This window comes from Drosophila obscura, unplaced genomic scaffold, assembly GCF_018151105.1.
Source record: "Drosophila obscura isolate BZ-5 IFL unplaced genomic scaffold, ASM1815110v1 contig_73, whole genome shotgun sequence".
Classification (NCBI taxonomy): domain Eukaryota; kingdom Metazoa; phylum Arthropoda; class Insecta; order Diptera; family Drosophilidae; genus Drosophila; species Drosophila obscura.
In genome coordinates this window covers 3,965,902-4,037,093 of record NW_024542865.1, presented here as the reverse complement: position 1 = coordinate 4,037,093, position 71,192 = coordinate 3,965,902, and the positions used below count along the sequence as shown (strand labels likewise).

The following is a 71,192-nucleotide window of genomic DNA, read 5'->3' as shown; positions in this document are numbered from 1 at the left end:
AATTTCTGTTCGCCATCTTCCCTGTGAGTGTCATTTAATGAGCGCTACGGGTCATCGTGGGAGTGGTAGTTGAACGGAGGGGTGGGGTGTGGGGTGTACGCTATACGTCGCTGCCAACAATGCAACAACGCTTTACAATTTTCATAGGCATTCCATGCATTTTGGTCAGTTTGATGTGGGTTTTCGTTTCTCGGTGTCGTTTGCCTCGCTTACACAGCAAGAGAAATAGAGAAATAGTGGGGAGAGACAGAGACACAGCCAGAGAGAGAGACTGAGACAGAGAGAGAGAGAGAGAGAGCGTAAAAAAAAATACCAGCTCATTCGCGCATAGCTCGCTATCAACGTCAACAAATACCCTCATCCCCCAGGGACTCGAACCTCGGACTCGACTATGGGTACGCAAATGGGAATGGGATTGGGATTGGGTTCCCTGTACCGTGTAGCGTGTTCCCTACTGCTTTCATTCAAGTATTTTTCGGCAAATGCAAACACCAACAGAACCCATGAGTATCCCAGTTTCAGTTCCAGTTCCACCAACGAAAACCGAGTTCCTGTCCAGCTACAGGAGAAGCAGAGATGACTGAGGGCATTGGGCGTTGGGCGTTGGGCAGATGTGGGGGTGTTGAGTTAGGGGTAGGGGTAGGGGTACGTGTATCCCAGAAAACCCCTGGTACTGGTACCCCATTGTCGTCGCTAACAATAATGAGTTCGTAATTTGATGTCGCTGCAGAAAAGCGTGTGCACTTTGGGCCGGTGTATGCCGCGGCGTGGGGTTGGTTGACTGGTCGGTCGCTTGGTCGTTCGGTTTGTTTGCAACGTCGCGTTTTCGACAAATACCCCTCCCGCACCACGCAACAACAGAAAAAAAAAACGTAGAAAGAAATAACACAACAGCGGAACGAACGTTGCCCCAATGCCAGTGCCAATGGCAATGGCAATGGCAATGCCCCAAACCTCAAGTTCACATCCATATGTGATTTATCAATGTCCGCTCGTCAGCATCCCCACTAACCCACGGTAGTGCAGGGCTGGCTACTTCACTGCTGCTCCATGCAGCTACATATTGTGTCAGGGACACATGTTTCCAGCTCCAAAATGATGTGGCAGTTCGGGCAAACAACAACAACAACAACAAAAAACTATTACAAGTGTCAATTGAATCGTTCAAATAATTAAAGATCAGCTCGCTGTGATAGATGACCATGCAAGACTGGCCCCTGGCTGCCAGGATCACTGCCCTGCGGGATGAGTCAGCTGTCACAGATTATCTGCTCATGATAGCTCATGATAGATGGATGGCTCTATGCCTTATATAGAGCGGACATTTAAGTCTCAAAGATATAAGGTTTTTTTTATTGTTGACTCGTTTTTGATGGAAAATAATAATAATAAATAATAATAATAAAATAATAATAATACTAAAATTATAAAAAACAATAATAATAATAAACAATCATAATAATAAAATAATAATAAATAATAATAATAATAAAAATAATAACTCACACAATAAGAAATATTCTGGAGTCTTTGGATGATTCTCTTTTGAGATTTTCATTCTTGAGTTTAAAATAAGAAATAAATATTTTATGAAAATCAATTTTTGCTTAAAGCAATGTAAACGCTTTAAAAAATAGACCCACAAGTTGAATCCCCATTGAAAAGAGTCCACCGCTGCCTCAATAAATACTTTAAGATTTTACGCATGCAAATTTAATTCTATTTTCTTTTTTTTTTGTTATCTTTTCTACTTGTTTGCTTTATTTGCTGTTAGTTTTTTGTTTGTTTGAGAAATGATCAAAATGTCTTGCTGAAGCAAAATTAATGATTTCTGTCATTAGATTTGATTAAAAATTCAGTCCAAAAGGCACACAGCGCGCCAACACGCTGTTGGCATGTTGTCTTTGGAGTTGACACATTCGAAGCACAGCAGCGCAGATGTCTAAGGAGAAGCCCATTTTTGTTTTTTTTTTTTTTTGGTAATTTTTCTTAATTTACGTGGCCAGTGGCACAGCTACTCAAGCGGGCGGGGCATTGTGATTGAAAAGCTAGCCCCATCTCTGCTGCTATCCTTAACCTTTGTTAACGTTCATACGCCCATCTCTAATCGAATGTACTGAGAATAGCCTCAGTTTCACAATAAATTACCTCCGATGGGACAGACAAGCGAGCACGAGGGGTCACCCAAATCAAACTCCAGTTAACTAAACACGCCTTAAATGGGTATTATCTGCTGGCCAGCACATTTAATTTCAATAAGCTCAGTTCCTGTCCCTGTCCCTTGCCCCGGGTGGTACTGGTCAACTTCTCTTCTGGCCGACTTGGGCCTGGGCCACCTGTGACCAATTTCGATTATGAGACTTGGCAACTTCTTTCTTTTCGCCTTCTATTTTTTTTTTATACAGTCTTCGTGTGTTTTGTTGTTGTTGTTGTTTTGTGCTGGTCCTCATCTTGGTTTTGGTCTTGGGTCTGAAGACAACCCCAGAGGCGTTGTAAATTTTCGTGCCTCATAAAATTCAACCACCCCCGGATCTGGGTTCCAAGGGTCTGGTGAATGGTGAATGGTTCGCCGCCGTCTATCCATGATTGCCACGGAGTTCATTTTTTTCTTGGCTCGAAGGTGGTTTCTGTGGGTGGTTCTGGGCCGGGCTGGCTAATCAGCTTCCGCATTTTTATAGCAGCAGGACGGACGTGCAACGGAAATCGCAAGTAGCTTAGCCTAATATGCTTTGTGTTTTGCTCTTTATTTATTTATGCCACTTTCGCTTTGTTGTCAGCTCTCCAGCTCTCCGGCTCTCCGGCTCTCCACTCTCCATCCGTCCGGTTTCTTTTATCGTATTCCTTCTGTTTTTTTTTTCTCTCGATTATTTTTCCGTGTAAGCGTATGTGGGGGGGAGGGCTGGGCCCTACCCTCTAATGTTTTTGGTTGGCGGCCGGCGATTGTTGTTGTATTGGGTCATTTGTTTTACTTGGCCTCAAATAAATCCAAATAAATAATTCATTTGGCGCTGAGTTTGCTCTCAAGATTTTTCCGTATTGATTGGATGGAGCTGCTGGAGGCTTGAAGTTGGCACTGCCGAACCGGTGGGCGGGGGCCGTTGCTTGTTGACTAATCAAATGCCCGTCCGTGGGATTATCTTAAATGCCTACAATATAGTACGCAACTAGCTTTGCAGAGGGACTGCAGATCACATCTGATGTCGAATGGCACACAGACGAAAATACGTATACGCACCCTTGGAGAGACCTTGGAGATCCTGCACACAGCCGAATGTTTCCTGCACTTGCTGCACACACACACATAAAGCCAACGAGTTGCAGTCAACAAAAGAGTCTGTGAATTATGAGAGCAATGTCCAGAAAGTATCAGCTACGTATCAGTACGTCTTGCATTATATTCCTAAATTTGTCTTTTAACATATCAATATTTAGAAAAAATATTTTTGTAAGCTAAATATTAGTCCTAAAACTGATGAGCTTTGCTCAAATACATTAAAATACATTTAGGTCACAAAAAATACATGATATGTCGTATAATAAAATAATCCAAGTTCTTTGATTTATATATAAATATAGATACAAATTTATGTATCTATGTATATTCATGTATTTTTGATATGAAATTGATATGAAACTATTCAATTTAATTCCTAAAATGTAGGATCCATGTAGATTTACGCAGAGATAACTGATTAGATTTATATAGAATTATCACACTTAAAGGAAAATTAAATGAATACTTCTTTATCAGTCTTTAAATTTCGATGCATTTTCACATTTGCCAGCATTTGTAATGCATCGGTTATACCCACTCGAAACTAATTTAATTATTTTGGACCCATACGATACGTGAATAAATACAGGCAGATATTTAAATGGACAGCAAATTGAGGTACATGTGTGACTAGATCAGGCATACTGCCAAGGGCTATCACAGTTTTTGGCCAGGCAATGATTTTGCCAATTAATATTTGAGTATTTTGTACATATAGCCATTAAATATAATGATCAAGATATCTAATGAACATAATAATAGTCGTATGTTCCATATGTTTGTGTGCTCTACTCAAATAAATTTCTTTCTGACTGAATTAAACTTTGCAATCTTACCAGAAAGGAATATAGAAATGCCATTGCTCAAAGGTCTGCCATTCTTTTGGACTTGTAAAGGTAAATACTTAGTTGTATACTTACATACAGGCAAAATAAATATAAATTATAGACCTTTGCAGAATCCACGCATTGCGTATTTTAATGGATAGCTTTGAACATTTATCATCAGGCTGTGGTTGGCTGCATGCCAGAGGGGCAATTTCGGAAGGGAATCGTTACAGCTTTTACAATTACATTTCTTTGTTCTTTTGTTGAATCGATTCTGTGTCCTTTTTGGGTGAAGTATTAATACTATTTTGAGCTGCGATCAATAGGATCGACATATAAATATTATTTGTTGTTAAAAGCTGATCAAATTTCGTCTCTCTTCAATCGAATTTGTACGAAACATGAATACAATTTTGACCTGTGATCAGCAGCAGCAGAAGCAGCAGCAGTTATATCTAAGCTATAAAACTATCCGAATAAAATGCAATTAAAGTTTATCCCAAGTTCTCCTTGTTTGAGCGGACAAAGTATCCATCCCCTGTGCCTCCATTGGTCACCGACAGCTGGCTGTGGTCATCACCGACGTGGGTGTCCTCTTCGGCTAAGGGAAACAAGAAACAAAACAAAGGATGAGTAATAGCAATAATGGGGAGTATGGCAGAGACAATCTCAATCAGATTAACAATCCCAGGCAGGTGTAGTTCTGGTAATTCAGAAGCTACTTGGCCAGGTGCACCTCTCCAGTGCCTTCATGGCTGAAACTATCTACTGGGCTTGTACTTTACACTCTGCTCCAGACACTCACCCAAGAAATATTCGCAGCGGCGAAAATCAGGGTTATGGTCGAGCATTGGCAGTGGGGTGTTGTAGCCGTGGGGTGCAGGTGCAGGTGCAGGTGCAAGGGCACCGGGCAACACATTCTCACCCATCAGTCTGCGGGCTCGTTCGGACAGAGACTCTCTCCCTGCGGTGGGTGTCACCTGCCGCTGCCCCTGCCGCTGCCCCTCTGGAGCTGTGGGCAAACGGCCACCGAACGAACGTCTTGGCTGCGCGTGTGCGGCACGTATTGGCACCACTGGAGGTGCCACCTGGCGTCGTGGTTGTGGCACTGACCCACCATTCTCACTGCCAATTGTCGGACGCACTGTAACGGGAATGGGAATGGGAGCGGATGAAGAAGCCACGATCCAAGCCACGATTATTCCACTTACCATTCGGTCCGAAGGGAACCAGGGCTCCGCTGGTTCCCAGGCAGCCATTGGACGGATAATTTGGCTTTGCCACTTGCCCCATGCTCGGAGTCGCAAGTGTGCGACGCACGGCGCAGCAAGGGGCTGGGAAGAGGCGGCCGGACTGCTGTGGAATCCGGTGGCCCAGTGCCTGCAAGCAGTGACGGCACATCTGCTGCATGCTGCCCTGTGGCTGCAGCCGAGCTTGTGGTGGCTGCATGGGTGCCTGTGGCTGTGCCTGTGGCTGTTCCCGTGCCTGTGCCTGTGCCTGGTTCTCAATGGGCATGCGCCACTCGTCCGACAAGCGCCAACGGTCCGACATGCGCCGTTGCCGCTGCCGTTGCATGTGCGCAAGCGTTGCGTTGGCTTCGTTGTTTATGGTCTGGAAAATGTCCAGCAAATCGAGCACCGGTATAATGTTCTGGTTGGAGTCCAGCAGTGGTGGCATCATCTGGCTATTGAATGAAGCGCGCGCAGCCGGGCCACTTTGTGCTGCCTGTGGCAGTGCGTATATGGGAGCCAGCAGCGGGTCACGTTCTGCTCCAGCCGCTTGATGTGGATTGGCTGCCCCGTTTGCTTGCTCCCCCTGCAATGGGAGCAAACGGCAGCAGTGACGGGCCAAGAAACTCAACATCTTGGACATCGTCCGGCACGTGAACGGGGCCGCCGAAAAGAATTTCCCTCAAGTCAGTTGCCGGCGATTGTATGGCTCCTGGCAATGGTGGCTGTGCCCCGTTGCGGTTCTGCATCGGCTCCTGGCTCGGTGCGGCGCTGTTGATCCACACAGATGAGCCACGAACCTCCTGCTGCCGTTCAGCTGCTGTGGCAGAGCCAGAGGCAGAGGCAGGCGGCACTGCAGGGCAACCTCTGAGCACGTCAGCGAATGTGGGCTGCGGTGGTAGGTCCGACATTGTTGCGTAGATCGTTGAATGTCACTTCACTTCGTCACACGGAATAGCTCACAAAGAATTTATACGCAGATATATTCTGAATCACAGATAAAATGATTTTACTTTGCCAGAAAACGAGGCGTCATGTCAGAGTTGCAGGCGAAGAGTTATCGATAGGCCTACGATATCGTTTTGGCTGAAATGCTAAGATGACGACGAAATTAAGCTTATTTTGAAAATAAAAGGCGCGGCACTCAAACATCATCTGTTGTCATCAGGCATCGGCATATACGAGATATCCGAAATATATTGAGATATGTACACAATTTGCAGAAATTGTAGCAGTATAAAATTCATAAGCTGCCAATCAGCTGTTCGTGGCATATCAGTGCTGGAAAGCGACGATATATGTTTGTATAGAATTTGCGCTTTGTGTGTTTATACATTTAAAATGATATGAGCAATAGGAAATGGTTCCCATTTAATGGAATATTAATACGAAATTAAACAATGGACTGCTTAAGTCAGCAGCTACTTATCGGCACTATTAGACTTTGCTTTTCCCTTATAAAACAGTGTTGGAAACTGACTTAAGTGCCAATTAGCTAAGAGGAAAAATACACAATGAATTGACATTATTGCGCTTTATTGTAAACTCGCAACAGAAGAATAGGAAAACATTTGAAACCTATGAAAAATCCGTTAATGATAATAAATCAGTTTCTTAACGTATTGCTGTGGCACCCGTACGGTGCCCAGGGAACGGATTAGGTGAGTGCAAGTCATTGCCTTGCACTGATGCATCACCACATCGGTGGTGCCTCTCACCAGATATCCGTGCAGAAAACGGCGCATGCCATTCGATGTTGGCGGCAGTTCGACCTTTACAAAAATAAGACGCTTAGCAAGCACGCCCTCCATGGGAGCACCTTCTTCGATTGGAAGCAGATTAAAAATGGGCTCCATCAAGTAGCCATTATTATCGCAAATGGGCTCCCAGAATGTGCCAATGTTTTTGAAGGGCGCTGAGTCCGAATTAATATCTGATTCGGGTAAATTAAATGCACCAATTAATTGACGAACCATTGCTAGCGATCCACTCTTACCTCTCTTCTGCATTGCGAATGGCACAAGAATTTATCCTTAGGCTGCTGGTATTTTCTGCTGTGTATTTCAGCTGCGAGGCAAATTTTGTTCTGTTTTCTTTGCAGCTTGCGTGCTGTCACGACGTGTTGTCAGTCGGTGTTTTCCAACACTACTATGTAGAGGAAAATAAAACAGAATGGCGGACGACGCGGTCAAGACGACGGCATTGGCATGGCCACACCTGATCTTAGCGAGGGGCCAAAGAAGTTCTTGTTCTTCCGAATTATACGGCCATGCATCCGTATGCATCCATACGGCATTGGCGGCGACGGAGAGGCCATCGCGTGAATGCTATGCGAAATGGTGAGGCGTTCGTTGGCTCGCGGTGAGTATTTCGATTAAATTGGGGCACATTTGTGGCAATTATGTCGGTGGATTTCTTCAACCTTCAGGCAAGCAGCCGCAAGCAAGCAACCTACATGCAGCCGTATACCTAGAGTTTCCTTCAGTGCAGAAGGCCAACAAAGAGACCCAGCCATATGCCAGACAATTGCAAAAAACCTATTAAAAAATTGCAAGCTGAAAATTAAAAAATAAAAATATAACAACTACACACACACTCACACACAGACACACATAAAAAAGAAATTTGCCAAGGCTGCTGGCCTGTATTCATGGAGACCTATGGGGGCCCTTATGGAGCATATTCCGGTTGGTTATTGGTCCGACTTGGAGCACACAGACCAGAGACAGACAAGGCCAAAGCCAGGCGACTCTCGTAGAGCACTTAAAGCCCCGCGTAATCTTTGACAGTAAAACAAACGCAACGAGAGGAAGCGAAAGGAAGCGAGAGGAAACAATGTAGAGGGCAGCAAGCGAGTAGCTGCCGCGTGAAGGAGACTGAAACGAGAAATTGAATGCAAGACACGTTGCAGGATTTATGGCCAAGGAGCAGCCGCCAAACGCAGACTAATAAACAGGGCCCAAAAGGAGAGTGGGGTAGAAATTAAAAATCAGAGAATGGGGGGCATGAGGCATGGTCTGCTGTGGCAAGTTCTTGGCCCCAAAAGGTTCGTGTGCGCCGAAAATTGTTGTGAAAATTATAGATAAAATATATACGTGAGTCAATGCGGCTGTGTGGGACTGGGACTGGGGACTAGGAGCTGGGGTTTGGGGCTGGCAACCCTTTCCTTTTGGCCTTGGATTCAGTCGTGCGGCAGGCGAGTGAGAGTCAAATGAAACGAAAGACGAATGAAATGAAATAAAATCCCTTACCGTAAGAATTTCATGCACGTCAACACGTCCTGGCAGCGACAATGCCGTTGACAGGCATCTCAGGCATACCCCAACCCTGTCCGACCCCGACTCCGCCCCAGCCCACTTTCCACTCTCCAGTGCAGGTCTGAGGGCTGCGTAACAATTTCTAATTCATATGTTCTGAGGCTGCCCGAGAGCAGAGGCCCGATCCAGGGCCAGGGCCAGGGCCAGTCTCGATGATTTATGATGTACGCACGCGAATCCCAAAATGAAAGGCGATAGAGGACAAGTCCTGTTCACAATCGTGGTTAGGGTTTAGGCCATGGGCTGTGCTCGTGACACGATGCCTGCAGCGAATTTCGCAGCATGGAGTTTGATTCGTGATTTTCTTTAGATTTTGATTAAGTTCAAACAGGATAGAGAATATCTATAATAGATAATATATTGCATGGTTATACTTTTTAAATTGGTTCACAGACTTTTAGTAAATTCTGCTATTTTATTTTAATTTGTTTCTTAATTAGATTTAAATTTTGGAATTTTCAGTCTGCATTAAAAGTAGAGCGCTCTTTCAGGTCTGTCTATGTTAATATGTCGGGCATAAATCCCTGCAGCGTAAGATGGGAAATATTAAATTTACATCAAGTAACAGAAACTTCCTTCGGTCATAATCCAAAGAGTTCCAGATTTAAGTCGAACCAACATGTCCTGGCTGCCAGAGATATAATTTGAGATCCCCAAGTCAATCAGTTCTCTAGCCCAACTTCCCCAAGATACGTGACACGATGATTGCACTACCCCAGTGGCCAGTTGGACCATCTCTATAGGCCATCGCTTGCCCATCGGTTGCCAGTGTCGCTGCCATCACCGCCTTCGTTGCGGGCCTTTAATCATTCAATAGGCAATTTGTTTGTACTCCTGGCAACGAAATGAAATGTTTCACACATTAGTCCGGTCAACTACTGAACCGGCTGGGGGGACAGGCGTCTCTCCAGCTACTATATTTAATATCATTTATCTTTCTTACGCTCCAATGTGCGGTTTGTCTGTGCCTTTGTGCGTATGCGTGTGCGTGCCACATCGAAGCGCAGGGTTGGGCAGGGTTGGGCAGGGGAGCTCTGCTGAGATGAATGCCTGGGCGGTGTTGTTGTGATTTATGATTATCAAAGTATTTGTTACCTTTATGTCCAAATTATTTGCTCGCACATAAATCATTTTAGCCTGCAGGCGACTCTGTCAGGCCACTTCGTCCACCTTCGGGGAGCCCTTGCCGCTTTGATTAATTTTCTTCAATTGCCTGCCGCGATTGGCGCCTCGATTTGGGCTTGGATTTGGGATTTTGGATGGCAGAACGATTTGTTTGATATGCCAGACAGCCACTTGGCACATAATTCACACAATTGGTCAACAAGTCAAAGCCACCCAACTATGCCCGAGAGCCAGCCCACTTGTCTCGGCTGGGGTCTGTGCAATCTTCAGAGTAAACGCAATGAATTATGTATTTATTTTTCTCAGTTTTACAGCACATAGCAGAATACGGGCAGTGGGAAATGTGAAATGTGGAAGCCCAAAATAAGACAGAAGACAGAAAAGTTCGAACCTGACTTCCATATATTTTATTCTTAATTATGCACTAATATCTCTCCTAGTTATACAGGCCCATTCCTCAGTTTCGATGCTAGTCAGCTGCATGCTAATTTCTTCACTAACCCAGATCCTTGCTATCGGATCAGTTTATATCTAGAATATATGTATATTTTTATTCTATATTCTATCTCGCCTCATTTATAAGTCCCTCTCGAACTCTGGCTTAGCTGCTTTTTGGGGCTTGCCGATGTCCTGTACTGAATAACTCTCAACTGGTTCAAGCCCTCGATACGTAAGGCTAAAACTTTTGAGATTTTTGGGGGCCAGTTTGTGTGTTGAACTGTTTGCTTGAGTTTTGATTTTGTGTTCGCTTTAATTTTTGGAAAGGACTGTCTGTAAATTAGATTACTGCCAGGAAAATTCTTCAAACCAGCAAATACTAGTTTTAAAACCATACCAAAATATGGCACGTCTTTGAGCCTGAAAGATCACAAATATATAGCAAAAGAAGTCCTGCCATATTCCGTCTTAAATGCTATCTGCTGTGACAATTTTATCAGCTTATTTGTATTATATTTTGTCAGCCAACAAGCTGCGCTCGTATTTCTTTTCACACAAGCACACAAATTGAAGTTCATTTCGCTCTTCAGTGCCCCTCAAATTGAATGTCCCCCCCCCAGCCCCATTGAGGAGGATCAACCAATATTCGTTTTCACTTAGTTTTCTTTCCACATGGCCAGACTCTTCATCTTCGATGGCTCGTCCGCCGCCGCTTTAAGTCGCAGTTTTCACAATTTTCTGCAGCGTAAATTCAATTGAATATATGTATATATGTATGTTGTAGTTGTTGCGCTGTTGTTGTTGTTTTTGTCGTTTTTGCTTTAAATCGATGCCCGAGGCAATGGCCACAATCCCACTTCCACTTCCGCACGAGCAGCGGCGGCAGCAGAAAATAAAAAATACAACAAGCAGGGCCGGGGTCACCCATATACTCCGCACTCGTGTACACCCGAAAAAAAAAGGGTTAAAACAATAGAAAATGTTGCCAGCGATGGGAGATGGAATCGGTTCGAGGGGGTCGGGCGCTGGATGGAAAACAATTCTTTATATGTTGTATGGTATAATGCTGTGAACGCTTTTAACGGCCCGTTCAGCTGCTGTTCAGCCTGCCTTCCCTGCCCTTGCCTTGCCCATGCCCACTCCTCCTCCACTTATTCTGCACGCCAAATCATTATTACAAAAACAATATGAGGGGAAAGAGGAAAGAGAGAGACTTGCTGCCGACTTCCGTGCTTATTCCTTGGCCGGCTCAACTCCTTTTCAGCAGCCGTGCTGTGGGCCTCCGTCTGTGCGCCCCATTTGCTCGACATTTTTCAACCCAAGCACGAACCCAAACCCCGAGCAACCCGAGGGCTGAATATGGCTGCCCCGGACATCGAATCCTTTCGTTCATAAATCAAGTCTTTGGTTTAATTAAATCTTGTGTTGGCGGTAAAAACTCGAGCAGAACAAAATACCAAAAAACAACAGCAACAACAGCAACAGCAAGGCGCAAAAAAAATAATAAATGCTGAAACGAGCAGCCAGACAGGGAGCAGCAGATGATGAAGGAGCAACAGCATCAGCAGTAGCAGCAGTAGCAGCAGTCAGGAGCCCGCCCAGCAGCTGGAGCTGGAGCTGAAGCTGAAGCTGGAGTCAGCGCCTCTGGGCCTGGTCCGCGGCCTGGGCCTGGGCCTGAGCAAGAATAGGAGAAGGAAGCAGCCAAATATTTGCATAGCAGGCAGTAGTCTAAGCCGGGATATGGCATCCACAAAAGGATTGCAGATGAGCATGAGTATTGGTGTGTTGTGGGATTGGGGAGTGTTGGGGTGTTGGGCATGGCATTGTCGACTCGTCACGTTTTAAATGTCGCCAACGCCGTTGCCGCTGCCGCTGCCGTTGTCGTTGTTGTCGACGCGGTTGTCCTTTTCATATTTTCTTTTTGCAAACTCATTTCCTTTTGTCGGTTTTCGTAGCGACCAAAAAGCCCTTTGACTTGTTGTTTTGGCCTCCATCTAAAGAGGGCTGTTTACAGTCCTTTTAGCCCTGCTGTAGGTTCTTGGCCTGCACAGGCAGACACAGTGACACTTGGCAACGAATCAATACGAGTGGAACGAACTCTCCCAAGATATTTACCCAACCAATAAATTAAAAAAGACACGCGACATTCGACTGAAGAATATTGTACTCAAAATGGGGGAGCATCGTTCCAGAAACCAAAACTCTGTTCCAAATAGAGGCTAAAAATGTACCAGAAAACTATCGTATTTAATTGGATCTATACTTTTAGATTTAAATATTTATGACATTATATAACCCTAATGAATATGTAATATAATTTTGGCCTACATTTTGAAATTAATATGAAAATATTTGATCTAAATATATTTCATATTTAAAAGAAAAAGATTTCATATTTTAATGCTTAAAATAAATAAATATAAAAAAATTTAGTAAATTTAGTATAAATTTAATTGTATATATTTTTTTAGAGTGTTTTATATCTATATTAAATATGAGCCGCATTAAATATACTTTTAAATACGTTAATGTTTTAATCAAGATATTTTAATTCTAATTAATTTCACTATGCTTGAATTTACACACCGAATATTTAATTTAAATATGGATGTGTTTTCGCCTCTTTCCTCCTCAATGAATAGTAAATTTATTTAGTTATATATGGCTGGAAAGATGAACCATTTAAGGGCCTTGAAACACTCGCCTGAAACATGATTTAATACTTTTTTTAATTAGCAATACAAAATATATACATATTTATATTTTCTAACGTTGACAGGTTTAATATTGAAAAGCTTACCAAAATGTATTTAATATGCTCCTCAAATTGACACAACAGAACCGTAAAACTGCATATATTTCCACTTGATTGATCAGCACCTGAGCACATCCTCATCCTCAGCTCAGCTGAGCTCAGTTCATCCTTAACATCACAACACAAAGCTTCTCTCATGCGAAATATTTTAATAAATCTCTGCGAATCAATTTGAACAAAAGAATACCTCTGGCCAAACAATCCAATGCAGTTCAATCCACACAGTCATCGAAGCTTGTGGATTCCGATTGTTAATATCTAAGCCTTGGCCACAAGCAGCAGCAGCAGCAGGACGAGCTGATTTTCATGTTGCCATGGCAATCGAGTAGTCGGAGTTTATTAATTTGATTTTGTTGAAGAATTGTACATTTTTCTGTATGGCCAGAGCCACAAATTGGACTACGCACTAATTGGGTTTGTCCAAAGGGCGGGAGCTGAACCAGAAGCAGAAGCAGTCCATTCCGGTACTGATGATGATGATGATCCTGACCAGCATGGCTGCTCCGGGTAGGTGGGGCGGGGGGGTCCAGTCGGCTGTTTGGCATATTTTCTCGATGGAAACATTTCTTAAAAGTTTTCCTTTCTGGTAACCGCCATGCGCTCGGCAAGTAGTAAAAAGTTTATAAGCATTTCCCTTCCCCTACCCCTACCCCATCCATATCCATCCCTTGGCTGCACCCCTGCACACCCCCAGGCCGTTTATTGTTTACCACAACCTCAGTTTTTGCTAATTTTGAGTATTGCCATCGTAAATCTTTTCATTAAGAAAACTTTGCATAAGTTTTCCCCGCACTTTCTTCTTGTTTGCCCTTTTTTCTCTCTCTCTCTCACTTCTTTTCTCGTACTCTTTGCTGCCCTCTATCTCTCTCTCTCTCTCGTTCCCCTTTTCGTCCATTTCTATTGCCTAGACGCCTTTTCTTCGGCTCGGCGTGTTTTCGTTATTAGTCTGATTAATTTGGCTCTTTTCATAAATTGCCAACAGCTTCCAGCCGCAGCTTGCCAGCCTCTTAGGCAAACACCGCCATCCCACTCATCTCTAGTACCATGGCTATAGCGCCACCTCTTCCAAGGACTTGCACAAAAAACCCAACCCCATCTAGGCAGAGGACCAGGCCAGCAGCAGCAGCCCAGCAGCGGCCCAGCAGATCCCCGCTAAACCAAAAGAAACTTGTGCGGAAAATTCACGAGCTCAACGAATTTTTGATGCCTTAACGTCAAGAATTTCGAATTAAATCTTTAGAGAATATACACAGGGAATATATATATTTGGAGGAGAGTAAAATTTTACATATATTATTTTCTGGGGAGGGCTTTCTCTTTTTGGTTTCCTTTTTTTGCAAATGAAAATACAAATATTTTCAACGACATCTCCACAGTATTAACTTCAGCAGAAAAATGCTACAAAATCCCTAAATAAGTGCATGTACTCTTGTGCTATTTGCAAAGGGGAAAAATCTGGCAAAAACTCGCCATGAACCTTTTTCCGACTTTTGGACTCGGTCTATTTCCCCCCACTGGTCCGTCTTTTCCTTTCGCCGCACCCCTCATAGTGGATGACAAGCTGAAGAGTCGAGGGCGGCGAGGGCGGCGGCAAAGGCGGCAAAGGCGGAACGGCGTAACCGGCAAACTCTTCAGGAACCACATCATACATTATCCTAATAAAGGATAATTCATTAGTATTTGAACTTTTTGGCATTTTTTGAAGTCTTTTGGCTGACGGACCAAGCGCCATTTTAATTGCTGACGGTTTTCTCGGGATTTTGTTTCCTTTTCTTTCCTCCCCCCTGGCAATGCCCATAACCCTACACAACCACCAACTGCCAGGATCCACGACTGCTTCTTGGGCATTTAATTACGTTGATTTGTTGGGTCGTTTTTTTCTACTAGATTTTGTAGTATTTTTGCAATGAGCTTCAGTTTCAGAAACAGCTTTAGCTTTAGCATTCGCTCTTGCTTGCTCGCGTTTTGTATTAAAAAATTCCGTGATGCTCTGCATTCAATCTGGTGGGATGGTCGCTGGGAGGGGAATCTGCTTTGGAATCTGCCACGAATGTTTATTAATAAAAATTTCATAAAATCAATAACAACACAAAAGGAAGAGCAAAAAAAAGAAAAGAAGAAAAAAAAGAAACCTGCAGTGCTGCTAGACAAATTCTCAGTGTTGTCCTTGGAGTTGCTTAAAGTGAGATTTAAATTTATGCAAAATTCTTGTGCATAATTCGAGGCTTAGCAGTAAAGAAGTGGAACAAAAAAACCTCACGTAAATTAGAATCAATATTAACTCGGCTTTTCCACAACACTTTCCCAACCTTGCAGATCATAAGAGGTGGATTTTTGAAGAGTAGACTATATTTAAATTGATATTCTAATAATGACAGGAAATTTTCTTTGTATGTTTCACCGCTGTGAATATTTGTTGTATAATTTTATACACATATATTATTATGTTTTTTCCAATAAAAATTATATGGTCCAGAGCTGAAGGCCCTACAAGCTAAGGCTCGCATAGTTTTAAGTTCATATTTTATAAAAGCCTTAAATTAATAAATAAATAAATACATTTTTTTGATTTTTGATGGGAATATTGGATGATTTAAATTAAAAAAGTATTATTATTTAAATTAATAATAAAAATAAAATCATAATATAAATGTCATGTGTATCTGTTGGGTTCTTCGTGAGTTACTCTTACGTTATGTTAAATTGATAATAATAAATAATAATAATAATAATAAATTAATGAATAAATATATTTTTTTATTTTTGATGGGAATACTTGGATAAAAATTAATATAAATCTAAAGCTCATAATATAAATGTCATGTGTAGCTGCTGGGTTCTTCGTGAGTTGCTCTTATGCTATGTTTATTTTTTGTTGCTGTTTTCAGTTGCTTTTGACGAAGGCTGGTGGCTGGTGGCTGGGGGCTGGGGCAGGGTGCTGGGGTACTGGGGTAGTTTTCATTAGTGCAGCATGGCCACAGCCGGTACAGAGTGCGATGCGATGGCTTTGAAAAATCGACGTCGTTCCGTTGCTAAGCCAAAAGGTAAAGTGTAAAAAGCGGAAAAGCGAAATTGGTAGGTGGGACGGTGGAGGAAGGGTAAGTTGTGAGTGGCGGGGAAAGTGCAAAGACAGCACACAAAGTGTGTCCCTGTATGTGTGTGTGTGTGTGTGTGTGTGTGGTATCTTCTTTTAAGCTGTCAGCTCTGCACCACCATCGGGCCCGAACCCTTGCCCTCCCTCAACCACCTCGTCACTCATTATGCGCTGTGGCACTCGCTGCCTTAGCCTGACATATATTAGTATGGATTTTTAATGGATTTTGGCGTTAAACTAATGTCACAGCTCCGTTGTTGTCTCCTCACTGGAAGCACTGTGATGTGGTTGGATGGTTGTGGAGAGGAGAGCAGAGCAGACAAAGAGAACCAGAGAGATGGCAAAGTCCTTCACTTAAAGTTTCCCCCTCTTTGCTCTTGTTGTCTGCCGTTGGTCCAACATATTGTCGGCGGTTAGCGACTTGAAAGGCGATTCGTTTCAGCTTGGAAAACTATTAATTCTGAAGCAGGCTCTTGCTGCTGCTCCTGCTCCTCCACTGCTGTTGCTGTTGCTACTGGTGCTGCTGCTGGCTTGGATGGTGTGAGGTATGTGTGGCTGGAGTATGGAAAGGCAAGAAAAACTCTAATGTGGAAATGGTGTAAGATGTGGGATAATGGAAAACAAACGGTAACTAGATGAATGGATGATATCTGGGCACAAAAAATACATGAAATGCTGGCTAGGGGTAGATATAAACAATTTAAAAATCTCTTTGGTAAGACCTAAAGAAGGCAAAAATCTACGTAGGAAAACTATTTGAAAGTGGATGAAGATCTTTAACTGATATTTTATTTGTGGTAAATATTTGTAGTGCCTAATTTAGCTATCTGTATATTTGAGTAAAAATATCCAAAGAAAAGCTGCCCCAAAAAAGGGAATATCAATCGAAATTCTTGGCATTTCACCACTTGCCGTAGATGTCTCGCTATGCCAATGCCATTCCTCAGACCTGTCTCCCACACACACACACACACACACACACACACACAACCCCCAAAAGAAATGCGTCACCACCTCATCGCCTATCCAATGACTTGGCTCGTTCTCGTTCGCCCACCCACCCTCTGGCTCTCTCGCTCTGTCACTGGGCCATATCCATACGCACATCCCGCTCGCACTCGCACATCCATTTCGAGCATTTTCTTGAATAAATGTTGCGGTTAACCACAACTTATAATTGGTCGAAATGCCTTACGCCTGCCTGCCTGCCCGCCTCTTCGTGTGTGTGTGTCTGTGTCTGTGTGTGGGTCGACTTACCCTTAGCCAGAGTGCGACTGCGTAAGTGTATGGGTGTGAGTGTGTGCCCAATATATTGATGGCAGCTATCAATAAAGTATTATTTATAATTTACTGCCGCAAAAATCAGCAAAATATAAAAAAAGAACGAAACTCCTCAGGGAAAAGAAAAAGCTTTTGGCCTGGCGCCATCTGGCGTCTTGAGACTGAAGCAGCAGCGAAAAAAAAATGCCAGAAGCCAAAGAAAAAATATCCTGAAAACAACAACAACAGCAACAGCAACAACAACGTGGGCACGGAGCGCCAAAACGCCAAAAAGTTTCGCCTCTGCCGCTGAGGGAGCAGTGTCTTGGTCTTGGTCTTGGACTTGGACTTGGAAGACGGTAGCTAGCCCATGGAAGCGTACTGCAAAGGGGGTGAATGTCTAAGTTCAAAGCGGGTTCTGCGCAGACTCTTACACTCACACACACACACACACTCAAGTACACGTACTCCTTGAGCAGGAGCAGACAACCCCGAAGTTCCTTGAGATGCTTCCGTTGGAAATTTTCTTTTTCGCTGGCATTTTTCTTAAGAAAACTTTCGCAAGCTTTGCGTGCTTATTAACATATTTTTCCTGCTTTGCTTGGATTTTTTTTTGTTGGCGATTCGCAGCACTTTGCTTGCTAGATGGAGCCACAGGGAGTGAAATGAATTAAAAAATAAGATCTTAAGTTGCATCAAAAGGAGCTTCGATTTTAAACGATCTACCCAGCAACATATCGACTAATTTACAAGGTTTAATATCTTGTAGGGCATACAAGATTCTCGTTGAGTGCAGCCCTTTGGGCCGCCCTTTGATTCGTTCCGTTCCGTTCCCCTTGCCATGTCACTGCCAAATTTTTGGCCGCTGTTGTTGCTGCTAATAAATAAACATGCGTAATGAAAACTAATGAATAATGTAATCATTTTCCATTTTCTAATTTTGATATTTTAATTAAAATGATTTGCAACTCGTAAAAACCGCAAAACGATTTCAAATCATTTCATGCTGGAGCACGCACGGGTGTGGGTCATTGTGTCGCCGTGCCCCCTTGTTGGGGTCTCCCGGCGCGGCAACAGAAATGTTATTCAAATCATATCATACATTAAATAATTTTTTTTTTGTATTCCATTCTGCTTTTTGGTATTACCCACTCAGGCACACACACACACACACACACTCGTGTCTAGTTTTTGTTGTTTCGGCGGACGCCATTTTGTTTTAAAATGATCGCATTTATATTGCAATTGCCGAAAAATCAAAATCAAAATCAAAACCATTTCTGGCCACTGCAACGCCTGCCGGCCGTTGTCCGCCGCTGTGGACATTGTCGACATTGTGTGTGCCGTGCCCCAAAAACATGGCCAGAACAATATTTGTTCTGGTCTGAATATATGTATGTGCCATATACATCTATAACTAAATACATGTGTGCATTTCTGTGTGTGTGTGTGTGTTGGCCTTTTGTGTGGTAAGCGCGTTTCGCTCTTTGTGCTGCTGCCGCTGCTGCTGCTGGCCCCCAAAATGTGCGGAGTGGTCAAATTGGGTTTTAGTATTGGGGTATGGGCAGCCCGGCACGGGCTCGAAACTCTTTTGAATAGTCAAATGTTTGAATTCGTTGTTGTCGTTGGTGTTTGCTGCTGTTTTTGTTGCTGCCATTGCCATTGCCACTGGCACTGGCCGCCACTTTTGGCTAGAAAATAATACAAATATGCTGGAATATAATGAATATAATAATGCATGCGAATGCATTTTATTAAATATGAAATATGATTTTATTTTCCCCCCCCAATTGAGAGCATACCAGACCAGGAATCAGTGGAACAAAAATATGCCCAATCTAATATCAAATGAAATATGAGCTGCCGCAAAAAAGCGCTCTTGAGATCGACTAAAGAATGCTCTAAAGAATGTCATGTCCTGCCATGTTAGTTCTCTGTGGACCGATCAGACCGTTGCTTACCAGAGGTGGGTTTTATATATTTTATATTTTTGGTTTCAATTTAAATATTATTATATTTCTTTTTATAACAAATCTTTTTGTCATTCAATCACTTTATTTAAATTTATTTATTTAGTTCTAAGTTGTGTGGGAATTTATTTGGAATTTATTGAGCAGAAATAAACATAGAAAAAAACCAATTATAAATCCTCTGAGCACTTAAGCTCTGACCCTGAGAGGTGAATTAGTTCAGTGGCAGTGGCAGTGCCAGTGCCATTTTCGATCTTCAGAGACCACACATAATAATGAACATTTTTGCGGAGGGGAAGCGTTCCGCAAACCGCACAAAACAAAATGTTTTCTAAACTCAATGGATGGCTGCTACGAATTTTTTCGGTGTATATTATTTATTTATAATTTTTAAAAGGAAATTCAATCATGCAGCCAGGACAGAGGACACAGGACACGGCTGCACTTCATTGCACTCGCTCTGCCTCTCTCGCTCTCTCTCTCTCTGTCTCTCTGTCTCTCTGTCACTGTTGCACACACAAGCACATGGAAAGAGAGAAGGCTGTATGCAGCCAGAGTGAGTGAGTGAGTGAGAAGCAGCTGTGCAAATGCAATCAATTTAGTAGCAAATTGCATAATTCGACTTCAATATAAATTTTCGTGCTTTTGCGCCTAAAATGTTGCCCAAAGTGTCACCGCCTCATGTTTCGCTTGCTCTTTCGCTCCATCACTTACTACATATATATGTATCTCTCCCTCTAACTATTTTTAGTTTTATCCTTCTCGTTCACTTTGTCAACGTGTGTATGTATGTACGCATATGTATGTGTATGTGTGTGTGTGTGTGTGTGTGTGTGTGTGTGTGTGTGTAGTCGTGCATTAAAATTAATTAGATTCGAGGGAGTAATTCCAGCGACAACCGCACGAATTAATTGATTCAAATCAATATTCGGCATTTCGGACCATGCCTCCTCACTGCACAAAAACCAACCCAAAAACCAAAGCTCGAAGCTGCATCCTGCCATATGCCATATGTGGGTACTATATGTATCCTATGGGGCGATAGCTTTACCGCTACCCATGACGTCAGGCGCCTGGCCGCACTAACAAACCATATTGAATACGTGCTCGAATCGTTAAGAGTTCAGTTTGATTTGCCTGACAGTTTTAAACCGATGTCCAACATTGTGTTCGGCTACCCATGTTCCAGCCCTCTGACCTATCCGCCGCATTCCCATCCGCCACCCATGCATCACCCAAAAAGGGACCAGGGACCAGGGACCCATCCCATGCCATGCCATGCCATGCCATGCCATGCCATACCAATCCACCACAGCAGAAGTGCTACGCCACCATGGGACGCAAATGTGGCAGATGATTGCCTGCTGCTGCTGCTGCTGCTGCTGTCCGTTGCTGTAGGTGACACACAGGCTTAGACGCAGTTGATTGCGGCCAAATAACCCAGCCACATAAATACGTATGTATGTATGTGTGTCCTCCTCGCCCCCCCCCTACACACATATGCTTATAAAGATATATAAAGCCATAAATATTTGCACACAGATTCAGTTAAGTATATAGCAAGCGGTCTTGTTGGCTGCTCGATACTCAAATGCAACCAAAGGATATTTAAGTTGGGGGATTTTGGCATAGAAGAATTAACTAAAGGCAAGAGCTAAAGAATAAAAAATCATCCATGGAGCAATCGAACACAAGAGATGCTCAAAGGGAGAGCTCTTAAATGCCAATTGGCAGTGGCTGTGCTTACGCCCTGACCTTTTGACCCCCAGCAGACACCTGTCCACACTGAACACCGAACACTGCCCTGCACAGCACTGCATTCCTTCCGCTCGACCAGAAACCCAATGCAGCAGCAGCAGCAGGGAAGCACACACAAAAAAAAAAAAAGCAACAAAAAACAAACAAAAAAGTGGCGGAAAATGAAAGGAATTGGATTCAGTCGGGTCAGTGAGTCGGCGGGGGGGCCGGGTAAAAACAAATACGAGTGCTGCTATAATGCAGAAAAGCCATGCAAGGGTGCCCATGGAGGCGGCTATCGGTTTGGCTGGTTGGGTGGATGGGTGGATGGGTGGTGCTGCTGACTTCTGCTGTCAAAGCGCGAATGCCAAAAATGTGCAACGCCAACGGCAATGCCGGCCAAAAAGCGGAAAATGTTGAAACAAAAAAGCACAATGGCCAAAACCGCAACGAAGAATGTTTTCATACCTTTTCTTTGTCTGTATATATGTATGTGTGGCTGTATATGTGTGGCTGTATATGTGTGGCTGTATATGTGCGGCTGTGTGAGAGGTGCAAGAATGTACAAGCCGTTAAATATTTGCATGAACAGATTTCCAGGGGTGGGGGTTGCATGGATTGAGCCAGAGATCTGCATAATTCTGTGCTAACCTCAGAAATCACTGCATTATTTTAATGGTCACGTGTAGCTAGTCAGTGCGAATGGGTACGGTACAGTGAAGCCAGCTACTGCTTCCACTTTGGCTGTTACGTCTCTGTTTTTTTTTTTTTTTTGTAACAAAATTTTCTAATTGGAAAGTTTCTATTTGCCAGAGAAAGAGTTTTGTCGGTGAAAGGAAGCCGCCGCCGCTAATTAAGCAAACTTCCTTCCGGTCGAAGAACAAGACAACCAAAAAAAAAAAAGGATACCACCCGCCCCCACCCAGCACTCATTTCCACCTTCTAATTGGCATCATAATCAAATATACACCCACCCAAACACACACACACACACACATTTCATGCATAATTGAGAGACGAGAGAGAGAAAGTTGTGAATGCCTCATGCGGGAAGGGTATGGGAAGGGGTGTGTGGAGTGTGTGGGGTGTGGGGTATGCGGCATGCGGCAAATGTAAAGCAAATGAAGCAAGAGCTAAAAAGATTATTTCCATTATGAGTGGGGCCAATAAAAGAAGCCAGCAGGTGTAAGCCGTAATGCCTTAAGCGAGGGTTGATCGAGCACCAAATGATGAAATTATTTCAGGCTTCCCAGTGATAGGGCAGAATAGATCTGCATGCCTTGCATATAGCCGCAAAGTTTCGCTACAAACATTTCCTTAGACAACAGTCAAGTAATGGGGAAAATACTCAAAAGCTCTGTTTAAGCGCAGATAACGATTGAAAATGATTCAATGATTTATATTCAAAATTGATCGTCACTATACGCTTGAGCGGGCTTACAGCACTTTGTAGACAAATTCAAAGATTTTAAGCCTATCAAAGATCTCCGCTGAATGGGCAAATTTGGCAAATAAAAAGAGATGTGCGCCAAAGAAGATATTTTGGCCAGAAGAGCAAGTGCCTGACAGCAACTATTCCACGACTCATAATGGCAGCAGTGCCACAGAGTTTTCTTAGACTTAAAATGAAGCAAAGATTGTTTGACATTTTCTGGCCAAGAGGAAAACGTTTTACGGCAAAGTTTTACGCTTCCATATTAGCCGCAAAACTGCTGGAACGGCCCCAGGCCCCTGCCCTCCCCCGAAAACACTTTAAAACTTTTATGATGTCTCATCTTGTCTCGTCTGATCTTCTACTTGAGAGAGAGGTCTAATTCGGTTTGCTTGTTTATCACCTTAATTAAGGCCTGGCAAAATGGCAACGGCAATGGCAGTGGCAACGGCAACGGCAACAGCAACGGCAACAGCAACAGCAACGACAAATGGCTAATAAGAAAAATGAATTTTATTGTGAGGCAAAGCAACATGCAACAAATGAAGGCACTCCAACAATAGAAACTCCACTCAACGTTAGCGCCTCTCCATATGCGCCATGCTCCATGCTCCATGCTCCATGCTCCACTCCGCACTCCACTCCACGCCATTCCACTCAACTCAACTCCAAGTCGGCTCCTCCTCTTCCGGTTAACTCTTTCAGCCGGCGATGGTCGCCACGGGATTTGGATTTTACCCATGTGAAACGTGTTAATATGCGAGGCAGCACACGTTCCATGGGTTGAGGGTTGAGGGTTGGGTTCACTGCCGTGGTGAGGGTGTGCGTGTGGGAGAGGTTAAAGAATGCCTGGCGAAGGACTAAATCAGCGTCTCAAGTGGTTTCCTCTAGCCCTTCCTGGCGCTTAGCTACTCGTACATGTACGAGTAGAGGAAGAGGAAAAGGCAGGAGCAGGAGCAGCGTCTCATATGAGACTCTGTGTACGTTTGCGTCTTGGTGTTTGTTTGAAATTTTATCAAGCATCGCAAGTAATGGGTAGAATTTTTAATTATTCACCCTCCCCGCCCCGACCCAACCCAGCCACACACACACACGGCTGCATACTTTAGGGCGCTGGGCCAGAAGTCGGGCCTCGGAACTCGCAACTCGCAACTCGGGACTGGGCTAATTTGTTATGCGAAACATCTTCAGCAGGGAAATAATTAAAAAGTTTTTTTTTTTCTTTTGCAATGGGTGGAAGTCCCTTTAGTACTGCTCCCCGCTACCCACTCCCCACGCCATATCCCTGGCACCCACTCTGCGAGATGCTGTGCCACTGCCTCTAGTCTGTTATCGATCTCTTATTTATCTGCTGCTTAATCTCGTTTGTGCCGGCTACGGTTACGGCTACCTTTTTGCGGTTACCGCTTCCTCTCCATTTGCTATCTACTCATTTGTTACGCTTCGCGTGCTGTACCCACCCACACACCCACCCACACACACACCCACCGCTCTCATCTTTTACTTGACTGTATTTTTATGGCCATCGTAGGATAGGTGAGAGAGCCCCCCACCACCTATCGACTACGCGACTAGTCGTCGTCTGCCTGCTCTAGCTCCGCTCCGCTACGACTACGACTACGGTTCTACGGTTCTACGTTCTGGTTGGACTACGATATTTTCCTGCCTTCCTGCCTGCCGCCTTACCGTGGCACCACTCGGTTTGCAGCTTAATTGGATGCCACAATGTGAAATAAATTGAGCAGAAAATTACGTTGCCCGCCAAATCTAAACCACACTCTAGATATGTATGCTCGCACACAGGATTGCACATGGATTGGGCCCTAAGTTTTAAGCTTTGGCCATTGTCCCCTCCGGTGTCGTTAAAGCGTTGAAACAACGGCGGGAAACCTTGATTGGCCGCAGCAAAAGGGGCGAGAGGTATAGGAGACGGCGAGTTGGTTAAGCCATTGCGAAAACTCTCAAGGATGAAGAGCTGAATATTTATTTTGCTGTTCAGCTCCAAAACAAGTTTTCCTCTTTTTTCCATGCCCAACTGCAACCGTTTTAATTGAAACACACATTAAATGCTGTATATCTTTGGGGATCTATTTTATTGATATTGCAGATATTTTACTATGAATTTAAGGTGCGCAAAGGACTGTGTTTCCGGGCGGCTTTTGTATAATTTACTGTTCATTTGGGGTGCTCCAAGGAGTTTGGCTTCTTGCTCAAGTCTAAGCCGATCTGGCAGCTCTTGTGCCGTAGGCAGGAGACGCGAGTACGCGCCCAACCCATTTGAAAGCCGAGTTGAACGATTTCAAGAGAGAGCGCGACTTCGCATTGACGCAATTTGGTTTCATGCCCATCGAAACGGTTTTTGGGCAGAGCTTCGTCGACGAGTCAAAGTCACATTCCGAATCCGAAGTGGCGCAATCAGCGAACTCGTTCGGCAGCGATATTTCCGATGATAGCTGGCACGAGTTCCACAGCGAGCCCGTCAACGAGGGGCAGCAGCGGGACGCCGTACTGCCAAAAGACGTTTGAGAGGCCTCTGCGGCGGAGCTCCGGACACGATCGTAATCAGCAATAATCGTTGTTGAAACCGAATTGCCAAGGTACACGGTTACATTTTCGATGGGCGATGAACGCTTCGAGGTGCCGGGCTGCGAGTGATGGTAACAATTCACAGACACACTGTCTGTGCCCCTCAAGTAATGTACAGACATGGCGCGAGCTGGTAACCGGAAAATTTGAAAGCCAAAGACAACAATTTTGTACACACGTATTTTTTGAGTGACAAGAAATTCCAATTCGAGTTCAGTCAATTTTAATCGAGTTGGATATACATACATAAATCTAAACATACGTATGTAAGTATATGTGAAACCAGAAAATTGCATTTCGATTAATTTCGGAATTTACGCGGGGGGCCACAAGTCGGTCGGCAGCTTTGGCCTCTCCTCTGCACTGTCTCCACTGATTTGGCACATCTAGCTGGCTGCTCTAAAACCAATGAAGCTGCGTGCCATGCAACTACTGCAGCTGACTGCCATGACTGCATTCCTTTTCCTGCCCAAACCAAAAAAAAAAAAACGATAGAGCCATTTTTTTTTTGTTATTAATTTTTCATAATTTTATTTAATATAATTGTTGAATTTAATTTTCATAGAAATCTTTACGGATTTGCTCTCTCGGTTTCAATTTCCTTCATTTCTCAAATAAAATTTGTAATTACATTTATTTATTTTTTATTACAAAGAAATAATTTCTTTTTCGTTTAAGTTTTTTTTTTGTTTTTTTTGTTTTGGGTTTTTTCTGCACAAAATTCTGTTTTATTTTTATTTTTATTATGTTTTATGTATGTTTATTATATGCGAGATCGTTTGCATGTGCCGTTTGCTACATTATACACACATATATTTAATTATATTTTCTGTATTTTCTATCGAATTTTGTGGATTTTTGTGGATTTTTGTGTGGATTCTGTGTCGTTCCGTTGGTATACATCAATTAAATATTTACTTCGATTTTGTTAGTTAATACATATGTTTGTATGTATGTATGTGTGTGTGTGTGTATACATATATATATATATTTTAAAGAATGTGCTATTTTTGGACATCTCTAACCGATTCGCTTAACACTAATTGCCATTGCATAGTATCGTATAATATTCATATCTTCTGAAAGATTTCTTTATGGAATTTCCACTTAGGAGCTAGCAAAAAAAAAACCGAATTACAATTAAAGTTCTCAAGTGTCGTAGATTGTTGTTGTTGTTGTTGGGTTTTTCTGCTGTGTGTGTGTGTGTGTGTGTGTGTTTTGTGGTTTGCTAATTAGTATACAGATATCGTGATACATATAGATATAGCACATACTCGTATTCGTATTCATATTCGTATATATATGCATACTCGTATATAGGAGATTATATTTATAGTTAAGCTTAGATTGCACATGTTTATACACATTTAAAATACACGCATATCGAAGCACATGAAATGAACAGTAAACAAATTCACGAACATTGGATTACGGCTTAGGAACTCAGACATACATCGGCTCTACAATCCCATCCCCGACTGACCCCCGCCAAAAACGAAGCCCATAGATACCCATTCTACTCATTCTACCCACTCCACCCACTCTACCCATGCCAAACCCCAACCCAACCCATTCCATTCCATTCCATCTTTTCCTACCCCCCACCCCAGCCATCATTCATATTTTACAGAAACGAGGACAAAATAGTAACACAACAAAGGGCTGGCTTTACAATGTTTTTTGTTTTTTTTTATTTTTTTTTTTACCACTAATTGTTAAAGTTGCTAAGTATTTTTCTGGTATTATTTTGTATGCTTTTTTGGTATTCTCTCGTATTTAGTTTTTGGTATATTTCTTTGCTTATCTTTTCTATGACTAAATTTATGGCTCGGGCATACCACGGGCCTGACTAAAAAAAATACACAAAAAAAATACAACAACACACATTACAGACCCAAAATGCTGCTTAAGATATTTACGATATATCTCTTAGTTTTCATTTCGGTTTGCGTTTCGTAGATTAAAAATTGTAGAGGAAAATGTTACGGCTGGAGGCGAACTCCATTGGCGAATCCGCAACATTTTCCCCCAGCTCTTGCACTCTCCTCCTGCTCGTCTCCCTCCCAATTTGCTAAGTGGTTCTTGCTTAGTTTTTCGTTTTTGCATTTTCTTTGGTTTTATTTAACTATAATACGAGTTTTCTAGAGATCTATGGAGAACTCCAACAAATTCTACTAAAAGTTGATCATTTTTTTTTTTTCATTATAAATATTTATATGATTTTAGGTGTGTATGTGTTGGGTGTGTGTGTGTGAGTGTTTTTGTTAAAAAAAAAACATTATGTACAGCAAGATTCCATCGTGTTCCACACATATGTACTCGTATGTACAATCAGAAGCCACCGAGGCAGCCATTACCCAGACCCACGCCCATGCCCACGCCCAGACCCACGCCCAGACCATGACCAAGACCCTCCCCATACCCATACCCATACCCGTATCCGTACCCATACCCCTGCTCCTCGTGCTGCGTCTCCGCTGCGCGCCCCTCGCACTATAGAACCGCAGAGCCGCACCACAGAACCTGACCTCAATATGGCCTCCACACGCTGCCCCCATTATCAGTGGGATTGTGGTGGCCGCGATGGGCAGCTAAGGCGGCCACCTGACGATTGCTGTTACCGTCCTCGATATTCCTCACCGACGCCCCACAATTACCGATCAGCGTGAGGTCGCCCGGATGGGTCACACCGCCGCCGGCCATGATATTGTGCTGCTGCCGCACGCCCACATTGCTGATGTGATCCATCACGCTCTGCAGCTCGCCATGCACCGAGGAGTTGGGCGAGGCGTGGGCCGGCAGCGTGTGCGAGTGGAAGCCGTGGGCCGACTGATTGGCCGCCGTGTACAGCTGCGAGTAGAGGAGGCTGGCGGGCAGGACCGGGTACAGCGATCCATTGCATCCGGCCGCTGCTGCCGCGGCGCTGCCATGGCCACCACCCACGCCAGCACCGCCGCCATAGGCGGAGGCCGAGACATGTTGCGCTTGGTTCACGATGCCCGGGAAATTCTGATTGGCGCCGAGCATGGCGCCTGGATTGCCCACGCCCACAGCTGCGGCGGCACCCGCCGAGGCGGCACTGCCGGCGCCCGCTCCTGCCGCTGCACCGCCATTGGCCGCCCCACCGTTGGCCGTGCCGCCGCCGCCGCCGGTGCCGCTGCCCAGATTGGGGGTGTTCGTTGACAGCAGATCCTCCTGAACCGGTGACTCGGCCTGGGAGCTGTCGCTCAGGCTGCGCGGCCCGTTCTGGCTGGAGTGGACATTGTAATCGTTGCTGGCATTGGTGTGATAGCGCGGCACCAGAATCGAGTTGCCGCCAGCTCCGCCGCTGCCAGCCACCCCAGCGCCAGTGCCGCCGGTGCCAGCACTGCCGGCACTCGCTCCGTTCACGGTCGAGGAGATGGACGTTTGGCCGGTGGCGCCCAGCAGGCTGTGGTGCGTCATCTGGCCACTGGTGGAGCCCACGAGGCTGCTCAGATGCTGGTCCAGATCACTGGCCGTCGAATCGGGCAGCACTAAAAAGGGAAATCAAAATAAGGCAAAAAACAAAAGGAACATTAATCATACGCGGATGATAAAAAACAATTCAGCGCCAGAGATCAGCCGAGGAGTTCAATCAAAAATCATAAAATGCAACTTACTTGGCACACAGTCGCGATTGGTGGCGCCCCCAAAGTCCTGGTTGTTGCTCTGATCATTCGAGGAGCAGGTGAATCCCAGTGCCGGATTGTTGAACTGCGCCGATGTGGGTGTGGTGCAGGAGGACAGCCCGCTGCTGGCCAAGTACGGCGAGTAGGCGGACGCCGCTGATCCATAGCCCCAGTGCGTGTTGCTGGCACCTAAACCAAATTGGGACACATCTTTGTTGTTGGTATTCATTGAACATTTATTTGATTGAAGGAAAAGAAAGCGACAGAGGCGGCTGATGAATAACAATAATAATGAATGCCAAGCGAAATTAATATGTTGCAAATAAGTTACGAAAAATCAAGAAAAAAGCGAAATAAATACTTCTATTAGAAACCAAATCGATGTGGCCAACAATTAACATTTGCGAAAAAAAAACACCGCTGACGCCATCTATCCAAAATGTAACGCTCATGTGGGTCGCTAATTGGAGGTCTTTCCCGGCAACCATCATGCCCCTTGGCCCCCGGCCCACGTTGCTCATTATGCGGGACCTTTTACCACCGATTTTGCCATTTTGTAGAGTTACGAGAAAAATGTACAAGCAAATCAATTGAATGGTCCAGGGCCAGTCCCCCCCTGTTTCCTGTCCCTCGCCAGCACTCTAACCCCACGGCAAACGTTCAGCAATTCGGGAGGATTTTCTATATACATATTTACTCGTATATATGTATGCATAGAGGACACCGCACAGAACAGAACAGAACCGAACCGAACAGAACACTGTGGGGCCAGTGGGGGCTCAAACAGAAGCCAAAAGAGACAGCCTACGAGGGAGATAGAGCGAGAGAGAGATGGGTCTATTGGGCTACGGGGAGAGTCAACATTTTGCGGGTCTCCGGGACCCATGCACAGATAATTAGGCTTAATTAATAGCCCATTCGGAAATTATTAATTAGTTTTTATAGGCGACGGGCGCATCTTCGTAGCCGGATATTGATTTTGTGGTGGCTTTATTAATGCTATTGGCTTAAATGTTTCTACCTCCATTAATTACGTGGCTTTTTGTGCACAATTTTTGCTGTTGCTGTGTTGCTTTTACTGTTGTTGTGGGATGTGGGCAGCGAGCGCTTCACCGTAAATGTATCTCTCTCTCTCTCTCTCTCTCCCTCTGTGTGTATCTGTGTGTGCTGGCTTGTAGCTGTATCTATGCGAGTGGCGGTGCTCTGTGTGCCTGTGTCTGTGAGCAGTCCGGCCGCTTGTTTGTTGTCACACTGATTGACTTTATTTGAGCATATTTTTTGGCCGTCTGAATTATTAACAAAAAATGGCAATAGGCTCGCGGTGGAATTTTGGTATAAAAGTAGCCCCTTTTTGTTTGTCAGTTAGAGAGGAAAAGATATTTGTTAGAGAACGTACCAATGATAAAAGATATAAGTGTATGCTTTCCATTTAATAAATAAAACTGTTAGAGCCACTTAGAGTGGGTATATTTTAAATCAACATTTTTTATACACAAGCAAAAAGAGGTATCCAATTTTGGAGATCTTATCCCTCTGTCATGGAGCTTGTTTCTTACATCAGTCTTCACTGCAATGCAACCATTTCCTTCCCATAAATGCCTATAAATATGCACCAGCTCAAGAGCTTCCCCTTAGTTGCTGTAGCTTAATTTGTGCAACCCTTTAATCATTTTAAGCCCAGGCGGCACAATTTGTCGTTTTGGAATTCATGCAATTTGCAGCACTTCTTTTTTTTTGCGAAATTAATAAAATATATGCCAGTAATTAAGTCAAGCAGCGACTGTCAATAAAATTTGTTAATAAATAATTCAGAATATTTTGCTTTTTGCATATTTACAATTAATTTATGGGTAATCAGTTTCAACAGACGCTTTCAGTAATCATTATTTACTTGTGTTGTTATCCACACATTTGCATGTGCAGGCATATATACAGTGTTGCATATACATATGTATTTATGTGCATATCACATTATGTAATGGCTTCTGTAGGTAGTATCTGTGTGCGTGTGTGTGCGTGGCTTGCCTTTTGCCTCGGCCAAATTTCAGAGTCCTATAAATCGCGCAATTTGCATTTTGATTTGTCCACTGGGCTAGACGGTAAAATATTGACAGAGCCTGGGCTTGGAGGTGGGTGGTGGGTGGGGGCGGAGATGATTGAATCGGCGTGGACTGTTATAGGGGGGAAGGGGGGTGGTATGAGCTGTGGCAGGCAAGCTCAGATTGGCAGGCAATTTGCGCATTGATTGAGTTGCACTTTATATTTATGTGTAATTTTTATTTATTTTACTTGGTTCTTTTTTATTTATTTTTTTTTGTTGCTGCATTCACCGGAATGGTTTTGGTCAGCAGCGGTAATGAAAGATAAGTGGTCACAAGTAGTGTTGGTAAATTTGACAGAAAACCAATTAAGGTGTGATAAAAGTGTAATGAGAGCGGGATTCGGAGTTGAAAGGGAGCAGCAGATAAGAGCTACAGGAACATTTTGGTAAATTTCAAAGCTTTAAAAAAGCATTGGAAATGTCTACAAAATAGATTTGATGTTAATTTTTATTAAATACTTACTTCTAGTGATTTACAAAGCCAAAGAAACTTTGCCACAACAATTATTGCCACAAGAACTAATAAGAGAAAGTTCTTATCCTTTCATATTATCCTCATATTTTCTCTAGCATATTCGTATCTATATGAAATTTCTGCCATTGCCGCAAAATATTTTGCTTCGGTAATATTCACTGCATATGCGAAATTTCTCAATTAATTTTTCTCCCCCCCTTTTTTTGTCTGTTTGATTTTAGTGAATTTTTTAAACACTTTGTCTATGGCTTTTTTATACTTTAATATCATTAATGTGTTAATTTTATTATTTTCCCCTTTTTTTTTTTAATAGCATCAAACTCTAAAGAGGAAATCATTTTTGTCGTTTCTGATGGTTTGTTGTCGTTGCTGTTGTTGTTGCTGTGCCCGGAGCAAATAGTTTGCCTCGCAGGTGGGTGGGTAGATAGACAATGTCTAGTACGGTTTTTGTTGCTGTTGTTGTAATGCAATTAATTGTCAATTTAAATTGAAACATCAAATTTAATATAAATGCATTTTAAAATGTACAATTAAATTTATTTCACCTACGCACCATAAACAACAGCAACGGCAACGAAAAAAAAAACCAAAGAACGTGTCGCCCACAATATTAATTATTGATTTTATTTGAAATACTCTATCAATAGGGCAGAAAGACTTCTGAAAATATTGAAAGATATGAAACAGCGGAGTACTAAGTAAATATGTGGTAGCAGTAGCTGGCATATTTTCGTTCCTTTACGTTTTATTCCAACACAAAAATGTACTACGACTATAATCCCATTTGTCAGGGTATCTAAAGCTCCGTCTGGTTGCAGCTACTTTCGTTCATTCAAGGCTTAGGGATTGTCCTGTCAGAATGTTTTAATTTCGCCTGGATAAATGCATTTAAATATATTTGACTGCTGCATAAAAAATGTTTTGTAGTTTTTTTTTTTCCATTGAAATCATAATTTGTATGCGAAACTCTGATTTACGCACACACAGACCTACACACAAATAGACACAGACACAGACTGTTTTTTTTAGGCTTTGACTTTTTTCCATACGCTCTAGTCCCCCCCACTCTCCGCGCAGAGTATTTTCCACTCCGCCACCACTGTCAGTGTGTGTTTGGCTGTCTGTCGCAGTGTGTGATTGTGTGTTGACCAACGTTTATTTGTTTGTATAGTAAACTTTTGGTTAAATAAAGTGGCCAACAGTTTAACAACAGCTCATACACACCGACACACTGACACACCCACTTATCCGGCATGAAAAAATCCTTTATGGCAAGGTGACCCACAATTTTACCACATTCAAATGGTTGCCCAGCGGCAACAACAGTACCGACAACAAAAACAACAACAACAAAAACAGCAACAACAACAAAAGCAACAATATGAAAAAGTCTTTCTCTCGTTTTTTTTTTTTTGTTGGTTTGTCCTTTTTAATTTGTTATGTTATTTTTACTCATTAACACATGAGTCACACTTGTGCGCCTGTGTGTGTGTGTGTGCCTGTGTGTGTGTGTGTGTGGGTGGAATTTTTTAGCAAACATTTATTGGCTACTTTTTGTGGCCATTTACTGAACTCTCATTGATGGAGTGATGTGCAAAAAAAAAAAACAAGCTTCGAATTTTCTTGCAGGCCTAAGAGAATATTTCCCTTATATCAAATTACAGCATCGAATATTTCTTTGGATTTGTGAAAACAAAGCAAAATTCATGCATGAAATTTTGCTTTATTTTTGTTTTGTATTTGTACTTAAGTTCAAGAAATTGCAGACATTCTTCAGCAGCTATGATGGGAGAACCATTTTTGGCCGGCACCACATTTTTCATCATCCTCAACAAATTGTGATAAAATTTTCGTGCATTAAATCTGTTTAGTAGAAAATAAATTGCTTAAAATGTATGAAGCATTTTTGGGTTGTTTATTTTGTTGGCCTGCAATGCGAATGGCTTGGCTGCCTAATCGGTTTTTTGTGTGATTTTGTGTGGTTGCATTTGTGGGTGCACCACATATCCAAAAACCGAACCACCCCACACAACCACTTCGGCAGCCCCTCATCTCATACAAATTTAACTTTTACTTTTGTTGTTATGCGGTTTACCGATTGAAGAGCAGCCCGGCCAAACAAAATAACAAAACAAAAACAAAAAAAAAAAACAAACTTACACAAATCATATTGGCAAAAATTGAAGAAAAACCATAACCATAGAATGTTGAGTTATGTGTGGAGAGAGATTGTGGTGGCAATACTTACTCTGACAGTTGCCAATGGGCGGCATACGGAAGCCGGATAGGGGATCCGTTGAGAAGTGGAATGGTCGCTGGCCGAACGCAAAGTGGAACTGCTGTTGTTGTCCTAAAAGGGATAGCACTAAGTTTTTTTCAGTTTTAATTATCTGTCCTTAACTAAATGGTTTTATTGCACTTGTCAGTGTCTCTGTGTTTGTGTGCGTGGGCTTGTGTCATTCTGTTTTAAGTGTAGTTGTGAGAGAAAACTTAAGTGTCAAGCACTTGATGAATGGAAAACTGTAGCGTTTGATTCACTTAAGATGTAGCAAAGGTTATGGCATGGCTCCTCCTAGACTTCAATCCTGCCTACAAACTTCATGACCTTCTGCTAGTTGCCCCCATCAAACCCACCTTTTTGCTGCCTTTTTGCTAAACTATTGACAAAGGGATCTGTCTCTCTCTCTCTCTGTGTTTGAAAGCGAAATGACAATGGCCCCCCAAAAAACTTTGCCCCAGCAAAGTAGTTGCCCGGAGACATTTTCCACTAAAACTCTTCGGTCCGTTTGGTCTATGTATTTCTGGTCCCCTTCTATCCCTGAAACAGTTGCAGTTATCTGCCAGATTGTATTCATTATAAAATAATAACCTTTTGTCTGATGTTGTCTGCTGAAGAGGCAGCTTAAAAACCCCCAACAAGCCATGTGCATGTGTCCCTGTCTGGGTATCTGTGTGAATACCGCAGAAAACGGTATTAGACCCCCGTCTCTGCCCACTTTCTTTTGCAGTATAACCCGTCTGGCTCTGGGGCCATATAAATCATTTCATGGATCTGAAATTTGTTGCTCTACTCGTATTCGTATTCGTTTTCGGACCGAAACCAGATTACACAGACCAGCTAAACTTTTGTCCTCTGTCTGAGCCGAGCCGAGCCGAGCAACAGCAACAGCAACAGCAACAGCAGCGCGTTGGATGGGCCCCAAAAACATATGCAAAGTAAAATATTTGCATCCTTATAAATATGTATGGGTAGAATGGGCAGATGCCCATCCATGTATATGCATGTATATAACCATAGAGGGAGAGCAGGAGCTAGAAGGGGGGGGGGGGGGGAGTGTGATAGAGCTGTCTAATGAATATTCCTTAAAGAAAATGGCAATTTGCTGAGAGATGTGAAGTAAGTGCAAAGTAAGGTATTAGCAGCAAAACTTTATCTGCAACAGCGCAAGGGAAAGGCGAGCCAGGGAAAGGTGCGGTGCAGTTGGAAAAGTGAGTAAGTGATAGCAGCCAAGAAATACGATAATTTGCAACAATGCTTCAGCGTCAGAGATGTGCGAACGAGCGAATTGGTTCAAGTTGGGAGTTTCCCATTGGGAAATGTTGCCGAGAAACTGCTAAAGTAGCGCTGCAAAGATGCCACGAAAAGTGGTTGGATATGCCTACAATTTGGTGGATATCTGAGCAACAATATTGCATGGGCAGCTACACAACTATCTTTAATTTCAATAGGAAATTCTCAGGAGATGCCAAGATGTCTGTGCACACATTTCGATGTGCCATCTCTGACCGAGCTACACTTTAATGAAATCTCTATCCATATGCGGGAGCTAAGACCTCAACTTGAGCCCCCAATTACTCCCAGTCAGTACTCTAAGCTTGTGTCTCGGCATCTGTGTCTGTATCTGTGCTCCTGACTAAAAGTGTGTCTCTCTCTATCTCTGTCTCTGTTTTGTGTTGCCTGCTGCCTGCTGCAAGGACAATTTATCTATTTGGCAACTAATAAATTGTTATGCATTGTCCTGCAAATGAAATACTGTTATCTGCCTCAGAGCACAGGAGAAGAGTCGGGCGCAAGAGTAGGAGAAGGCGAGGGAGGAGCCTTGCCAGAACACTTGCCGAGCTCTTTGCATACTTACTTGTCTTGGAGCGGGGCTCGCGTGGCCCGTCGACAGTCACTTTGATGGCCTTGTTGTAGGTGGCTATATGCGGTGGATTCGTTGACACGGTGATGGTAAGCGTGAAGCTTTTCCCTGCAATAAATAAACAGCAACAAAATTGATAAGAAAAGAAAACAATGGCAAACAAATTTATGAGTTCTCTTCATGGTGGCTAATGTGCGTCTGACATGCAAATCAATAAAGTTTTGCTGTGTTTCTATTTTTGTTGTTGGGGGTATTGTCACATCGTAAAAATGTTGCCCATAAAACTGTTTTGTGTGTTGGCTGATTGTACATAAAGAGAGTTCCAAACGCAAGGGTAGAGAGAGAGCGTGGAAACTATATAAATTATTCTAATCCGAGTTTGTACAATTTGGCACATAAATTCGGTATTTTTCGTATTGGAAAACGAATTAAAAAAAGCAAGAAGGGCCCCAGAAATTAATTTTGACTCTGAAATTATAGTCTCTGATGGGAATTTAAATGTAAGTATGGTGTAATGGTGTAAGTACAGAATTTACCAATGCGAAAATCTTCAAATTATATCGACATTTGAAAGAGCTCAGATCACATTTAATATTCCAAAACTCGAAATGCGTTTATCTAGATTAATTTAGCAAAGTGTTCTGGAAAGTTTCTCTCCACTTTTTGTTTAATGAAATCTTTTTGATGACGAGTAAATCCTGATCGCAGAACCGACTCTAACAACCCAGCCCGGCACACAAGTCCCTCCATCGACGAACTGCAGTCAAGCTGGGGCGCGACTGAGTCGAGGCCAGTGCTTTGCTCCTGCCAGAGGATGCGTATACGTTATTTGTGAGCTTTAACCAATTTCGTCTCTTGTGGCGTACCCTACCTTAAATTAATGGACTTTGCTGTTGCTTGAAATTCGAATTTAATTCAGTTAAATGGCAAATGCATGCAAACATTAAAAATGAAGAGCACCAAACTTGTTTTCCAACGTTCATTAAATGGTCAAAGAAATTATACAGAAATTTATTATTATTTTATGGCCGTTGAATCCAAGCTTACGAGTATTTTCTCCCCGTTCAAGGGGAGTACAGTATGTATGTACAGTATACCCCACACCTGTGACACGCACTGTAACCCCCCCAAAAAACTCCTTGCCTTTACTTGCGATGCCCACTCACACTCTCCTCATAGCTAAAATAAAGAATTAATTACAATTTAAACTGATTTTAGTCTGTCGCCAAACAAGCCCCCCTCCACATACTCCACATACGAGCACGAGTGTGGGTGGCTACGTTCGTATGTTCTGCAAACAAGTTTCCCTCTTTTGCCAAGATTTATTTCATTTGTGCCGCAGTTTTCTTTTAATTAACTTGCTTGCCTTCACATCTCTAGCACCCACTTTTTTTGTTTTTGTTGTTGTTGTTGTTGTTGTTGTCACGCCTTTTGTGTCATTGTCAAGTGTTGCCAGGCCCACGCGTAGAAGTCTTTTGCCACTTCTTTGTCGCCCCCTTGCCAGATTCCGGGATTCAATTAAAAGCATTTGGGACTGCTTGAGATGCTGCTGCCACTGCCACTGCCACTGCTTCCATTTCCTGTCTTCGTCTATGACAACGCGGAGTGGAGCAATCGCCGTGGTGGGGGCGGCAAAATCACAGTATCTGTGGGGAGTGGGGTTTGCTTTTTAAGTCGACAAACAAAGCGTAAATCATTTCGACACATACAAATAAACCGTCGACGCCCACACACACACACACATATGTACAGACAGACAGACAGACAGGGACAGTGGCAATGGGCTTACACATGTTCCCTGGCACACTCCACTGGGCCCGCCCCAAGACATTGTCTGCCACGGTGGATGTCTTGGGTGGGTCCTGGGCATAAAAAATGAACTTGTTGTCTCTTTTTGGGTGTCTCGAGGGGCGCCAAGATGGGTGGGTGGTGAAATGAGAAAACACTTTTGTGTTTATTGCCATCAAGTGCAGTTCATTGTTGCGCCATTCTTTGCCACTTTCGATGGGATTTTCTCTTTTTTAGCGGCTTGGCTGGCACTGATATAATCGATCATTTAAGAGAGTTTCTTGCGGCAGAGCAAGGGAAATAATTTTTTTTGTTTTTCGAACGGAAGTACAAGTATTTTTAATTAGATTTTGGATTTTATAGCAAAACGTTCCAAATGTATTTATTTGTAAACAATTTCAAGCTGTCATTTTGTAACATTCTTTTTTCCAGAAAAAAGCTGAAGATGTTTGCTATATCACATGAAAAATTGCAATTGCCATAAGCCAGCATACTGTGGAATATTTTTGGCATTGAAAGGGAACTTATTCGTACGTGGATTAATTTTCCTGATACTCGTATCGTTGTGTGTGGTTTGTGCAGCATAAGTTCCCATTATAATGTATATGTACATAGGCATAAATATTTCACTTAACGAAGCCTTTGACCCCTGACCCAATTTCAACCATGCCTAATCCTGCGACCTGTACCAGCGCCAAAAACACATTCATCTTAATCCCGATACCCCGATACCCCGACTCCCCGACCACTGACTCCACCCAGCGCTGCTGCTGCAGGGACACGACTCCGACAAATAGAAACATCAACACTTGAGGAGCAAAGCACTTCCTGCGTTGCGTTGCTGCGACATTTAAAATCAAATCCCGTTGACAAATAACTTGAAATCCCTGCTTGGCAAATCCTTGGCAATTTGCCGAGGCACAGGCGTCATAAATCAATTTGGGGGGGTAATGAAAGCACACACACAGGGGCATGGGGATGCTGACAGGAGAGATATGTGTAAGGGGTAGAGGTAGGCTCTGCCATAAGACAAGGACATACAAACACGCACACATCTGTCAATACTTGTGGCCGTGTCACAAATCACCAAGACACCAAACAACAAAAACAACAACAACGAACCCCAAAAGACATAACCCCCCCGCCCAACCTGCTTCCATTGCTGCTGATAGCTGCCGTTAGCTGCTGCTGCTGCTGCTGCTGCTGCTCTAACCCCCGCCCCGCACATAATCGGTGTCGGGCCTACAATATTCAATTTACGGATTATTTGCAATTAAAATTTTTGCTCCATATTTTCCCCAAAAACCAAAAGATTTGCACAAATATTTGTTCGGCTTGGCAAAGGGAAACCAACTACCAACATTTGAGTGTTCAAATATGCCTACATTGCCCTGGTTATGGGCAGCAAACAATGCCATTTACATGCCTTATATATTCAAGCATCCCCATGGCAAGTAGCGGGTATCTTTTAGTCGAAATGCCCCAAACAGGAGTCTCTTATCGTTTCGTTTCGTTTCGTTTCGCTTCACTTGAACCCAAACACTAAGCCCTTAAAAGCTTGCTAAGTCAGCCAACAAGTCGATTCAACACAAAAAGAAAACCATTTTGCGGCTTCTTTGGCTTTCATCTTTTTTTGTTTTTCTTTTGGTTTTTACTCTGTGTTTTTTTATTTTTTATTATTTGTTTGCCTGTTGATTTTTTGTTTGTGTTTACCTGCAGTAAAGGTGTTCAGATGATTGATTTGTCTGCTGTCTGCTAAGTGAAAGAGGTGCCACAAAGTTGAGTATTTTTGGAGCAGTTTAGGTGCAGATTGTTCAGGAAAAGGAGCACTCTGGCATGACCTCAAGGATTTTTTCTTCTATCGAAATTATTCTCTGTTCTCCATTTTATTTATTGGCTCACCCGAAAAGACTCTCTTTGCCGTGGGAATAATTTTAAATTATCTCACAACGCAATCCAGTCCCTTACAAGCCTTTTGTGTGCCCATCAACCCATCATAACTCTAAATTGCACCATTGTCTGCCTGTTGCTTTTCCTGCCCAGGCAAGCCCCAGGAAAATGCTCACTCCCCGCAAGCCTACCCGCCCGAATCTGCCTCACACAATTACCAACTTTTAGCACGAGCACAAAATGCTGAGCAAAACAAAAACAAAAAAAATGAAAAAGAAAAAGAAATCGAGGCAAGAAGGCAGCACAGAAAAAGGAAAGCCAACGGCAAATTGTGCACAATTTGCCATGACTCTCCCCCCTCCGCCATATCCACTCTCCGCCACTGGCTCCCTTGGCTGAGTTAAGACAGGCGTGTCCTTTTCACAGGCTAAGGTGTCAGTGGCTGGCAAAAGTTTCCTTTTTTTTCGTTTGTCTCGCCCCCGCAGCTGCTTTGTCGTGCTGTCGGCCCTCTTTCTTTGCCTTTTTAACGCCTCGACTTTTGCTAGGCATTTATCTTTGGGTGGGTTGTTGGCATTGGAATTGGAATTGGAATTGGGTCTCCCACAGTGTCTTTTGTCCCCATGTTCGGGTAGCAAATCTGTTTGTCTTAGGGAGGAGTCGTGTCGATGGGCATGGGCATGGGCATGAGCATGGCAGGACGGAGTGCTTCTGGAGTTCTCAGAGTTCTTGGCTCAGTTCATTTTGCGGCTGTTTTGGGGCCGTCTTAAATGGCTTAAGAATTGTGTAAATAAAAACCTCAAACGAAGGCACAGCGCTGGCTGGGTGGGGTGGGGGCTTTTTTGGAGGGGGGTTGTTTAACTTCTGCCCTCGATTAGGCGGAAATGTTTTTTCATTGGATTTTCGCTTTAGTTTTGCTCAGCAATTTATTGACGCACAAGGCAGAGGTGGATCGGTGGGTCGGTGGGTCGTAACAGGCGGCAACTGGCACCGACACGTAGCTACCCCTAAATACACCCTATCCATATCCCCTAACCAGCAATCAAATTCACCAACATCATCGTCACTGTGGTGGTGTGGGTGTGGGTGTGGGTGCGGGTGTGGGTGTGGATGTGCGTGCATGTGCATGGCACTTTGCTAATTAAAAGTGTAGCCTAACGCAGTGCGCTGAGCCCCCCCCCAAATAAATCGATGGCCGGGTAATTAAATTGCATGACAGACCCAGTCCCCCGCCCGTGTACACCCGCAGCCATCAGCCGCCGCGCCGGTCTAGCTAATGTACTGTTGCACTATGCATTTGTTATTGTAATTAGACAGAAGCACAACAGCAGCAGCAACAGCAACAGCAGCAGCAACAGCAGCAGCAGCAGCAACAGAACAAACAAAATGGCGTCGCGTAAATCACTCAAACGCCTAATGGCTTCAGAGCTCTGCAGAGCAGAGCTGAAGATTCGATTGAAATTATGCCCTGCAAGAGTGAGGCAGGAAAGTACGAAAAGATTGATGCAAGATGATGAATATACGGTCGGACTCAAGTCCTGCTCCTGCGTTGTGCCTAAATGAATGGGAAATTCACAATTGAAGCGCCTCAAATGCGGAAACTGGACCACGCACGCTGTGAATAACGGACAGTGTGAAGATGGCAAGCGGCAAATGAAATGACAAAATGGTGCAGTGGTGCCGAAACGCAAGGCACAAAGTAGGAGAGAGAGAGAGAGAGAGAGAGAGAGAGGGCAAACTGATGGACAAAAGCGCACAGAGAGAAGAGGAGTGACTGACAGACGTGGACACATATCCATTTGGCATTGGCCCGAATGATGACAATGAATGAATCGCAGACATACCCTGCGCACCACCAAAACCGCTTGACCACCCCCCCGCACTGGAACGCCTTTCTGTCTCCACGCTGACATCCTCTCTGGTTGAGGCTTTGGTTTTTGCGGTTCTACCGCAGCGGATGCGTAAGCCATCACCCCACCCCCATTGCACAGCATTTCTTGGCCAACGAAATTGGTGCTAGCCTTCAGACTCATCTGCGGATCTGACACCCATTGCGGAGGCTGTGCATTTGCTTGCTTTGCTGATTGTTTAAGTGATTAATGGAAACCACAAAGGGGCATGCAAAAAGGGGCAAAATATATGGAAAAAAGATGGGAGCAAAGAATTTCTTAAGAATTTAACGAGCAGAAATATTCTGAAAGAGTACCACCAGCCAGGGATTGTTGAGCTAAAGTTAACACTCAGTGAGTGCCACTCAAATTCCATATTCAGTTACAGTTGGTCATCATCTATCTCCTCACTCCATTCGCTACATTTCCAGTTCTCAGTTCAGTTCATTTCAGTTCCGTACCGTTCTGACAGTTTATTAAACACTTTAAGACAAAGCAACAAAACAGACAAAACAACAAAAAAAGAATAAGGTGGCAAGGGGCAACAAAAATAAAATGGAGCAAAGGAATCCGCTTGTATTCTATGAATGGAAGCGATGGCGACCACTGATGAACTGCTGACAATTTGTGCAGCGCTTAACAAGCGGTTAAAAGGATACAAAAGGCTGTCGAGCACAAAAACCAACAACTGACAACAGAAAGCACGAACAAAAAAATAAAAAAATAAAACAAAAAACAGAAAACGACGAAGAAAATGAACCGAAAAAAAGATGACAGCAATGCAAAAAGTGCCCGGAATAATACAAAAGAGACGAGCACACAGCAGGGGTCGGGTGGGGGGCAGTGGGCCACAGAGGAACAGGAACTGAAGCAGCAGCAACAGCAGGAGCCTGGCAAAACTTTTGCCACTCGGCGAACTCGACGCGACTCTGGCGATAATTGAACAAATTGTTTCGAGTGCAGTCAAGGGTTTGGGTTTGGGTTTGGGTTGGGTTGGGTTGGGTTGGGCTGTGGCATGGACAGGGTAGCGTGGTCCTCAAGTGCTGACAAGGGCCAATAAGAGGCGCCACTTGGCGAAAAAACTTTTTCGTCCTTGCGTAAAGTGCAGAGATTAACTGTAGATGGGCAAGCAATACCAGGGACATACCTCAGAGATTAATGTAGCTAGAGGGGAGAAGCTGCAACGATCCTAGCCCTAAGTGCTTACAGGGATTAGATATGCTCGAGAGAATTTTGATGTATTATTTTTAGAGCACTGAGAACTAAAAATGGAGGCGGGATTATGGACAGTGCATAGAACTTATAGATATAAAGAAACCGCTAAAAGAGAGAAGCAGGAAAAATGTGAAGAAAATTTGTTCTCCCACCCTTTAACTTCAGTTACAGCCTTTGTAAGGTATTTTCCAAACCAAATTAGAATGAGGCTGAACCGGCTGAATATTTTATAAAATTCTACATAAATCATAAGCTCACAAGTTTATATACTGACTGAGTTGGGAATATAAAAGTAGAGTCGCGTCCAAAGAAGCGACTCACACGTTCCTTCTCGTTATAATTTGAGGCATAGCATTCCGTACGTGTTCAGGCATTCTCTTCTATTTTTGGACTGCTTTGAAATTATTGTAATTTTAGCTTTTAAATTTTGTGTGCTTTGAAAATTGCTGCGATGTTGAGGAATCTTCTGAAACTGCCTGCCGCAGCTGCCCGGAGAGGTCTGCTGCTCTGTCGGGAGGTCGTCAATTGTACAACACGTAAGTGGAACTTGCAGATTTGATGCCACAACTCTCCGAAGATAGGCCAGATGCAAAGTCCTTTATCTACAAGAAACTTGGTTCTTATTTTTAGCACCGCTACTGCAGCGTAGCTACAAATGCCCGTTGGAGGCGGTATACCCCAAGGACCCGGCCAACAAGATCATCTACTACCGCTACCCAACTCCTCTTCGAAAGTCAATCATACGACTCATGCAGGAAGCGAATGAAATGGAGAAACGCCGCCAAATGGCCGCCAAATGCGAAGAAAAGTCACAGAAGATCCATAAAGAGACCGAAGGCGTGGCAAGGCATTTTCATCTATTTTTGGACTGCTTTGAAATTATTGTAATTTTAGCTTTCAAATTTATGTGCTTCGAAAATTGCTGCGATGTTAAGGAATCTTCTGAATCTGCCTGCTGCTGCTGCAGCTGCCCGGAGAGGTCTGCTGCTCTGTCGGGAGGTCTTCAATTGTACAACACGTAAGTGCAACGTGCAGATTTGATGCCATATGCAGTCTGCACTCCGAAATCCAATTCCTTTATCTACAAGAAACTTGGTATTTATTTTTAGCACCGCTACTGCAGCGCAGCTACGCTAACAAATGTCCGTTGGAGGCTGTATTACCGGCGGACCCGGCCAATAAGGTCATATACTACCGCTACCCAACTCCTCCGCAAAAGTCAGTCATACGACTCATGCAGGAAGCGAATGAAATGGAGAAACGCCGCCAAATGGCCGCCAAATGCAAAGAAAAGTCACAGCCGATCCATAAGGATACCGAATGCGTGGCAACGACACCGCATCCAAAAGACGTTCAATGCTATGCAAAGGACATTGGTGGTTCCTGCGAGGAAGCAAAGGCCAAAGTGGTTGTAAAAAGCGAGCTACCGACATTGGGAAATATGGTGCTACGACGCAGGTCATGGCACCTGGTTAAAAACCCAAGCGAAAAGGGGCCATTGGAGCCAAGCCGGGAAGATGACTCTAGCAAATATATCGTGACAGCATTTCAAAAGATTAAGTTTGTGCCCAACGTGCCCTTTCGTAAGCCCGAGAGGAGCGACTGCCGCATTAAATACGAGAAGGTGTCGGCCACAGTGCGAATGTATCGTCGTGGAAATTAATCACAGTAACTCCCATCGTGCGGCGGCTGAAGGCAGCAGATTGTATTTGTAACCATTTGTTAGCATCAATTTTATATATTTTAAAACATTTTTAATCCCCACTCGTTTCTGTTAATTGTTACGCTTCAATATTTGTGGCTGTTGGGAGGGGGATGTTGTGATGATTGCCACGTACAGATCACACCTGAAATTTGAGGTCTCTTAGTACTAACCTCTGCCACTCCTGCCCACAAATCGGAGATCATTGAACTTGGCCACCTGATTCTTCATCACCGCCGTACAGTTGCGCAGCTCGGCGCAGTAGTTCTCATCGTTGCCGGCACGCACCGTGACCATGGTGCCGTCCATAATGTCGCCCAGCGACACCACCTTGAAGGCCACCGGCAGTGTCTTGTTGGAGCGCCAGTGCGGCGGCAGGACGGTGCAGACGAAGAGCGGACTGCTTGTGCGGATCAGCTCGCCGGGATGTTCGGTGAGGAAGTCTCCGAGTGTGCGCTCGGCCAGTATGTCCGAGGTCATTTTGGTGTATGCCTCGTTCAATAGTTGGGCGGGTGTGGGTGGTGTGTTTTGCTCCGTGTTGTTGTTGTTGTTGTTGGTGTTGTTGGAGCCATTGGTATTACTCGTGTTGTTGTTGTTCGCTGTTGAGCTGTTATTGCTGTTGTTTGTTGTTGTATTGTTGTTGTTGTTGTTTGTTGTTGAATTGTTGTTGTTGTTGTTGTTGGCATTGGATGCCGTCGAATTGCTGGTGGTTGTTGTTAGATGCATTTTGTAGTTGTTGTTGGTGTTACTGTTGTTGTAATGATTGTTGTTGGTGTTGTTGAAGTGATTGTTGGTGTTGGTGTAGTGTTGGTGTAACTGCTGCTGCTGCTGCTGTTGCAAGTGGTGATGTTGCTGCTGCTGCGGCTGTTCTGGATGTGGATGTGGATGTTGCTGCTGCTGCTCAAACTGCTCCAGTTGCCCCTGAGCGTGAGCCTGCACTTTTTTTAATCGCACAATTTTGTCTTCTGTTAATCGCACCGTTGGTTGGAATCAAAAACAAACTGCCCTTTCGAGTGCGTGCCAAGTGCTGAAAGCATATGCAAAAAGAGTTCAATCATTAGTGTTGAGTTGGACAGCGAACTAAAAAAAAAGATTATAAATCCCAGAGAAATGAAAGAGAATCTTTCAGACAAAAAGGTTGAGTAAAAGTCAAGTTAGATTTCATTCAATATAGTTCCCTCGATCCATGCTCTGAGATTTGTGTGTGTGTGGGGGGTGGGGGTCTCCAAGTTGATTAGGTCATCAATCTACCAATGCGCCATCCATCCCGGAGCAACTTCAATTTCAACTTGTCGCATGCCATAAAATTTGCGTGCCCAGGCCACCCCACATTAATGTCTTTAAATCACAGTGCCCAAAATGGCATATTACATGGTCTCTCGCCAAACCAGAGCCCAAACTGCAGCTCAATGCAGGGCCAGGGGCATGCCCAGGGCACGGGCGACCATAAACACAAATCAATTGTCAACCACTCGACGGGGACGGCTTCAGACGGCTCTCGGTTTAAGAGCAGGACCAGAGTGACGACGAGGATGAGGCACTTGCAATGGGATCAGAGGTGTGTGTGTGTGTGTGTGTGTGGGGGCTGCGGGGGGACACAGGGCGAGCGCAGCGGAACGCAATTTGCGTTGCACTTTTCAATTTCCTGCAAAGGACTTCATTGCTCTCCTCAGTGCACATGCATACATATGTCTCTGTCTATGTGTGTGTGTCTGAAAATGTCCTGGCATGCAACACTATCCAAACGAAACGCAAATCTAGTCGACATCCGCGTGCGTGCGATGCGGGTTGCATGTGCCTCTCATGTGTGGATCGGTTTGTGTCTGTGTGTGTGTGTGTGGCATGTGGCATGTGGGCAGTGGCACGCAGTAGCGTACCCCGGACATGGGACACGTCACCGTAACCAGTGTCAAAATGATTGTGGACTCACGGGTGAGAATTTGTGGTTTGATACTTGCATATTTTGTCACTTGTCGACATTCGTCCAGCTCGTCCAGCTCGTCCAGCAAGTGCAAAGGAGAAAGGCAAATGAATGCCCAAAAAAAGGGGACAGATAGTCAGCAGGTGCAGGTACAAGTGGAGTCAAAGAAGCAGCTGTATATGCAGACAGAACTTCAGAGAACTGAAGGTGAAGCTGGCTACAAAAATGTTGATGGATCGCTGGAGATCCGAAGTGCAAGAAGATTGAGCTGATCTTCATATAATTCTTCCCACTTAATCACTTAAAATGTAGCTAACTGTGCCCTCCTCGATGAGGGCTCTACCCGGCTCAATCTCAATCTCCATCTGCCATATCTTCACCCGGTCGCCCACTCATTGTCCATTCGCGCGTACCCGCAGGTTTTTTTCCCCCCACTCAGCTCAGTGAGCGGCACGGGCACTGCCGTGGGGGAGGTGGCAGGGCCCCCACATTGCTGACCGATAAAAATTACTTAAAAATGCCACAGCTCATGGGTTGACTTTTGGCCAACGGCGTTGCCCAACGAAAAAGAGAAAGAACAAAATAAAAAACCAAACAAAAAAAAAATGGCAAACGGCAATGAAAAGCTGTGAAAAAACAAGCAGCAGAACACCAAATAACCGTGCCTGTCACACACACAAAAGAGCTGGAAGGGAGTAGGAGAATGGAACAAGCAGAAACAACAAGAAGGAACAATGGCCAACAGAGGAAATCGCGGCAAAAGTCCAACGGAAGCCAAACGTGTCGCCGCGAATCCAGACAACACACATCCCCCGACAGGGTGAGAGAGGCCGTCGGGGAGGAGCAGCGTGTAAAAGCAGAAGGAAATGCTCGAGGAGAGAGGCAGATAGAGATATGCTAATGGGTATGGGGAGCGTGGTGCGGTGCGGTGTCGGCCCAGTCGCCAACGTCATTTGCCTTTCATTTCGTTTGCCCTGCCTTTTATTGTAAATTTACTTTATAAAGGTTATTACCGAGCGCCCAAATAAGCGACAAGTCGGGGGGGGCCAGACTGGACTGGACTGGCCTGGACTGGCCTGGACTGGCCTGGACTGCTCTGGCACTGGAGCCCACGGATGCCCCGGCTGTGGGCTGTGGGTGCAGCCACAAGAGTTTGCTGGATCCCCTTCAGTGGGTACTTTGATCGTTGATCGATGGCAAAGTCTGCATGATTTTGGTAGCATTTTTGCTGCAGTTGAACTGTAAGAAAAGCGCCTTAAAAGTAAACCCATCTAAGGCCAACAGAATGCCCAACAATTGGGCGCTCGATGAGCAGCTGCAGGTCATTCAACAGCTGGCAAGGCCCGCCTGAACTGTCCACAGTCCAGTCCATCTATAGAGACAATAAAAGAGAATGCTAGAGGAGCGCAAAAAAATCAGCGGCAAGTGCTCGACAAACGCGCCATAATCCGCGCTTGCCGTCACCAGAAGAGTTGCCTGCCACTGCCACTGCCAATGCCACCAGCAGCACACCACGAACCTGAAGCAACGAGTCACGCGCGGTTTGTCACCTCATTGTTGTTGTTGCCCCATGGCCCACCATGTGACTGGCAGACTCATTTTTTGTTGTTGTTGTTTGTTAGGTTCCCGAAACCTGAACAGAGTCTGAGAGAATGGCAGCTGGGAGGTGGGGGGGGGGGACGGAGCTGGGAATGGGTGGCTAAATCAAAATTCATGGTTTCTGTTAAAACGAGCAACCGGGAGGGGGCTGGAGGGCTGGGGCGTTACGGTATCGATAGACAAGGACCATCCGTGGAGGCGATGGCTATGGGTTACACGCAAGTTTAACCCTTTGATGACCTCTCTCTCTCTCTCTCTCCCGCCCCCCCTCGCCATCGAGCAGTCCTGGCCGGGAAACTCCTGACCCGATCTGATCCAGCCAGCACACATGTACAACATGTAAATTGTTTCAATTTGCGGCATTTGCCGTAAAGCTGCGCAATTTTCGACATGCCACACACACACACACACACACACACCCCTGAAGAGCCACCCTCTGTGTGAGAGCAGTATCTGTGTGATAGGGGGTGGTGGGGTGGGGGAATCCTTTTTTTTCGCAGCCATAGTTCGGTATGTCCAGCTGTTGGGCTCCCATCGAATCCTTTTCGAGTATGAGAGTGGCAAAAAATGCTCAAAACCCAAATACTAAACTTGTTAAATGTTATGGCTATATGTACCACACATACATATATTTCTATATATATATATATCTATATATGTGTGGCTGTATGTGGGTGTCGGTGTCCTCTAAAACGTGGCTACTGGACGCTGCTGCTGCTGCTGCTGCTGCTGCTGCTGCGTTGCCACTGCTGTTGCCTGCTACTTTGATGTAGTTAAATTTTAATTGGACTTTGGGTTTTTGTTCCCCGTCTGTGGTATTTCAACGGCCAGCAACAGCAACAACTATGTCAAGTATGCGCACGGGTTTGTGCACTTACATATATGCGGCACTGTGTGCGCTGCCCATATTAAGTTAACCAATTTCACAGCAAAAAAAAAAAAGAGAGAAGGGAGTCCAGTACACCGAAAAGGCAGTCGCTGGTGCTGCCCACTGAATGGGCTCTAGGAACTGTTGAAGAATCTCATCAAGATTTTATTGGACAATGCAAATTTGGAGCAGATTAATGGGTCATATAGCAAATATGCCCAAAAATGAGCTGCCGCCAGTCAGCTGTTCGCGGTGTTTCAGTGTTGGCACGCAACGTTTTATTTTGCTGTGGAATTTTCGCTTTGTGACGTGCGATAAGAAAACAGATTTTTTTATTGCTTTTAAATGCTAGAAGAAATATTTCTCACTTAATGCAAGCCAAATAAGAAATTTTCGGCTATTTATCGACACTATTTACAGCATTTTAGCCTATCGGCCCGATACTCGATGCGCCTGGCAAGCTCTTCGAGGCGGTCAAGACGGCGGCATTGGCCAGGCCACAGCTGATCTTAGCGAGCGGGTCGCTGGCAGCATTAGAGATGTTCTGCTCAATTGTACGGCCTGCCATCGTCGACCTGCAGCTGCATCCATAAGGCATTTGCGGGCACGGAAGTGGCACAAAGGCCATTGCGTAAATGGCATGCAAATGGTGGGGCGTACGTTGACTCGCGGTGAGTATTTCCATGAAATTGGGTGACATTTGTGGCAATTAAGGCGGTGGATTTCTTAAACCTACAGGCATCGTTCATCTTGTGGAGGGAAATCACAGACGCGCTGAGCAGAACAACCTGGAAGCCAACCACCTCGAACTCCATATAAATTCAATGTGTTTTCATTGATAATTAAAAAATTAATAGGCATGTGTATTTGGTGCTGCTTGCACCGAAAGAGTTCCCCAAAGATTCCCCAACATATCCATCCCAACCCTCAACTTAACTCCTCAGTGCTCGAAAGTTCTACTTTAGCCGGAACTATTACTGTGCATTTGCTCGGCCTTATCCATTACCCAAACCAATCAATTTACGAGTGTTTCTGTCGCATCGGACAACGACATGGCCCAGCAGCAACAGCAGCAACAGTAAAGCCCAAAATTAACAACATTTGCTAACTAACAACAAATTAAGTCATACATTGTTGATAAGTGCTCAAGTGGGGACCACAGAAACCACCCGGAAAGAACCAGAAACAGAAACAGAAATAGAACCAGAAGGAGAGGACTACTGCCAGTGTGGCAGTGTGGCAGAGTGCCGTGTACGTGCAGTGGCAAGTGGCAAGTGGCAAGTGGGAGTCAAGTAACAGGAGTCCGACAACGTTCGCTTTAATGCCTAAATCAACTAAATTTGCGGGCAGCAAACTTATTTCCGGCATGCCGAGAACATTTACCAAAACACCAGAGAGCCCCCCCACCCGAAACAGGAATCAACAGTCCAGGCATAAGGGAGAGCGGGCCAGAGAAGGACACCAAAATTCAACCATAAATTGATGCAGTAACACGCCCTCAGACCCGCCCTCCCACCCTACCTCCCTCCCTCACTAACAAAGCCTAGAGATGCAGTTCTCCAAAAAATGAAAGAGAAGTTTCGGCACTGGCACTGGCACTGCCACTGGGATGCAGTCTTGCTGCAATCCAATCCAATCCAATGCAATGCAATGCAATGCAATGAAATCCTTCTGTCTGTCCTGGCGTCCTGTGGCTGAACGGGGGAGGGTGGACAAGGGACAAGGGACAAGGGCCGTGGTGCTGGGGGAAAAACCCGAAAAGCAAGCAACCAACAATGCCAAGTTTTCGGTCAACTTTCGGCCAAAACAATGCCCAGTCCCCCGCAGGAGCTACGTCCTGGCCGTGTCCCTGGTCGTGCTGCTGGCAACGCTCCGTGCGTAAGCCACCCAGCACAACAAAAAAAAAATACCCACATGGGGCACGCATCTTGTGCTCTTCCTTTATTCCTCTTACCCTTACCCGCTCTCTGACCCCCTCTCTCTCTCTGTGTGTGCGTGTGTGTGCCGGCATTAATAACGTGTGCAGCATGCAACGTGTCCTGCCTCTGATGCTGCCTCTCTCTCTCTCCACCTCTATCTTGGTGCTGCATCCTTGCAACTGCAACTGGAGCCAGAGTTGGACTTTCTCTGGTCAATTCGCGGTTTTGCTTGTCACTTAGCCGACGGCCGACGGCCGACTGTTTGCCATGCGAGCTGTTGGCCATTTGATAAACGACGAGGAGACGACAAACGACAAACGACGACGACGATGACTGCTACTGCGACGAGCAAGTGCCGCCCCCGTCCTTGCCATCGCCCTCGCCCTTTTTGAGGCGACAATGTGACGACATTTAAGGCCCAAGAGCTGCAGGAATGAGCATCCTTTTGGCAGATAGATATGTAGATAGGAACGGGCAGGGGCACGGGCAGGGGCACGGGCAGGGGGCTATTGGGGATGGTCCATGCACCGCACTGAATTATCTCACCGAGGTGTCAAGAGGGTGTCCTTATGGCCGCAGGCCAGCACGAGCCGTAGCCGGGAGTTTGTTCAGTCTTTTGGGGCGGCTGTGTGGACTAAGTGCTAAGTGCTCCACATGGAGAGATCTCAGATCCAAGTGATATTTAGGCTTTGCTCTGGGCTATTCCGGGAATAGATTGGTACGTTATTAAGGCATTTATTTGAACATGGATAAACATGGATCGGAAAACAATATAGCTAGGGGAAATATATGTATCTCTGCCTAGGAAACTTCAGAGTATTTTGATGCATTATTCTTTGAGCAATATCTGTGACAAGTGTGGAGGGGAAACTCATCGCCAGAGAATGCCCAATGCTTATGGATTATGGATGGCACTTTCTAGGCCACCGCAAATAGCAGCAGCTGAGCAGCGTTTCAATTCCTTGTGCCTGGTGAGGCGCTGCCCAGAGTATTCCCAGTTCGTTGTTGGACCTGCACTGGCGCTGTGTGGCGTGGCGTGGCGTGGCGTGGCGTTGGCTGCTGCTCCGGCTCTCCATTGTGTGTTATGTTTGAGCTTTAAGTGGCGTAATAAGTCCAGATTGCAGCCTGTTTCTGGGCCCTGTCCTGAGGTCTCGCAATCCATCCACGGCGCACCCACTGCATCCAGCGCTTTCCCCTGTGCCACTGTGGCAACCACCAGACCCACACCCACAGCCACACCCACACCCACACCACACCACACCACATTGCCGGGGCCATTTCGGGTTTGAACTGTTTTCGGTTTGTTTGCTTCTGCCCGCAGAGCTTGCTTTGGCTTTTGCTTTTAAGCCAGAGGACTAGGCGCTGGACTAGGACAAGGACTACGACTAGGACTAGCACAAGCACAAGCACAAGCAGTTGGCCTACGAGGAGTCAGCAGCAGCAGCAGCAGAGTCGAGACTGCTGACTGGAGAGAGTGGTGAGGTGGAGAGGTGGAGAGTGAAGAGAGCTGGTGAGCTGGAGAGCTGGTGGGCTGTTGGAGGCGTTTAACATTTTTGAGGCTTGATTGGATTTTACACAGGCCTGGGCGTAAAGTGAAAAATTGCATTTTGAGCAGCTGCTGTTGCACTTGCCTCTGCCACTGCTGCTGCCACTGCTGCTGCTGCTTCATGTTGCAACCTAAATTTGGTTGTTGTTGTTTTTGTTTTTGTTGTTGTTGTTGATGAAGTCGGCTTTGGTTTTGGTTTCATTTGGTTTTGCTGGTCAGCCAGGGTTGCGGCTGTCTGTTATTTTGAAATACTCGTTGAGTGGCTCGTTTGCGGTAACATGCATGTGGCCATGCCCCATGCCCCATGCCCCCCCACCCCTTTTTCACATGCAACACACAAAGAGATAATACAATTGTTTCACTCACTCACTCACTCCTCCTCCCTCCCCTCCCCCCCACCCGCCACAACCACTTCCTGTGTCTTCTCTTTGTGCCATCTCCCATCTTGGCCCTAATGCACTTTAAGCTGCTTTAAGCCATTTGGCCACGACACGCCACGCCACGCCACGCCCATTAACGGTTTATTAGCACCTTAAGCTGTGCGCCCAAGCATGCGTTCCAGACACCCCCCCCCCCCCATGGCCACGCCCACTGGCCTATCGGTTGCTGGGGGGTAGGTGTAAGTGCAATATTGCATTTCTACGGCAATTAAAATACATTTTCCGGTTACTTGACACAAAACATAATTTGCATTTCCTGCCTGCCTGCCTGCCTGCCTGCCTGCCCGCCTGCCACCCTGAGCTACTGCTGTGTGCTGCCCCTGCCTTTTTGGGGGGGGGGGGGGGGGGGCAGGCATTGGATTGTTTAAATGCATAAATGATGCTTTGAACAGAGCCTGCTTTACTCGATGCCACTGCCAGTGCCAGTGCCACTGCATCGTCGCCAACCGCAGACGCAGGCAAGCACAACCCTTGCCCAAGGACCCAAGGCTCGATGATGATGATGATGATGCCCCATGCCACGCCTGTCTAACTGCATCTCGGTCCGGCTCTGTCTCCGGCTATGTCTCCACTCTGTGTGTGTGTGTTGTGTCACCTTCACACACTTCAACACTGTCCATCTAGAAATTGTACTTCGAAACGAATTTATTGATTTAACATGAAAATATCAAAGATATCTGCATTAAGGAAGTCTTGTAAGAAAGTCGGATGGTGATACATATATATATTTTTATTTTTTAATCGTTATACAACATTTTTTGCTTATTTTCCTTATATTTAATTTGCTTTCCCAGCTTTCGATCTCTCAGCGCTCTCAGATATTCGTAACAGCCAGCGTAAACAGCGAGCGCTAACAGCTAGCGCTAACAGCCAGCGCTAACAGCGAGCACGAAAACTGATCGTTACAGCGAGCTCTAACAGCTAGCGCTAACAGTCAGCGCTAACAGCGAGCACCTAAGCTGAGCGCTAACAGCGAGCGCTAACAGCCGAGCTCTAACAGCTAGCGCTAACAGCCAGCGCTAACAGCGAGCACCTAAACTGAGCGCTAATAGCTAACAGAAAGCGGTTACAGCTAGCAGTTACAGCGATCGGTAACAGTGCGCTGCAATCGTGTGATCGGCTACTTACATACATATGTATGTATGTACATATGTACATTCCCTGCTCACGGCGGTATTCACAGTTCTCTATCGAATACCAAAATTGATAAAATTTCTAGTTAGCTATACACACCTTGCAGCTTGCTGACCAGTGTAAAATGTTATCACCCATGTCTGGCATATGTCTCATTCTGCAAACAACATATACAACATCTCCCTGTCCCTGCCCCTGCTGGGGACTGCTCTGAAAAGTACAGCAATTGACATGCCCAGAGCCAACGGCCTATCGGCCTGTGTGTGTGTGTGTGTGTGTGTGTGTGTGTGTGAGGAGTTTGTCCAAATCACCGAGTTTAACAAATTAAATGACTTCTAGTGCGTACATTGTTTTGACACGGATGTTGTCACCCTCTCCCCTCCCCTTCCCTCCACTCCGCTCCCCACACCAACCCAACCAGGGACGAACGGACCGCCTCATGCGAGGTTGGGCAACGTCTGGACTATGCCAAATTGCTGTTGATTGCTCGACACTCAGGAAAGCCGTGTGAATGGCAGGGCCCCACCTGCAATGTAAGGCATTTGACAGGGCTCCCATTCACTGCCACTCCCACTCCCACTCCCACTCGACCACTGCAGAGTGGAGCAGCAGCAGCAGCAGGAGCTGGAGCAGGGGTTGGGGTGCAGCATGAAGGTGTGTTGCTGGCAGGTGGGGGGTTTGGGGTGTGCTGCCGGTAACTGCACTTTGCATGACGCGTTGTCAACTGCAGTCAACATTTTGGTTTTCCGACGGCTTTGGTTTGGCTTTTGGCCTCGGGCCATAAGCCAACACCAAAAACAGGAATATTAATATTAAACAACAACACAAAAAATAAGAAGAAATATAGCAGAAAAAACAAAACAAAACAAAACTATTTATGCCGCAGCATCATCATCATCCGTAGCCCTCATCTGTCGGGCTCCATCTGGTGGTGGATGGTGAGTCCGGACCACCCAAAATATTCATCATTTTTGCGCCGCCTTTGATACATTTCATACATTTTTATGACCTGCAGCGTTTTTGTCTTGTGCCGATCTCTCCGATCTCTGCTCGGCTATGCCCTGCTCTTCCCTGCTCGGCTCTCTTTAATGGCTTTATAAATACACAAAAACGAAAACCAAACGAAAAATATGAGAAATGATCCACAGAAGCCCCATTTGTCCCCTGTCCTGTCGTATTATTTTGTTTATGTTTATGGCAATTAAATTTCATTCAACAACGGGAATACACAAAAACTGCACTTGATCAGGGCGTAGGAGGGGGGCGTTGGGGACTGTGGAGCATAGTGTGGTAGGTAGAAAATTGTTTATGCTTTGTTTGTCCCAACCGATGGACCATAAAAAGTGTGTGGCACAGCGCGCTGCAAGTTGCAGGCGGCCCGAAAAGAGTTTGGAGCATGGCATAGCATTTTAGTTATTAGCAACAAAAATGAGCGAAGAGATGCCACAATTAACTGCATCGAATAAGAAGATCTTGAAGCATTTTTTCCTCATTACTTTCATGCAACATTTTGAGGCATTTTTAACGTTTTTCCGTTTGAGTTTACTGACTCCTAATTGCGTGAGGGATTTACTCAGATTTTCACTTGTTTGCTGCTAGAACTTTTCTTGAATTTCACATATCACACATTCACTTTCCTTTGCCACCCCTTGAGAGATTAAAGACACAGTGGGAAAGTGGGAACTGTCCCTCTCATAAGGTGAACTCTCGCCCAGTCATAGTTCAAACATTTACCGCGAATATTCACAGTATATATGTATGTGCATAAGTTTTGGATTCCAAGTGGTACGAGTATATGTGACATAAAAAAAGCAGAAATTAAAGGAAAACTTGGGGAGGGGGAAATGGCAGCCGCTAAAACTATTTTCGTAGTCACACCCGCGTGTGGGTATCGGAGGCGCCTCCGACACAACCAAAGATGCGCTACCAAGGGGGTGGAGCCAGGGCGCCAGGGCGCCAGGGACCCGGGCCATGGGGGGAATGCCATGGGGGGCGACCACAGTGTCAAACGGATTCTGTCTGCCTCAGTTGAGTGGCGGAGTTGGTTGGGGTTTGTTCTTACTTTTGGTCTGAGCAATCCCGAAGCGTTTCATTGTCTTGGCTAAGCAAATTTCATTGGATCCCGTTGGCCCACACACACACACACACACATATGAGTGTGTGTGTGTGTGCCTGTGGGGGAGTGGGAGTGGGAGTGTATGCCATGGAGTGGCATTCGAGTCGTCATTGCCGCTCCTTTAGCCGCCTTTGATGATATGTATGCACATGTGTGTGTGTGTATGTGTGGAAAAACAGGAGATAAAAATTGTATTTCATTTGGTGTGTTTTTTTTTTCTCCATTCACTTTTTGTGGCTCAACTGTGAGTGGCATTTGATTCACTCAACTCAAAGTTGACTCCAGTCCATGGAAGTTCTCACTCGCTTTGCCACTTTGTCTTCACTGTAATGCGCCGTTGCAGGCTCTCAATTAGCAAATTAAGCACTCACTCGCCCACTCACTCGCACACTCACTCACATACTCAGACACTCACTCATACACTCACTTGCACTCGTGCTCGTGGTGTTCGTAATGTTCGTTCCCCCAAAGCAAGGGTTGAACCATATTGGGGCTCTTGCTCTCGTTCGCTCTCGCAATTGTTTCTCCACTCAAAAATGTAGTTGAGTCGCCAAAACGGCGACCCCGCCCCCACCAGATGCAGGCCATTGCAATCACCACTGTCTCTGTGTGTGTGTGTGTGTGTGTGTGTGTGTGTGTTAGTTTTTGTTATTTTTTTGGGGGATGTTCTTGCTTGGTTTTTAATGTGGAAGTTGATTTTGTGCCTGTTAAGTTCGCTTATTAATAAAAATCAAACAAATAAAACCGATCTACATATATGTATTGAGTCTATCAATCGCTCAAACTTAAAGCGGAAGCAACGTGCTCGATATTAGAGGATTTAACAAAGGTAAGGCAGATATGCCAGCTAATGGCGAACCAACAGCACTTAGATCTTCCTTGAGGCTTGATCATAAGTCGTAACCCATGGAGATATCATCCATAATTTCTCACTGGCTGGGTGCAGGATCTATTAATGCGCGAAATGCAGCAGCAATATGCACACAAATAAATATAATAAGCATCAATAAAATGCATATTTATATTTATTATAGTTATTATCCTGCATCCCATTGAAATCTTTCATATGACAAATGTTTTGTTTTTTTTCGTATACTATTTTCTGTTGCTATTCCGCTGTTGCTTGCTCACATATGTTGCCTCATATAAATCGGAGGTCCTGCCCAAAATTCAGTTGGCTCTTCGTGCTTTAATAATTCAGTCAGCGCCCTGCCATCACATGTCTGCATGCACCTTTATGTATATTTTTGCGTCACTGATTTCATTATTCCTGTGTAAATTTCGGGGCTGCAGTTGGCCTAATCACACGCACCTTCCACCACCTTTCCCCCGCCCTTAACCAACGTATGGTTTTCCCTTCACTCACCACACACACACACACACACCCCCCACAGCCCCCAACCAACAACATTTTGCGGTGTCTGTGTCTGTTTTCCGGTGTTCCGATGTTCCTGTGCAGCGGGTGGGGAGCGGGTAGATGGGGTGTATGGGGTGTTTGGAGACTCCCAGATATTTGTGTGCAATTTTTAGTTAAATTATTTTTACACCCAAAATGCCAAACCAAAATAACCAACAGCAACAGCAGCAGCAAAAGCAAAAGCAAAACATGAAAAAAAAAAAAAAATTTGGAAATACATGAGGAAAACCTGAACACAAAATTCGATGCCATTTGAAATTTGTAGGGCCCATGAGATGCGTTGCATATGCAACTAAATTGGTTGGTTCTTTTTGGGTGGCTCTCTGCGTGTGCTGCGGGTGATTGCATTTTAGGGGCTTTTGGACTACCACCGGCGTATCCCCTGGACACCGCACCACACCCACACTACCACCCCCGCACACGACACAGGCCACACACAAAGTGGCAAGTGCAGATTTGAAGTTATTACGAAAAACTAACCAACATTTTGTGGGTTTGAAGTTGTGTGGAATAATATTGGTAGACCCAAAAAGCCTTTGCTATGATTGTTGTTGCACATATTTTTATTACCTATTCGCACAGCTGTATGTATGTATGTATGTATGTATGGAACGTGTACGAACATCTGTATTCAGGTGTCACAAGAGAGTGGCAAATTCAGGATGCAGCATGCACATTCTGCTGATGCTGATGCTGATGCTGATGGAGCAGATGCCAGGCAATTGATGAATTGAGTTTTGAGTGCATGAACGTTACTTTTCAGCCAGCAAATATAATCAAGCGAGTAAACTCTATTTTTGGCAATGACAGATGTGGCAGATTTGTACAGTTCTTAACGCTGTTGGACGTGCATGTAAGTGAGAGTTTTCTTTGCTTGAAATTTCTTTTAAATTAATTCTTAAAGTTTATATTTGTTGCATAAACAAAACAAAATTTTTTTTGTTTTTTATTTTTTTTTTTGCAGCAGCTTTGTGGAATATCCACATTCAAGATGCCTTCCTTTGTGTATTTATTCAAAGCAAAAATTCACATATTCTGCATATCCTTTTATGCATTTTAGCTGTCAGCTTCAGTCGCCTGTCAGAGCTCCTCAATAGCTGTCATTATCATTACGCAAAGCACCGCCCATCAGCCCATCAACCAATTCAATGCCAAAAAAAAACCAAAGAAAAAGGCAAACGATGAGCAGGGCGCTTAAACAACTCGTTATAATTTGTAGACCCCCCCCCACAGCCGGGGCAGCAATCAACCGCGCAGCTACAACCAGCACTAAAAGCAAAAAGAAGGTGCAAGAATACAAAAAAATGGTGTGTGTAAAAACCGCCAAACACACACGCAAACAAAAACAAGGCACCAAACAAATGCAACAACCAGATGAGCGGAACAACAATTGGCTGTTGGCTGTGGGCTGTTGGCTGTTGGCTGTTGGCTGTGGGCTGTGGGCTGTTGGCTGTTGCCCGTTGTGTTGCATTGTGGGTAGGAAAAATTACGAAACCAAAAATCAGCAACCAAATATGTGGTTGCCACCAACAAAAGGCCCAAAACAGAGAATACATATCCCCAGAGGGACATGGCGAGTGGTTTGGGCAGCTTTTTGGGGGGGGCAGGTGAGTTGTTTGGTGGTCAATTTTTTTTTTGCAACTCACTCGCTCGCCGTCTCTCTGGCTGTCGCTCTCTGCCTCTGTTCAGTGTCAAAGAAGCAACAAAAAATAATAAAAGCTGTGCAAAGAGCGCGAGCGAGCGAGAGAGAGAGAGAGAGAGAGACGGAAACGATTGCAATGCAACTTTTGGGGGCAAGGACAATGCAACAATCCGCAGCAAAGCCCACGTGTGGACATCAGTCTGGTGAGGGTGAAACCTGCTGCTCCACTCCCAATTTGTTGCTGCAATAATAAACATGGAACATGGAAGAACACGCGTGTCCAGGACGCTCTGCCTGGCCTGCTGCGTTTTTTTGCTTTTGTTTTTGTTCTCTTTATTTTTTTTTTGTGCTGATACCCTGTATCCCTGAGTGCAGCACAGAGTGGTATGCTGAGCATCCATGAATGTAGTTGAACAAACTACAATTCAATCCACAATTAAGTGCATGACAGTGCCATAATTATTGCCTAGGCATATCTACGAACCAGCATAAAGAATCCGCCTGTCCGAGGTATCCTTCAGTCGTCGAAGGCGCAGCATTTGCACATTTATTTTACACAGTTTTTTATTCGAGACCAATAACAACAATTACGCAGCGGGCTGCCCCCTGTTTGACTCGCCGTTACGAATGAATAGCCGGGTACGAGTCGAGTCTGACGTTCACCATGACGTTGCATTGCGGGCGGTGCGTGCAGACGTGGGACGAGAGATTGGGCTGTCTGACAGCTGTACAAACGCAGACCGACAAACAGGGGGCTGATCGGCGGGTGGGGGTGGGGCGTGGTACTGGCGGCAGGACGCGTTTGGTCAGTTGGCTGGTTTCCGCTGCACACGCGGCGTATGCGTAATAAGCGCCATGCAAAATGGCGAAACGGTGGGTAGGTGGTCAGGTGGGTAGGGGAGAGGAAAAAAAATCAATAAAAAGTACAACAAAAAGAGGCAAAAGACAAGCAAACAAAAGTGCAAGCCCATGGTGGGGTCCATCTTGTGCCACAGCTCCACCACACACACAGAAGGAGGGAGAGACCGAGAGAGCGAGAGAGCGAGAGAGAGAGATATAGAGAGTCCTTGCTACACCAGAGTGTGAGACCTGGGGGACTGCCATTGCAGTCAAACTTGTTGACAATCACGTTTGCCACGACGCGACGCGACGCGGCATGCAAAGGCAGCCGGCCGCCTCCTGCCACACACATCGGAGCAGGTTCTTTTGCATTTTGCTCCTTTTTGGGGTTTTGCATTTTGAGGCCAACATTGAGGCCACGAACTGCGGAGTGTGTGTGGGGGTGTGGTGGGGTGCGGCGCAATGGTAACATTGCGTGCCTCCATCTTCTCCACCATTGACACGCTGCTGCCTCCTTTTGATCCTCCTGCTGCTCCCTGCTTCCCCTGCTTCCCCTGCTTCCCCTGCTGCCCCTGCTGTTGCTGATGGGCTGTTGTGGATTTTTTTATTTTCGGCCTTGTTTGCTCGGCTGGCGTGTAAATTTATGACGCTGGTTAAGTAGTTGCCGCCAGTTGACTGCCGCCGATACCCTCGATTGATATTTGCAATGGGTCGAATAGACGCTGTGGTGTCCCAAGAATGATTTGCCAATGACCAAGGCACTTTGGTTGACTGTAGTCTGTTCTTTAGACAACATAAAGTGTCATAAATATATTAATATAAATATATATATTATTATAAATTAGTCAAATGAAATTCTTATACTTCCAACCAATTAATAATAATGTTAATGCTTTCAGCAGAAGGTAGCCCATCAGGCATAGTATAGATCACTTTTGGAACCTCTCCAGAATTTCTACTTTGTTTATGCCTTTCTCATAAACCATACTCCACGCTCCATGCTCCCTTCTCTTCTATTTTCTTACCTCGTTAACAGGTCATCAGTCAGTCCAGTGCGCCTTTCATTATTTCTCCTTTCGCCACTTGCGCCCCATTGTAGGCGCCGCTGTCCGCTGTCCGCTGTGCGGAGTGTGGGAGTTTCTCTGGTTACGCACTGACTGTTTGCCAATTTTTCAACAGCTTGTTAACATTTTGTCGCCCATCAATGGCAGAATGCAGCGAACTGGACACGAACACACACACACTGGGCACATGCACCAAAGGAGCGGCGTAACCTATTTTGACAGGCTCCAGAACTGGCAGGGATTACAGCAAGAAGGTTGAGCTGTGGCCCCATGCATCTGGAGTAGGTAGATGGGCAGCGGGGGATTAACTGGAGCACGGATTGAGCAGTTGAGCCGTTGGGCAGTTGGAGGCAAGGAAAACGCGTTAATGAAGTGTTGCTTGAGAGCTCATTATGCATTTTGCTCACGTTTTTAATTTTTAATTGCATTTTCTGTGTTTCTGTGTGTGTCTGTGTATGTTCTGGTTTCGGTCCTTTCATTAAACGGCACCGCACGACGGCAAACGATTAAAATGACCGCCGAGCGGCAAATCGAATTAATTTTTGTAACGTGCAAATGTCCGTACAGCAAAAGTTTTCGCCCCTTGGCAGCAGCAGCAGCAGCCGCAGCAGCAGCAGCATCAGCAGCAGCATTACCGTACGGTGGGAGTAGCCTGGGGGGCTGGGAAAGAGGAGGGGAGAATCATCCGGTGCATTAAATCCTTTCTGCCGCACGACACATTTAAGTTGCTGATTAAGCTCGGCCTCCGACTCCGCCTCCGCTCTCCGCCTCCACTCAATATGTACTCCATGGCATTTCCGTACATTATGTACTTAAGCACATAAAGATGTAATGAGCTGTATGCCGTACATACGAAAGGGACAGATAGCCCTGGCAAAAAACAGAGACAGAGACAGCAACAGAGGCAGGTAAAGAGGATGGGACAGTGGCAGTGGCTGTGGGAGGTGTGTGTCACCTGGCCGATGGCCGCAGAAACCAGCAACCCGGCAGGCAAAAGGATGTGATGTCCACGTTCGGCTTAATAAACTACAAGGCAGGCAGCGGCCAGCACTGCCTGCAGCACTGAGAGTCTGTTTTAACTAGCTTTAATTGAAAAAATTAAAGATAAAGGCCAAGAGCCCCGATCAGAATCACTTTCAATGGGGGGAAAAAAAGGAGTAACAGGAGCAGCAGGAGAAGAGCGTTCAATTGAGGGGTGTCACATAAACAGAGCCAAGAAAAAACCAGAAGCTATGAGCTATCAGAAAAAATTACAGAAGAAATGAGAGCGCAAGAGTAAGAGAGGGAGTAGAATTTGATTGTAAAAACCGAATACGATGCGCTTAAGGAATTAACACAAGAAAAACGAACAGCTAAAATTGCCACAACCAAAGTCAGGAAATCAAAGGCCGAAGGATCCGCCAGATCATCAGCAAAATGGACCGAAACAGCAGCAGCAGCAGCGGCAGCGGCAACGACATCTACAAAAACATCCACAACAACATCCACTACAGCATCCAGGACATCGACAGCAGCAGCGGCAGCACCATCAATGAGGTCCGCTCATATTTTTTAATGAATATTGAGGATTAAAGGAATTCTGCTGGATTTTCATTGAATTATGCATTTGTTGCTGTTGCTGTTGCTGTTGTTGGTCGTCGAACGGTCAGTCAGTCGTGCGTTCCTCCCACTCGCAACCAATCACAACCTCAGCCGCACTGCCCCGGGGGCCGGGCATGCCTCTTCCTGGCTGCGGTTACTGCTGTGGAGCAACCGACCAGGAACATATATCCCATATATTTCTTTGTCGCACGCGATGATTTATTAAGTCATTAGCACTTGTGCGGCTGTTGCTGCCGCTGCCGCTGCCGCCGCTGCTGCTGGTAGTCCTCGCCCCCTATACTGGTTTCCTCTTGCAGGCCAGGATGCAACCAGGATGCGACACACACACACACACACACACACACACACACACACAGAGAGAGAACATGAGGCAGACACATGGATGGAGTCACAGCCCCCTCATCATGCAACTTGTAATTCTTATTAATTGTGTGCGCTGTTGTTGCACACCATCCCCCCCCGATCCCACATACGAATAAAAATATACTATATGTGTATGTATATATAATTTTTGCAGGGATTTTGCTGCTGTTGGTGCAATGGCGGCCAGGACATTAATGCATTGCATTCAGGACATAGCATTAACTCTTTCAGTTTGCGCATTTTTAAATAGAGCACCAGATTGCAGGTTGCCTGAATATTTAATGCGTGCTGTTGAATCAGCAAAAGATATCGACAGGCAGTGAACTGCCAGTGCTGATTCTCCTCATTCTCATTCTGATTCTGTTCAATGAGATATGCAGCAAGGTGGGCAGCATCGAAAGGTTCTTTGGTTGAAATTCGGTGCAGGCGAAAAATATGGAAATAATTATTAGCTTTAAGTATTTAAGAGAACATTTTAGCAGGAACTTGTATGACTGAAAACGAAATGAAATAAATTGCATGCAACATGGGACACAAATAAAATCTCTCAGCCATTTCTTACGCCAAAACTTTTAAGCATTTCTTTATCAAATCTATTTTAAATAAATATCGTAAGGAAATCGTAAAGAAACAAAAGATTTCCAAATATAATTTGATTTATTCTCGCATGATATTTAATGAAAGATTTCAATGCACGAACTTTTTTCAGTTTTATTTAGAAATTTAAATTAAAAACAAAAACCATTTAAAAAATGCACTGAAGTAGAATTTGTTTTGGCATCAGCATTGGATATTTATTGTTAAGGCATCGTATTTTTGCTCGCCTTTGCATCAGCTCCAACAACTTCTCCAATGCAGCACCGCAAATGTTCCAGTGACAACGCGTCGTATACTCAATATTCAATGGCCAGGCCATGGAATGCCCCGTGCGAGAATATCAAATGAAAGAAACGAAATCCGGCTGGGGCATTTCACTGCAAATTGAAGTTGTCGCCTCGGCGGGCGGCTGCCTTTCACTCAATTCATCCAACTCGACCGCAGATCGAACAACTTTAAGCCAATTTGTGTGTGAGACGTTAAAGAATTGTATGGCTTCTGTTTGGCCGCCATCTACTTTCATCTCCTTCTCCTTGCTGCTGCCGCTGCTGATGCTGCTGCATGAGCGGGTAGCGAGAAGCGAGAAGCGGGAAAGGAGTGTGGGTAATGAGAAGGTGGAGAGTGGGAGAATGTCAGAAATGCGTGTGAAAAATAAACGAGATTTTCGCAACGCGCTTTTGATATTTTTGCATGACAGAAGCCAAATGAGAAAATGCGATTTTCCGCATTGCTCCGGCCAATGACATGGACATGGACATGGCGGTGGCAGTGGCAATGGCAATGGCAATGGCACAGGCAGAGATAGTGGCATGGGGAACGAAGCACGGTGCACTGTGCACGGTGCACGGTGTACGGCAAAACGGACGGCAGTGGCAATGGCAGCAATGTCAGTGGAAGCATTGAAAGCCACCAGGATGCTGTCCAAAGGCCTACCAACTTAATGTGCTGGCATTTCCTGGCACACAAACACACAATGAGACCGAAACACACACACACACAGACACACAGACACAGCAGAGATGTAGAGTGAGAAACACACAAACAGTGGAGGGATACGTATGGAGAGGGAGAGAGGAAGAGGAAGAGAGAGAAATGCAACGAGACAGACACACAATAATTTTTACAATTTGCAGCAATGCGTTTTTAATTTAAATCGATAAAAGTTGCATTCGCACAAAAACAAAAACCCAGACGAAGACAACAACAATTGCCCACAGTACACGGTGCACAATATAATTGCAAGCAACCCTCATCTATGTACAGGGCAGACTCTGCCGTACATCACGATCCAAACGCCAACGAATCGAGATTCTCCATTCTCCATTCTCGTGTTTGTCATTTGTAATTATGACAGCAAAATTGTGAACGCCAATAGGTGGAAAAGAAAGGAGGGAAAATGGCTACAATGCTTTTTAGAGCTAATGCAAGTAAAAAACAATTCAATTTCAATAGACCTTCCGTTTTAATACATTTTCCATTCAGAAAATTCTTCATGGAAGCTGAGCACAATTTCTTTTTAATAAGTTAATAATTAATTTTAAAGGCATTGAGTTGAATTTCTATTTTGTCACTATCAAATTGATATATGTTAACATTGGTTTTTATTCCAATTATATTTTAAAGTCTCAAATTCAGGCACTTTACTTTCAAAGAACACTTAATGAAATGCTTGACATTTCTGAAATCTGAATTCTGACACATTTTTATATTAAATTATATTTGCATTTAAATTGTAGTCCATTATTTTATCTGCCTGCTGGAATTATTACCCATAAAGGAAGTTTGCACTCAGTTTTTTTTTAATGGTCACTGAACATTTTTGTTTTGATTTGAATTTGGAATAAGAATCCACAAATTGATTTAACATGTTTCTCAAGGAATTCACTGCAATAGTTTATGAATTTTATTTAATTGATTGACTAAAAACCATGCAGAAGGAGCACATTCGTTGATTTCTATGAGATTTCATTTGGTTGCACTAAAATCCATTTCGAAACCATGACAAACATTGACCATTTTGTGTTAATTATACAAAATTGCAATTCATGGCATAATAAATGCAAATGAAATTCATTCAGCACCAATAAATGTTGCACTTTCTGCTGCATGAAATTTTGTTAACTTTTTGCCACCCAAAAAAAAACGCACATATAATTTTAACATATTAAAATAAATCATTAAGTGTACACAAAATCCTGTCCATTCCAGCACACAAAAAGTGGCAGCCAAAACTCTCAAATTGGCCAATCAGCAGTGGCAGCAACAACAACAACAGCAACAACAAAAACTAAACATTTCGCAATAAATTATATAAATTAAATTAAATATTATAAAATGAAACGTTCAACTGTCGCATTGCATTAGGCGGCGGCAAAGGTACATATATACATAAATGTATGTGTGCAGTACATTTGTATGTGTGTATGTTTGTTTTTTATACAAACAAAAAATACTATATGCATACTATATACATTTCTGCAGCTAAAAAATATGAAAAAAAAAGTCAAACGAATAATTTCATTGCCTACTTTTCAGCGTCGGCTGCAAAAATTTTGCATATATATTGTTGTTGTTGTTGCTATTGCAATTTGTTTTGTTTGTGATTTGACTGCCAGGCCACACGCACACACACATACACACATACAGAGATACAGCTGCAAATACAGATCCAGATACATCCATCTGTCCCATCTGTCTGCGTGTGTTTATTTCATTTTATTATTTTTTCTCTTTTGCGGTCAACGAGTTGGTTGACCACTTTCAAATACAGCCCACCGACCTATCCTCATGCCCATCCACATTCACATTCACATCACCCCCCTCATATATTTATCCTCGCATTCTCATATCCAACATCAGGCTCCAACATCCACTGGCACTGACTCGCACTTGAGCTGTCGGCTCATCTGACTGACTGACTGACTGACTGACTGACTGACGCCACGCCTCTTGTGGCGCGTATCTGAATCTCTCTCTCTCTCTGTTGATTATGCACCATATTTGTTGTCTACTACTCTTCTCTGCTTGCCACAGGTTATCACACAACTGATATGACTTGCAGACACTTGCTCCGATCAGTGACTAAAGCTGGCGGATGTGCAAGTAGCACTTGAATTTAAATGTATTAAATCGCTATATAAAACATGTAGTAAGTAAAGCTTGTGTTTAATCCATGAACATAGCTACTAAGCACAGTTCTTTGCATACATTAAAGATATCTGCCAATTGTCAGCACACATAGATAAATACTTCTGAGCAAGAGGGATGATCCATTCAGTTAAATCTGATCGCACGACAATAGCTGATAGAAGTCAGCAATCTTATTAATTCAGGTTCGGATCTCTTAAATGATTCTCGCATAAGTAATGCAGAGTATTACAGTCAGTGCTCACTTCAGCCTATCCCACTGCGCCTTTTCAACGGACCCACTCCATATGAATTCTGTTTGCATTTATACTCTGCTGGTTTTTTTTTTGTTTTCGCCCTCATTCGAACTGTTTTCAGTTGATTTAAAACGTTTAACACTCGTTGGAGGAGCTGCCGTTTTTTTATTTTTTGTTCTTTTTTGTTTTCGTATATCCTCGCTCTTTTTTTTTAAGTTGTTGGCCCGTTTGGTTAACCGTTGAATTATCAATTTCGCGGTAGAACTTGCGGTACATAAGTGCGGTTCACCAATGAGTTTTCCAAGGTATCATATTGTATATACATATACACGTGGGCGTGTGTGTGCGTGTGTGATTGTGGATGTGCACCTGTACATATAGTTGCTCGATAATTGTTGTCTTTGTTTGCACACACACACACACCACTGACACTTTCGTAGCACGAAATTAATACGTTAAATTTTAATTAATTACATTAAGTAAAAATGGTTCACTGCACGTCGCATTTTTGACATGTCAAGTGCTTCATTAAATGCTTTTCGAAACGCTTTGTACTCCCGTACTCGCCTGCCTCTTTCTCTCTGGCATTGCGTTTGCTTCTGTTTTTTTGCGGAATTGTTTCAATTATTGTTAGCATTTATTTAAGCATTTAAGCGTTGAATTTGGCCTTGGAATTGATACATTTAAATTAATAGTTATCAGTTTCAGACTCAGACTCTCTATTCCCGCTGTAGTTGCAATTTATGCAGCATATTTCAATCGAATCTTATCGAAATTAGTCATAGAGATTTACTGGAAAACCCATTCGAATTTTGTTCCAGCTAAATGCAGGATCACTTGCCAAAACTATTATTAAATCAATGCATTGATTTACATTATCTTTTTGTCTGTTTTCCTTAATCCAAATTTAAAAAAATATTCCATTTCCGATTGCTTTGAAAAGTTTGCGGTTTCATTTCCCTAATTGTTGCAATATGCCCAACAGATGTTGTCCCACAAAAATTTGTTGATGATTTTTAAATATAATATGATTTGCCGAAAGTCTATGGATACGAATGGGATTCATTCTGTAGGAATGCAAAGGAATTTGCTGTTGTCACAAAGCTCAAAAGATTGCTCAATCAATTTTGGAATGGATTTCTTATGCTAAAGAATAACATGAAACAATCAGAGAAGTACTAAGAACTTGTAGATCTTTATTTAAGGGATTTTTAAGAGAATTTAAACAGTGAATTTTGGCAAAGTTGTTGAAGAATAATGCTTGATTTGGCATCGCTCAAATGTAGCCATTCCTTTAGCACAAACTCTTCCAAGCGCTTGTGAAAGTCTCGTGGCACATTAGACGCTCAAAACCATCAGAAATGTAAACGAAATTCCAACAGATAACTCACCCTGGGTGTCCGCGCTGTGTGCCCCGCAGTGGACCGTATGTGGGATCGTTCGTTGTGCTCGTCAGCTGCTGTTGTGATGGTTGAACAATTGGAACGATAGGATCGATCGCTTCGAACTATCCTTGACACAGAACTCTCTCTCTCTCTCTCCTTTCTCTTTATCCAAGATCTCTCTCTCTCTCGCTCTCTCTCTTCACTGTACTCAACTTTGGATCTTTCTTTGGGCGAAACTCAGAGAGCCGCTCGCAGCTGGAGCACACTCAAAACAAAAAAAAGAAAACCATCCACAAACGATTGGCCAAACATTTCGACGTTCGATTACACACAATCCAATATGATAACCGATTACAGGATCGATCGATCGCTCTTCGATAGCTCTTCGATAGACGTTGCGGCAGTGAATTTAACGGTCAAACGCGCGTAGCGAACGTAGCGATGGGTCTCTCGCACTCACGTAGTGGCTACGCAAAAACGAAACGGAACGCAACGGAAGCACGGCCGGCGAGTTAGTGGTCAGAATGCAGAGTGACACATTGGGGGTACCTGCACAGCATCCAGAGCCCCACAGAAGCTGCTTCGCTTCGGTTCGGTTCGCTGCTGCTGCTGCTGCTGCTGCTGCTGCTTGGTGCTGCTGCTTGGTGCTTGCTGCCTTGCTTGCCGCTGCTGCTGTTGCTGCTGCTGCTGCGTATCTTATCGTGTTGTGATGCCCAAAACGGAATGCAGTTCGTGCCACACACGAGTGCCGCCGAATGCCACGCACAAACAACAGCCTTTGAGCGCACCCGATTTGCAGATTGCAATTGGTAAAAGGCAATGCCGAACCTGAGCCCCTGAGTACCCGAAGCCCCACGCGGCACGAAGCTCGATACGATGCGAGTGTTTCGTTTCGTTTTGAACGAGTTATGGGATGCGTTTGTTGGTGCGGCGTCGCTTTTGGATAGCCTGTGACTGAGACTGAGACTGTGACTGTGACTGAGACTGAGGTCTGAGCCTGAGCCTGTCCACCGAGTAGTATCGTGTCCGTGTCCGTGTCCGAGTACCCTGCCCTGCAGTGCCGTGCCGTGCGTGTGACGCTTTGAACCGGTTAACGGCACAATTGCAAATGATAACACGCACACGAAAATGCTCGGGCTGAAAATTTTCGAAATTTTCACACAAAAAAACTTTTCAAATTTCAAAGCAGCAGCAGCAACAGCAACAAACGCGTCGGCGTTTCCTATCTCTCTCTGTGTGTGTGTGTGTGTGTGTGTGTGTGGGTGGCATGATGATACATATGTGTGGCTCACACACATATGGGGCACACACAGGGCCTTAAATAACTCAAACGGAAATTGAGTTTCAGCTCAAAAACGACGACGACGACGACGCAGCGGCCGAGGTCTCAGATCTCAGGCTCATTTTTGTTGAGGGGAGCTGGGGGCCCGTTGCCTGTGTTTACCGTAACATTTTATGCAACAATTAAAAGAGCACAAGATGTGGGGTTAAAGTTGGAGCAGAAGAACAGACCCCGCACCACCAAACCCAGCCCCAGTCCCCCTGCCAGCCAGCACCGCCCCTTTGGTCAGTTCTTTGGACTTTGGAGAAGCGCGCCAAAAATTTTGAAATGAATAAATTTTGATAATAAATGAGCAACCCCAGGGTCAGTCAAGCAGCAGCAGCAGCAATCTCTACAGCCTCTTCTGTGGCCCCCTCCCCCCCCCTGTCAGTGGACTCAACTGACCAACCCCCTGCTCGCTGGCTATCTCACTCTCTCGCTCTTGCTTTGTCTCTCACCCCCCCACCCCCACCCCCACCCCGTTTTTGGGAAACTCGAAAATTTTCACTCATTTGAAAATCAGGTTTTATTTCTACACAAAATACATAAATTTTGCATCATTATCTGAACGGGTTATATGAGTGTGTGTGTGTTTGACTAGAAAGCAACCCTGTACAGTGTGCCTGTGTGTGTGTAGGGGGTGGGGTGGGCGCGGGTGTAGTGTGGTGTGGTGTGGTGGGGTGGGGGAGGAAGTTTGTGGTATGCGCTTTGGGGGTTGGGTGTGGGGGGGGGGATAGGCAAATGAAGCGAGATGGCTATATTTTGTGCGGGCTTTTGCTCTCCATAGGATGGCTCTATATACACACAGACACACACACACACACACACACACACACATGTGTGCCACATGAGCGAAATGCTCATTATCATAAACTCCAACAACAATCGGTGGATGGGTGGTAGGGGGGGGGTACAGCAGCAGCAGTAGCAGTGGCAACGGCAACATCCACCCAGTCGCAAATGTTTTTTGAGCAGTAAAATGCAACATTTTACATAATATACCCCCAAAACGCCATGCCATATAGTTTCAGCAGATTTACACACGAGAATATACACGGATGTATGCACATATAATATATGGTTAGAGCGCTCAGAATTATATACTTACATATATACTCGTACTACCGGTGCGGTGGGGGGGGGGACTCAAAAGAGAGTACCGCCGCCACACGTCGCGCTGGAGAGCAACAGAGACAGGAGGAGTTTTGGGCCCACAGAGACCTGAGTGCCGCAGAGCGAGCCGGAAAGAGTTGAGTAGTTTCTCTCATTCTCATTCTCATTTTCAACTACATACATATGTATATATATATTGCAAATGAATTTTAAACTATTTTCCGCCAAGGGGCGGCAGAGCGACAGAAATATCGTCATTTGCCATTAGTTTATTGCTGACTTCGAATCGGATTCGTATGCTCCTTCTGCCACTCTGTCTAATGCTTCCTTTTTGTTTGTTTTTGCTTTTTTTTTTGTTCCGATTTCAACAAAAGTATTCCAGAGAGGGGGTACCGCTGCAGGTGTCTCTGTGTGTGTGTGTGTGTGTGACTGAGAACGGTACTGTATTTAGAAAAGTTTCTATTTAAATTGATTGTATTTTTTGTTTGTTTTTTTTTTTTTTGCTGTTTTCTGTGCTGCATATTTATTTGAAATAAGATAATGCACAGTGGTTGCAGTTGCAGTGCATATGGTCAACAACAACAAAAATAAAATTTATTTTTCTTAACTTATAATTTGAACAATTATTTGTGGCTGTAGAAGTTTTTATGGTTAAAAAAAAAATACTTTGAAATATTTTTAAAAATTTCTTTTATTCTAATTAAGATTTGATTTGATTTGGCCTAATTTTTAAGTGGAATGGAACTAAAATAATCTGAAATTCATTTTCATACATTTACTTAATACAATTTAATTTAATTTAATACAACAATGTGCATATGGGCTAATCCGAATATTTTTAAACTAAAGGCAAAAATTTAAAGTTGTCCAAAATTCAACAGTTTGTTTATAGAATAATAATGGGTTACATATTCAAGCTTCAAAAGATATGAGCAATATGGTTTTACGGTGGTTTGATTGTTCTTGGCA

General features: G+C 44.4%; 4 protein-coding genes across 8 annotated transcripts; 1 reads left to right on the top strand and 3 right to left on the bottom strand.

Moving 5' to 3' along the window:
* Positions 1–4,209: 4,209 nt before the first annotated feature.
* Positions 4,210–5,906, bottom strand: LOC111065325. Its single transcript, XM_022353434.2, has 3 exons — positions 5,313–5,906; positions 4,907–5,245; positions 4,210–4,702 (listed from the first exon to the last, which is right to left on the bottom strand). The coding sequence occupies exons 1-3, from the start codon at positions 5,779–5,781 to the stop codon at positions 4,596–4,598; spliced, it is 915 nt and encodes a 304-aa protein (XP_022209126.2). The 5' UTR covers positions 5,782–5,906; the 3' UTR covers positions 4,210–4,595.
* A 943-nt stretch (positions 5,907–6,849) lies between these two features.
* LOC111065343 lies at positions 6,850–7,480 on the bottom strand. Its single transcript, XM_022353462.2, has 2 exons — positions 7,327–7,480; positions 6,850–7,263 (listed from the first exon to the last, which is right to left on the bottom strand). Exons 1-2 carry the CDS (start codon positions 7,337–7,339, stop codon positions 6,923–6,925), a joined length of 354 nt encoding a protein of 117 aa, XP_022209154.1. The 5' UTR covers positions 7,340–7,480; the 3' UTR covers positions 6,850–6,922.
* Positions 7,481–27,537: 20,057 nt separating this feature from the next.
* LOC111065277 (runt-related transcription factor 3) lies at positions 27,538–44,726 on the bottom strand. Of its 3 annotated transcripts, none has more exons than XM_041595471.1 (5): positions 44,127–44,726; positions 35,467–35,580; positions 33,579–33,725; positions 28,746–28,943; positions 27,538–28,619 (listed from the first exon to the last, which is right to left on the bottom strand). In XM_041595471.1, the coding sequence occupies exons 1-5, from the start codon at positions 44,677–44,679 to the stop codon at positions 27,634–27,636; spliced, it is 1,998 nt and encodes a 665-aa protein (XP_041451405.1). In that variant the 5' UTR covers positions 44,680–44,726; the 3' UTR covers positions 27,538–27,633. The 3 variants fall into 3 exon arrangements, with proteins under 3 accessions (XP_041451405.1, XP_022209066.2, XP_022209067.2); XM_022353374.2 differs by having other exon boundaries at positions 33,579–33,695; XM_022353375.2 differs by having other exon boundaries at positions 33,579–33,680.
* Positions 42,629–44,009, top strand: LOC111065278. Of its 3 annotated transcripts, none has more exons than XM_022353378.2 (4): positions 42,629–42,787; positions 42,882–43,090; positions 43,146–43,269; positions 43,361–44,009. In XM_022353378.2, exons 1-4 carry the CDS (start codon positions 42,703–42,705, stop codon positions 43,912–43,914), a joined length of 972 nt encoding a protein of 323 aa, XP_022209070.2. In that variant the 5' UTR covers positions 42,629–42,702; the 3' UTR covers positions 43,915–44,009. The 3 variants fall into 3 exon arrangements, with proteins under 3 accessions (XP_022209070.2, XP_022209068.2, XP_022209071.2); XM_022353376.2 differs by having other exon boundaries at positions 42,882–43,093; XM_022353379.2 differs by lacking the exons at positions 42,882–43,090; positions 43,146–43,269.
* Positions 44,727–71,192: the final 26,466 nt, after the last annotated feature.

Excerpts from the sequence above, each read along its gene's own strand:
- LOC111065278 (XM_022353376.2), top strand. The coding sequence starts at position 42,703 with ATGTTGAGGAATCTTCTGAAACTGCCTGCCGCAGCTGCCCGGAGAGGT. Across the intron at positions 42,788-42,881 it reads GGTCGTCAATTGTACAACAC|CACCGCTACTGCAGCGTAGC; the intron begins GTAAGTGGAACT and ends TCTTATTTTTAG. Across the intron at positions 43,270-43,360 it reads GGTCTTCAATTGTACAACAC|CACCGCTACTGCAGCGCAGC; the intron begins GTAAGTGCAACG and ends ATTTATTTTTAG.
- LOC111065277 (XM_041595471.1), bottom strand. The coding sequence starts at position 44,679 with ATGCATCTAACAACAACCACCAGCAATTCGACGGCATCCAATGCCAAC. Across the intron at positions 33,726-35,466 it reads CGAGCCCCGCTCCAAGACAA|GACAGATAATTAAAACTGAA; the intron begins GTAAGTATGCAA and ends CATTTAGTTAAG. Across the intron at positions 28,944-33,578 it reads GCCCATTGGCAACTGTCAGA|GTGCCAGCAACACGCACTGG; the intron begins GTAAGTATTGCC and ends AATTTGGTTTAG.
- LOC111065325 (XM_022353434.2), bottom strand. The coding sequence starts at position 5,781 with ATGATGCCACCACTGCTGGACTCCAACCAGAACATTATACCGGTGCTC. Across the intron at positions 5,246-5,312 it reads GGTTCCCTTCGGACCGAATG|TGCGTCCGACAATTGGCAGT; the intron begins GTAAGTGGAATA and ends TTCCCGTTACAG. Across the intron at positions 4,703-4,906 it reads CCGCTGCGAATATTTCTTGG|CCGAAGAGGACACCCACGTC; the intron begins GTGAGTGTCTGG and ends TGTTTCCCTTAG.